The 72,089-nt window shown below is 33.1% G+C and overlaps 2 protein-coding genes across 2 annotated transcripts; one reads left to right on the forward strand and one right to left on the reverse strand.

The window, feature by feature from the left end:
• Nucleotides 1-6,838: 6,838 nt before the first annotated feature.
• Nucleotides 6,839-55,606, reverse strand: LOC136989992 (type II phosphatidylinositol 4,5-bisphosphate 4-phosphatase-like). The gene is made up of 4 exons (XM_067288307.1): nt 55,501-55,606; nt 43,047-43,219; nt 23,620-23,735; nt 6,839-6,945 (listed from the first exon to the last, which is right to left on the reverse strand). Exons 1-3 carry the CDS (start codon nt 55,592-55,594, stop codon nt 23,709-23,711), a joined length of 294 nt encoding a protein of 97 aa, XP_067144408.1. The 5' UTR covers nt 55,595-55,606; the 3' UTR covers nt 6,839-6,945; nt 23,620-23,708.
• On the forward strand, nt 9,783-11,021 carry LOC136990089 (uncharacterized). The gene has a single exon (XM_067288443.1). It carries the CDS (start codon nt 9,783-9,785, stop codon nt 11,019-11,021), a length of 1,239 nt encoding a protein of 412 aa, XP_067144544.1.
• Nucleotides 55,607-72,089: the final 16,483 nt, after the last annotated feature.

The following is a 72,089-nucleotide window of genomic DNA, read 5'->3' on the forward strand; positions in this document are numbered from 1 at the left end:
ACAGTTAGGGTATGTCACGAGAACGCACACTAAGAAGGCATTTTTCGAAATACCTCCCGCGGGGGAAAGGGACAGGATTAAGGCTTAACACTTCCATCAACAATGGAAGTGTTAAGTAACAATGAAATTGTTAAGAGAAAGCAACGTGCAAGACGCAGTTGCAGTTTTTTCGTTTTTGCGGGAAATCGAACATATTTTTAGACCCATCTAAAAATTCCGTAATTAATCTGGAAACAGGGGTGACCCAATTCTTGCATTCTGTGAAAACAGGTAAGGTTGACTGTAACGTAATGATCTTAATTTTTGCTAAAACGGTTAGGACTTGAAAGTTGAAATTTGGTACACAGATTGGTACTTAAATTTGGTACCCTAAGTGTTAAGTAACAATGATAGTGTGAAGTAACAATGGAGAACAAGAGAAAGCAACGTGCAAGATTTACGGGCTCTGGATAAAAAAAAGAAAAGAAAAAGAGTAATATGTTAGAACACATTCGATTTTCAAATTTAAACAGAGTAGTTCGGTTTTTCTTGACCTGTTTTCTTTAGAACATTTGATGAAAATCGAACAATATAACCAGAACTCATCATGAAAATCGAACAATATTAGAACATTCGATTTTCAAATTTGACCTTTCTTTAGAAATACTTAGTTTGTTGATGAAATTACTCTTTTCCTTTTGTGACTATAAAGTAATAATTTTAATCTTCGCTATCGTTACTTCTGCCCGAGCAACACCGGCCTACCCGCTAGTTACTAATATATCAAGTTTCATGTTGTTTGTACATGCATAACGTAAGTTGAAAATAAAAGAAGAAATGTGTAGAAACTGTATAATGATATTATAGATATTTCATATTCATGTCAAAATGTATCTACATATCCAATCAATAATGTTAAACTTGCTTAGAAGAATAGATTGGACTTAAAAATATATGTAGAAGCTTCAAAACATTTTCATTTGTGGTGTCTCATTGCTTTCAATGAAGTACAGTACATCAACAAAATAGAGAAAATGCTGTCAGTCTGTCAGCAACATTAGTGTGAGAGTTTGTTTTTGGCATTTAAGTGGTAACAATGGCTTCAAAAATATTAAAAGCATCCAAGAGTGATCAATGAGCTGTTATTCAGTTTTTGTAATGAAAAGATGTCAACCTGCTAAAATTTATTACTACATGTTAACTGTTTATTGTAAATCTTATTGATGGAAATCACAACTGTGAAAGAAGTTTTGTAGTCTTTGCAGATTTACTGCAAAGTAGACAGTTGTACACGTCAACAGAGTAAATTGCAAAACTGGATTCACATATACACACTAGGATAGATGTGTTGCAAACAGAAACAATATCAAAAGAGGTTTGAATCTCTGTTGGGACTGTCTTATGTGATTTAGTATTACAAAGTGTGCTACATGTGGATCCCTGAAGTATCTGGGCAACCAAAAGAAATCTCAGGAAATGTTATCATTGATGCACTTGGAACACTACAAAAGAAAAAAGTAATCACTTTATGTTTGAAAGTAATAATAATTGCTTTGTAACAATGACGTAGCAGTGCTGTTCGACATGACCTTGCAAAAATAAGTTTAAAGCTGACTTGTTGCCATGAAAGACTTTTGCCATTAAGCTTTAAACTTCCTGATACGATCACCATCAATAGCTACAGTACAACAGTGAATTGATTGCATGCAACAATCAAGAACAAGCATCATAAACCCATATCTGGAGTCATATTGTTCCAAGACAATGCTAGTTCAAATGCTTCTTAACAATATTTATTTAAAAACAAAACATATTCTGTATTTTCATATACAGTGCATACTCTGGCAATAAATACATTGTTCAACCTAAATGCATCTATAATTACATCTTCATTTGCTAAAGAATGAAAAGACTGATATTTTGTGCATAGCACAAAAATTTTTCAATAACAAATTTCTGTGCAATGCACAACAATATTACAAAATTTACATATTGTAAAAGTACCCTTCAAAATCAAAACCTAATTGCCATTCAATAATTTTGGAAGTTGCAGAGCAGGTAGAAAAAGGGAAATATCTTGACCCCTCTACCACACATACAGGCATTTTTTCTGCAGTGGCAAATGTTTTGCCAATTTTAAATCATCATCATCATTTCTTTAAACTTTTGCAAAATGTGAAAATGGCAATTGACAGCAGAAACATCGAATGACTGCTTCAATAGATTAAGGTAACGCATTTTCTTATTTGTTTTCAACAAATGAAACTTTTGGAAGCCTCCATGTAAACAGCATCAAAATTAGCAAACAAAATAGTTACTCTCTAAATTTCTATTGTTTTATAAAATTTTAAAAATAACTTTCATTTGAAGCATAATACAGTAATATGTTCCAAGCATTATATTTACCAGAACAAGTTTTTGTACTGAATATAATAATACTCTGTTATTTTTTCGTCTGATGGTTATTTTTAACTTTAATTATTTACAGACAAATTCGCCCAAGTAGGGATCACCATCCATTAGTTTGTGTTCCAGATGATACATTTTGGCGACCGACCTTTCTTTTTAGGTTACAAGCCGTTGTAAAAAGCTAAAAAGTCCCATCACCAATTCAGATTTTAGAAAATATTTTATTTTTAATTGGAAACTTTTTTGTGTTTTAAAAAGGACTTTTTAGCTTTTTTTGACGGCTCATAGCCTAAAAAGAAAGGTTGGTCGCCGAAATGTATCGTCTTGAACACAAACTAATGGATGGTGATCCCTACTTGGATGAATTTGTCTGTAAATAATTAAACTTAATAATAATACTCATTATTATTATTATTACAATATTTATAAAAGTTTTTTAGTACAGGTTGACATTCAAAAATCTGGCCATCAATAATCCGGTTCCTTCAGATTTCCAGCATGGATTTTGGAGTGTATTTTTGAACTTACCACATAGATGCCTCCAGAAAAAAGTAGTGCACCAAACTAAAATTCTGTAGAACTGTTTTATTTAGTGTGTAATTTTCTTTCTTTAAAGGATTATACAGTTACTCATTTTCTGTTAAATATATACAGCATATATAACCATAAAAAATCCAACACTCCTCAGGTTCAGAGGTTGCCAGATTTTTGAATGTCAACCTGTATCATTAAACAAGTTATTCTCTGCTTCAATTACAGAATTGTGTTGATTATCCAAAATAGCTTTAGAATGGGACAATTTTGGATAACTGATTTTTCAGATAACTAATCACACTTGGTAGAGAGAGAATATTTAAAGGTATACACTGTATCATGGTTGGGCAATGCATGGCAGTTGGTTGAAGCTCTGAAAGTTTTGTGCAGTTCAAGAGCCCATTTTTAATGAAGCAGAGTGACCATGTCACAGATTAATTAAACAATCTGTTCTCTAAGTAAATAGATTGGTCCTTGCAACTGTGCATTTTAATGTCCAGTCAAAATTTGTAAAATAAGCTATATTTATCTTATTATCTATTTACAGAAAAATATATTAATTTGAAATCTAGTACAATAGTAAAAGAAGATTAAGTCATAGAAATTTAATACATATAAATGATAAGAAATAACTAAAAACACTATCTAATTTGTTAAAAGCAAATAATAGTGCTAATCTACAACATACTGATAAAACTTTGAATTTAAAGATGTACAGATGTGTGTAAAAAATACAAATTATTGATATAATTAATATTAAGAAAAGTACAGTATTTATGCAAAAATTATTTATTACAATTCTTTTTTTTTCTTTTTTGAATGAAGCCAAACTTAGTTTGCTTTGTTTTACATAGACTTTCTTCTTAACGCTACTAAATCACTGGTTTGCTTGATCAACACAAGAATTGAAAAATCTGCTCTGGATTGTATTTCTATCACATTGACACTGTTTCTAATACATCAAATACTATACTGTGTATAAACACAATGCACAATTTATAGGCTTGTGACCCATTAATTGTACTTACGTTTTATTTGTGCAGTAATAAATAAACCCAACACTAACTTGGATAGTGATCTAGCTCAATAGTAAACCTATGAAAGATTACCAACAATTGTTATTATGTAAAAATTTTGTAACTTTTTTAAATTAGTAGTCTCCAAAATCCATTTTGGTTAATTAAATCTTGAATAATTGACACACTATTGTAACTGTAATGCTAGAAAAAATGTTTCCAGTGAACAAACCTGTATACAGTATCATAATTTTGAGAAGCTAATTTAGAAATCACATCATTTAAAAATAAAGAAAATGCATTTTATACAAGATAAGTTACATAAGAGTTGATTGATAAATAAGATCTCCTATAAATAACCTTCTACTACAGCATTCTAGCAGAATGCTGTGGTAGAAAAAACAAACAAGAACAGTACAAGAATCATTAACATTTAGTAGCCATGAATATCTAATCTGAACAGGAAAATTTCAAATTTGTTGTGTTCTTATCATAGCATAACAATCAGGTTTAACAACAAATTTGTCTTCCTCATTCCATATGAAGTAGTAACAAGCAATTGAATTTTTACATGTGAAAAGTTAACAAAAAGATTCACAATACTACACTGAATTGACTGTTGAAGAAACAATCAATTCAGTGTATCATGATAATGAAACACTGCATTGCAATAAAAAAAAAACAGCAGAAATGTTAAAAACCCAGTCAATAATTGTTCCATACCCTCTTCACAATCCTAACACTATCAAACTTCCGATTTCCTAAAATTAAAGATAGTATTGAAAGGATAACGCTTTTCATCCCACTCCAAAGTTTAGGTTATTGTTTGGAAATAATGAAAAACCAGAAAGCATCTTCATGTACGAAATGCAATAATGGATAGAGCATTTGAAAAATGTGCTCCTTTAAATAATGATTATGTTTGAAGATTGAATAATTATAACTAAAATAAATAAATTTTACCATTTTTTAAAACTGGCCATATTCTTCCATTTTCCAAACTAATTTTATAAAGATGTAGTCTTAAACACGTCACCCTGCACAAACCTTTATCTTCAGTAATGCTTAATTTTTGGGAACAAATGTTTTCGGCCTCACCCAAGATCTGCTTCGGGTTAATTCAAAACAGGACTCCAACGAAACTCAACAGTTTGAAGTTGTTCCAAGGAAAGGTATTCTGAATTTGGAATCCTGTTTTAAATTAACCTGAAGCAGACCTCAGGTGAGGCTGAAAATGTGTTCCCAAAAATTAAGCATTACCAAAGATAAAAGTTTGTTGAGGATGAAGTGTTTATTAACACCAGTAATCAGGTTAGAAGATATTGATGTAGATCTTACTTATCAGTCAATCTTTGCATAATGACTTAAGAGCTTCATAAATAAGCTAAACATTTTTAAGTTCTTGTATACTTTTAAGTTTGTTAACGGAAATATTCTTATTTTATTAATTATGTAATGTTCATTCAGTTATTTTTCTATAGAAATAAATTAATCGCACAGGGCCATACATGAACCTTTGGTGGTTTTAAAATTTGATCTGAATTCTGTATTCAATTTGATGTTCTGTCATTTAATAGACTTATGTAACCCAAGGATATCCAACTGATATACACAAAAAATATTTATGTTAGATAGTTTTTTACAATATAAGTTAATAAGAACTTTATCTAGTCTGTATTATAACTAATTGAAATTATTTTAAACTAAATTTAAAATTATTATAAAGTTTTTATTTTTATACATATACAACTTACCAAGAACATATTTTCACAGTGCCCACAAGATACTCTTGCCATGCCAGGAACATTGGTGGTACCTGGCGTAGCAGAAATTTGAGCCAACTGAATAATTTTTTTACTGAAATAAATAAAATTATTTCTTCTTTAAATTTCATATATTAACATCAAAATTATTTTTATTTAAAAATAAAAATTATTTTAATGTTTCTGATATCAGAAACAAATACAACCATATCTAATTATATTACCAAATTTCAATTGAAATGTTATAATGTAATATGCATTATAAATGTTATAATATTTTTTCCATGTTAAATCATTCTCATATTATTGTTATTGATGACATAAGCATCATAAACAAAATATAATTTTATAAAAAGTTTACTTTTGTCTTTCTAATTAAATTATTACATACTGTAATTTTATGTGAAAACCATGTATTGTATGTTTAAAAGTCAATTTGAAAGCAGGTACAGATTATGCAATGATGCAAGTCATCTGCTAGTTTTAACTAAAATTAAGAACTCAAACAACTTTTCCTTTCTTTTTGTATTATTCTAATTGCTTTATCTTTCATCCTTCCTGAACATTCTAAAATTAAAATGTATATATTTATAGTTATTAATTTAACAAGAGATGGCAGCCTAACTATCGCCTGCCAAATTACTTAGTAATTATTTAGCCATGAGAGACTTATTGGTCTATTAAGGCTAAATAAAGCTATTCATTTGATATTTCAAATAATTATTGGGTTGACTGTATCTATTACAGAATATAACAAATTAAAAACTTTTTTACATATCATAATAATGCTCTAGAAAACTGATTGGTTGGATTAAATTCTGTTATTGCTTTTATAAGCTATTGTTTCTTATACTTTTGTAACTTCTATGTATTTGAAGTGATTTAATTAAAATGTTAAAGCAAGAACAAATATTCATTCCCAATTCTTACCCAAGAAAAGTGTTATATTTTATGTCTATTGGAGTTTTAAGTATTTTTTAAAATTTTATTTATTATTTCATTTTTTAAGACAAAATTGCATTCAAAATTAAAGTAACAGAAAAAATAATTTATGTTTGTTTATTCTTATGTCTTATTAGTTATTCCTTGGTTAAGATAATTAAATAATAAATAAATAAAATCTAATAATTTTCATACCAATTTGGTCTTGGACAAGAAATTTTTTGTGAAGTAGTTTTGCAAATAAGCAAACAATTACAAGGACACCTCACATACTTCTTCCCGGGTGGCGGCGTTTTAATAGGCTATATACATAAACAAAAAAATAAACTTGTTATTACATCTATATAAGATTATTAAAAATTTCATTTGCAATTTTCATAAATTAATTTGTATTCATTTACAATAATAAAAATTAGAGCACAGTAATTTTTATTTACTGTGCTTTAATTTTTTTTATTGTTCCTTGATTTCCATAAGTTCAAAGCCATTTGCAAAAAGATACTATAATCCAAGTAATTTATTTTTTGCTTTGTTATTGTTTTGTCATTCTCGCATGGTTTTCTCATTTTTGTTACTATCACATTAACTTTTTTATTTAACCTTATCATATTTTTTTCCTTTTTTTTAAATTAATTAGGATTGTTGTAATGGGGAGTGGCAAATATTGTCTGCGAGATACTGCCAAATTCAATGTAAATAAAGTAAAAATAAATAAATTAATTTAATTTAATTTTTATTTTTAAAACAAGTCACAAATTGGCTACCATTATCAATTAATCCAAACTTTTGTTAACCAGAACAAATTTTAATTTAATAAGTACACATAAGTTCATTCTCTTATAAGATGTTACACTTTAATCTGTAACAAAAACAATGCAAAATATCAAAAACAACAGGATCAAACTACAAGATAAAGTCAAAAATGCATTTACTAACTGCTGTTTCAATTCCCACCAAACATTTGATCATTTTACCCCTATATTTGAAATTGTAACATATTTTGATAAGTTCTGAGTAGTTGCATGACATCTACGAGACACACTAGCACATTTTTCAACATTTCTTGTATTTAAAATTTCATAAAATTTTGAAAAGTTCTATTCTCTAACTTTAACTTAAATGATGTGCAGCTAACACTTTTGCAGTGCACAAGTACTTTTGAGAAAAACCACTGGCAGTACAATGCAATTGTTATGGCAGGATCTTGCTTAGATGGTATTGCTTTGAATGAGTGTGACATGACGCACTAGCAATTTAAAATAAATTTATTCTTACAAAATTACCATTCCTTACACTTTTTCATTTCATACAAGAAAAATAAGCTCCAATTCATTTAAAATGGGAGCACTGCATTACATGCGACAACACGATACAGTAAGTGCCATGTTATTGCATGTCCTGCAGGGAGACAAAAATGAAAAAAATAATTTTAACACCACAAACTATTAAAATTGTAAAATTTTCATAACTTTTTAAATTATACTCTCAGTAATTTATGCTATTGACATGTGATTGAGTATCAACCATGCATTACTTCTTCAATTACTTCACATTTCTCATATAGATTAGCATTCCTGATTAAACAATCTGCAAAAATTTTGATACTTCCTGTAATATTTTGAGCAATATTAATTTTTTAATTAAGATAATCAATTTTTGATAACTGCATGACTATATTGCATAAAAAATGAAAATACAATTAAAATAATCAGTTCTGACAACACTGGTTGTTTGTGAAATGCAAAAGAAAACAAAATTATCATCATATGAAGTATTTTAGCAGTAAGTATTTCATTTTGCTCTTAGCAATCAAAAACCTAATAACTGTAGTTGTATATTTAGGACAGGTCAGATCTGGAAAAAAAGAGATCTTAAATATACCTCAAATTACCTTTCCACCAGGCTCAATTACAATCTTACCAATCTAGTTTCCTACAAAAGAAAAAATGCACAAGATGTTCACTTTAACATTAAAAGCACAAAAAAAAATATTTCCAATATTGCACTAGTATATGCATAGCTTATGGTGCATTGCATTGTTTATAGTAAAATAAGTTTATTTGTTCAAAACTAAGACAGACATAAAATGCATGGTAGTTTCACAATAATTTGTAGTTTTTCCCATGTCTCTCAGCTACAAAGATAATGAAACAACTCTTGAAGAATCTTTATGTCCGATAATGAAACAATCATTTTAAGATTTGGCATAATGTATAAAAAAAAAACCTGACTCTTGGGCCACCAAGCAGTCAGGACCATTAAAATTTAAATATAATACAAAATTTTAAACACACACAAATTAACACATAACACAAACAATAATACTAAAAATAGTAAGTTATTATTTAAATAGAAATTTCTAAAATTCAGACAAAAATAACTTTCTATTTAAATACAATTAAGGCATTACATACCAAATTTTCCAACTGAAATTATATAGTTATTGATACAGTAGGCATTCACTAATCTGGCCACTCCTCACACAAAGGAGTGTCAGATTACCAAATGTATAGGCCTAAATGCAATGAATGATGGTATTGAAAAGCAATGGGTCACAAGAAAGCAGGAAAGTAAATAAAGTGTACTTACATACAAGCTTTAAAACTAAGTAAACAAGAAAATGGGATGTGTGACATGACTAACATTTTCAAGGAAACTAAAAATTTTCATAGGTGATCGCAATGGACACTTTGCCAGATAATTAGCAAGAGTCTACTGTATTCTAAAACAACCTTACCCCTAGGAGTATGCAAAAGAAAAAATTAATAATGGTGGATGTAGATGTACTGTAAGAATATTTGGATCCTGCATTGAGGCCTTTGGTGACATCATGACACTTATATTTTTATTTAAAACTAAGCATTAAGTTAAGCATTAATTCCAACCAAAAACGCACAAAACAAACTGGCCGTTACGTCCACTGGTAAATAAGAGATCGCATCCTACATATTTCCTAGAAAAGGCGCTCGTAAAGTTCTTGCGTGAACTTCTTCCAGAATCACCATATGTTACCCCATCATCTGTGGCTGCCAAGTCCTCCATTGTGTCCAGCACAAGTAGAATGCACCAATGCTCCTACACTCTCTACAAATTGGATGTGGTGTCATTATACCCATCTGTGCCTATTTTCGAAGCCGTAATGCTTGCCAACGCCTTGATCATCAGAAAAGGATTTAACATACAACAGGCGCTAGACATACGTGACACCCTAACATTCATCACCGAGCACAACTATTTCCTTTTCAACAAGAACATCTACTTGCAAAAGCGAGGAGTTCCTATGGGCTCCCCACTATCGGCAGTCTTGGCTGAGCTCATTATGAGTGAAATTGAACGTAGAGTTTTCCACTCCCCTCTTGCCATCAGTTATCCGTCACTATATCTGCGCTATGTCGACGATATATTAATAATATGGGAGAATACAGAGGAACAATTTCTCAAATTTGTGCAGCAACTAACAAGCATATACCCCACGATCGGTTTCACTTGGGAGAAAGAGCAGGATGAATCAATAACGTTCTTGGATTTATGCATAAAAAAGTCGGTTGAGGGGCCGCAGTTTACAGTTCATCACAAGTCTAACGAGTTACCGTCTATCATCCCAGCAGATGCTTTCCAACCGTCGCGATATATCAATGCTGCCATTGCTGCACTTGTTAGAAGGGCACTATTGCTTCCGTCGACGCAGATAGCAATAAAAAGTGAATTAGACATCATCAGAGTGGCAGTATCTCGTGCAAGATTCACGCGTGGCAAATATGAGCATGTACTCTGCAGGGTAAAGGAGTCCCTATTCCCACGTACCACGCTGCACAAAAAAGAAAAAGCATCCGTGATCCAGATCTCGTTGCCGTATCTCGGACCACCCTCTATACGCATCAGTCATATCTTTCGGCGGTACAACTACAATCTACCTATAACCCCTCTACCAAACCTACGTAGGTGCATCTGTAATGATCATGACAAGCTAACCACTTTAGAAAAATCAGGAGTTTACGCAATACACCTAGAAAATCCGGAAACGGGAGCTAGCACAAGATACAAAGGAGCAACAACAAGAATGCTTGCCTCCCGCCTCGCAGAGCATCAGGATGATGTAGCCAAGGGAAAATATACTACAGAGCTCGCTAAAAAAGTTCTAGAGCAAGGCTACAACCCCCTGTGGTCCAGAACGAAAATAATAAAATGTTGCAACAATCGAAGGCTCGTGTTCATCTGGGAAGCGCTACTCACAGCTACTACGGAAGCATGCAATGTCCCCACCCTAGATCTACCCGGGGTGTGGGTAGCATTGTATCGACATTTAATCAACGAAATGCACCTAACATCGTATCGCCATCACGGTGTCAATTCCATGCATGCGCCGCTAACACCGTAGACGTAAGAATTCGAACACGTCAACATCTTTTTTGGCACGTTCTGAACGGAATTACCGGATGCCAGTCTTGAATTCAAATAACTCTGTTCTCCTTAGAACATTTCTGCATGTTTGTTTTTTAAAATCGTTCTTTTTCACCTGAAGACGACGATTATAAACTCGTCGAAAGTGCTAGTGGAAATAAAAAAGAAATAGTTTAACGCCGAAATCAGTGTAATCTTTCTACAGGAACCCAGCATTAAGTTATATTTTTATTATATTTATCTGTGTCCTTTCTCTAATACATGTAAAAATATTTTTTTAAATTGAAAAGTAATTGTTCAGAACTGTATAACTGATCAAGGTGACAGTTTGAGGAACACACAAAATAAAACTTAGTGAAAATAAGAAATGGAAAATAAAACTTAGGAAAATGAGCTGCCAAGAGGTTTACACAAGTCAAAAAAAAGTTGGGAACTGCTGTTCTAAAATATATGCAAAAGTACTGTACAAATTAAAAATAAAGTTATATTTTCATGTATGCTCTATGTTATTTTAGAATATTAACAATTTATAAAATTACAAACAAGCATAATTCATTAAAAAATTATAATAAATTTTCACTTTTATCATCCAATTGATTGATATAACTGTTGTTAATTTATGATACCAACTTATATGAAGCAAGATTACATTCCTAGAAATATGACTTTAACTGTAACATATCAAACAGAAATGATTACCAGAAAAATATTATTTCCATTGACCATTTCTATTTAGTAAGGTATAATCTTTTAACTGCTTCATTACAGAACATAGATTAATCTTTACTCACAGATCTGCAACAAATTAAAAAACATTGAGTGAAACTTTTGAGAACAACAATAAAGTAGATCATCTTTTAAATCAACATATTTATCCAAAGGGAAAAGTTAAAACAGGATTAACCTTTTTGGGGCAGCTTCCATGCAAGATATTGGAATTACCTTTGACCTCTATAACACTATTCCTATAACTCTATCATAACCTTCATTAAACATGTTTAAACATGTTAATGAAGGTTTGATAGAGTTATAGAATTATAATAAAGAAAATATGAGAAGACAAGACATGTTTAAACATGTCTTCTCATATTTTCTTTGGCCACCATTCTTTTGTAATATACTCCTAGTTCAATCTATTGATGAAACTTTAAGATTGAAATTCAAAATAAATATTTTTCAATTGTATTCAAATTTTTTTGCAACAAAAGGTTTTCTTGCCATTTTTGATGTCAAAATTATTACTATTATTATTAAACTAGAAATTCTCCTGTCAAGCATGATGGAATATTTTTCATGTAAAAGTAGAAATTGAAGAATTGAGAAGAGCTTCAAGCCATGTTGTAATATTGTTTCTGCAGCCCTTGACAAAGCCATTTTTAATCAATGTTGCTAAAGTCGGACTTCACAGCTTCAGGGATTTCCAGTTGTTCTTTTTCTTTTAGATCTAGAAGTTACCTGACCAATACCTTAGGAAGTTATCTAACCTTTACTCTTATGTTTTCCCCAAGGCTTTTTTTCTTTTTTGATAAAATAGTGTCTTTTTAATTCCACATTGATAATTTTGTCCAAAAATGAATTGTATGTATGTTAATTAGATGAGCAATAACATTTTCGGAATAACAGGCTCATTACATCCAATTGGTTAATAGAACATCACATGGTCACTATGGAAAGATTTTTTTAAAAGATTTGTTATAGAAGTGCAGCTATCATTTTATCATTTCTTAAAGTTTAAATTTCAAATTTAATGAAGTAAGTTTAAAATATGCCATTTGCCAAAATACGTAAAAATGCAACTTAACCCTTTCCATGCTGGTATATGCCCTTAGGTGTATGTCATGTGACTTGCTGTTAATTGGTGATGCAAGATTCGCCTTTAGGCTTAATTAATCAAAAAATTTGATTCATTTGTATTATATTCGAGTTTTCCAGCAATCTTAGCTTTGATTCGCGCTTCTGTAGGTCGATTGACTTTGTTTAAGCCAATAATTGTTTTGTTACCACCCTTGGACCATAAATATTTCAGTAAAAAGGACTCCTTACCATTCTACAGCAAATCTTCACAGTTAACTACACAGTTAACTTAAAACAATCAAAGGAAAACTCCTTCTACAGTTTTATTGCGTATCTTCTGTCTTTGTTGACATTACTTTAACTAATCACAGACTTGTAAAAGGAAAAAATTGCCGCAAAAAGCCCTGCCTCCAACCTTCGAAGTAAAATGTAAACAATCACAATAAATTTGCTTTTTAAATCGTTTTTTGGCTCTAATTAACTAACTTAATGCACTTAGACATTAAGTTAGGTAATTTGATAATATTTAAGCGAATAAATATATTTTTAAAACTATCTAGCAATAAATATTCCCGAGAAACTCCACCTCCCTATAGTAAGTCTATGGAAGATGTTTGTGCTGCTAATTGGCTTTAAAATTTTTGTTTCTATACCTATTACACTCTAATTGGTAATTTATAATATGATAATCAACTTCAACGAATGAGAGTTTTTTAGGACCATCTGGTCAGGATTTTCCCACGAAGAACCAATCCACGTGATTAAAATCAGAATGTAAACAAATGTTAAAAAATAGCTATATTCTTCAGTTTAGAGCCATAATTCTACTAGTTTTCATGTTATTTGACTTTACTTAGACAAGAAGATTTCTTATTAAAAGCACCTAGCTGAAAAATTTACTGGGAAACTCATTACTTCCAGATATTGCGTAATTGCAGGAAAAAATTAACTAATTGCTTATTTTAGTGTATTATTGTATAAAACATTGAAAAATTATATAAAAAGTGTCAAATATTCACTATTTCAAACAGAAATATATGATGATAAACTTTAATGTGTTGCTTTACGATAACAATCGACTCCTCTCCCAGCTAAGTAATTTGAGACGTAGTGTAAATAATGGCAATAACTTCTTCCCCGCTCTAGCTAGAGAGCTGCAGTTTGCTTTGTTTAAAAGAAGACAGATGTGTCTACCTAGTAGATGCACAAAGTTCAGCGATTCTCTGTAAATTAATTTTTTCTTCTTTTGTTCATAAACTTCAAATTTTAATATTATTTTAAATTTGTATTAAACTATAAATTAAACAATCGTAAACTGTAATATGTTTTTAATCAAACACAAAATACAGATTAAACATAATGCAATTTTGAAGCGAAATATCGCAATGTAAAAAATTATCCAAAAAATGCACCGCATGATGAATTCCATTCAAAAATGTTCTGTAGATTGCTGGAATGGAGTAGGTTAAGGGAAATTCCCCCGTCAAGCATGAAGGTCACGTGGTCACTGATATCACTGCAACATAAGTGTGGTCACTGATCCAAAATTGATAAAAATGTTTTTTCTATAGCTAATATTTCAACACATTAAATAGCCTATACCTTCCATCAAAGCATAAAACAAATATAACCAAAATTTTATCTGGTTTGGACAAAAATTGCAGGAGTTATAAGGAATTCACACACGCATACACACACACACGACAGCTTTTACTAGTAATCATTTAAGGTTTAGTTCTTTTAAAATGTACATACAAAAAGCAAATAAACAAAAACATCACAATCAATGCAGTTTAATGCATTTTTTACAGTGTCCTAATTTGCATATTTACCAGAATGGCTTATAAATGAAACCAAAAACTAAAATTCCATTGTACTATTCAGCAAAACTGAATTCGTCATAAACTACAGTACTACCCCTCATACCTTTAAAAATGCAGTATGATTTTAATTTTTCAATGTTTTCATAATTTTGGTAAATTAAAATCACACAGCATTTTTAAAGGTATGAGGGGTAATACTGTAGTATAAAATTCCATTGCATACATCATAATTCTCTGTCAGATGATAGAAAACAATAAATAGACTGAAAATAAATCATTAACCGATCAGAATTAAGTACAGATTATCAAATGGTGCATTTATAAAAACGACTAAAAAATTTATTTTGGCATTTTTTTACATTACATTCAGATTAGAAACAATCAAATTTATATCAACAAATTCTTACTTATTGTATATCAAATTAAACAGAAAAAATGATCTTTAACATAGGCTAATAATAAAAACCATAGTATTATTCATTTTCAAACATGCACAACTTATTTACTAGCCAGCATTAATTTAATTTAAATATTTTTGAAAGAAATTTACAGCAAAGAGAAGCACAAAGATTCAGATAATACTCTGGAAATGTTTTAGAGTTTTACCTTATTAACTTGTCAACATAATCACAAAATAAATTGTAGTATATCTTATAATGTTTTATAGTTTTGTAACCTAAATTAATGAAGCACTTAAGTTTATTCTTTAATGTATTCAGTGTTGCTATTGTCTATCATTACAACAACAACAGTCTTGTTTTAATTTATATTTTTACACATTGACTCTGTGGCAACAAAATTCTACTTTGGCATCTCTGATGAGTATGTAGAGCTTGAAAATGTTTAAAAACTGTGTTATAATTTTAATTTTGTTTATTGAATCATTTTTGATCTTGTACTAGTTAAAAAAGTTATTTTATTTATATCATAAAGGTTTAAATATAAAGAAACAGTATCTTGAGAATTAATAAATACAGCAATTAAAAATTAAAGTAACTGACAAGAAATTAGATATAATCTTGAAAATAAAAGGGATAGATTCAAAGAATAATAGTTTAAAAAAATTAGTAACAAAAGACGACAACAAACAACCATACCACAAAACAAATCTTAAAATGCAATGATATTTTTCACTGCAGTTTGTTTTTGTGAAGTATTTGAATTAAATAACCACATTATCCAAAGAAAGACAACAACAAAGTAAACTGCTGGCCATTAAAACTGCAACACCAAAAAGGACAAGAGCTATCAAAGCTGTATGTATTATACACAACTTATGGACAAGTGCAAGATGATTACAATTTCAGCTTGGTTTGAGCTGCAGAACATCCAGAAATCAGTGTCTTGTGCAGTCACCATGGACAATAATAGCTGCTGCTACACAGCCTGGCATAGGAAGGAACTGACATTGGATAAGTGCCTGGATTATGTCAGTCCATGTTGTTTTGATACATTGCCAAAATTTTCTGCTGTGTCCATGGGCCATGTGTGGCATGCCAGTTGTGAAGTCAGGGTCCACATGTGTTCAAAAGTGTGGTCCTTGACTTCACAAGAAACTTTCCAAAAAATCTTGTGATCACCAAGGACTGAGGAAGAAGTGGAACATGGTGCCAATCAAGGAAATGTTGAACAATGTATGCAACATGCAGTTGTACAGAGGGGATCAAAAGGCTCTGAAGATAAGAACAACAATAGTCTCCAACACCTCAGAAATGTAATGATGGGAATTCAATGTACCAGGAATGAGTACTAGGTGCAAACATGAATGGACTGCAATAGCATACCATACCATATCACCAGGTATTGGATCAGTATGGTAATGCATAATACAGGTCTTACTCAGTATTTTGCTACAGTACTGCCAGACAAGAATGCATCCGTCATGGTGCTGAAGACAGAAACTGATGCTGCAGACAACATCAAACCATCTGTGTAGAGACTAGTTGCTGTGTAACACCCAATTTTCGAGCTAGGGTTTGGGGGGATGTAGCTCTAGGATCCATAATAGCTGAATAGGTAAGATGTCTGTCCTATTGCTCAGTGGTATAGCATCTGTTGGGATCCTTTATGTCAGACAAACGCATCTTTCTTAATTTTGTAATTTTAAAGGCCAGCAGTATATGTTATAAGTCACGAAAAAAAAATTCTAATTCATAATTCATACGAGGACTAAGATGGTTACTGTTTCAGAAATATTTTATTACCAATCTTTCAGTCAGATACGCATTTCAAGCAAAGTCCCTCATCTATCTGACCTATTTGAATATCAGAATGAGTTACAATATTTAAAAATACAGTAATTATCTTATTTATATACAATTTTTAATTGATGTGACTAATTTTACAATTATTGATTTCAACATTTTGGATTCTTAAAATTAAGATAGAGATTAAAATTACAGTCAACTCCGCATAAGTTGACACCCCAAGGGAAAGTGGAAGTGTGTCAAGTTATCCAATGTGACGACTAAAGCGAAGTTGGAAAAAACCACAAAACTACAATTAGGAAAATATAGAAGTGTGTTATACAGTAGTATAGCCTTACAATACATCGTGTCCTCCATTTACAATTACTCTGTAGATGAAAAACTGAAAAATTCGTTTAGTGTTGTTTGTTTTGAGCACTTAACTGTCTCAACTTTCTTTTTCAACGATCATGAATGCCTTGAAAACAACATCATCTCAATTGTCAATCGTTGGCAAGTAACGTCTAAAAATTCTTAATACCTCTAGTGCAATGTTTTTCAACCGGGGCGCCACGGCGCCACGATTGGGGTGTCGCAAAGTTTAACACCTTTAGGTATTTTCTTGGAAATTTACTTAAGTGTAGTTCAAAATAACTCATTGTCAGTATTTCGATAAAATTCAATGGACTTAAATTTTGATTTTGAACACGTAGAAACATTATTTTTGCATTAAAATGCTACTTAAAACTGTCAATTTTTAAAATTTTTCTTCCCGGGGAGGGAGTCCCCTCCCCAGACCCCACTCCAGCATTGCGCATAATATTTGTTTTTGCAAAAGATTCATCTATTCTCCCCATTCTTTTCAGATTCTAGATCCGCCGCCGGTCAAGGGTGCCGCAATTTTTTATTTTTCAACCAGGGGAGCCACTCAATGAAAAAGGTTGAAAAACACTGCTCTAGCGTGAGAAAACACAAAATTGGATTCTGGTGTGACGTTGATGCAGATTGTATATTTTCTTTTTGTTTATCTGTTATTATTTTATACATAAAAATACATAATGTTAAGGTATATATATATATATATATATATATTAATAATATTAATGTATTATTATATTAATTATAAATTAATAAAAAGTAATAAAATTAAAAAATATATTAATAAAAATATTAAAATATAAATCGACTTCCCCTCCTGAAAAAAAAAAAAAAGTTTGCACCACACATGTGGAGTGAATTCATTTTTTCAGGAGAGGATGACGACTTATCAGAGTGTGGGATGGCAAAAGTATGTCGACTTATCCAGTGGTGACGAGTTAAATGGTGTCAAGTAAACCGGAGTTTTTTAACATTAATGCCTACGTAAGTTGGCCGGGACCACAGAAAAGTGATTACTTAACCAATGGTGTCGAGTTATCCTGGTGTCGACTTATGCAGACTCAACTGTATTAACTTTATATATGGATAAGTGTAAATTTTAAAATACAAACATTAAAACATTAAAGTTGTTTATATATGTTAAAAATGTTAAATTTTAAAAGAATGTTATAATTTTACATTAAAAGTACCTCTGTATAATTCAATGTCTTGTGTATATGTTACAGTAAAAACCCGTTTTTAGTTATTTGGGCACCAAATACTCTGTGCCAAATTGCAACTCCTGACATGTTCTCCTTCATACCTCTAAGGTGTGCAGCCATTGACAGCAGCATGATTTTAGAGACAAGACTCATCATAAAGGACTAAATTACAGCAGACCTTAAAAAAAATAAACTGTGAAACCTTAATTATTAATGTAGAATATACATTTAGTAAAATATCTCTTGAAAACAAAAAAATGGAGAAGTAGATTAAATAGCCTTGTTCAAAACCATAAGAATAAATACAAAAGAAAAGAATTACTATAAATTTCAAAATAATTTCAAAACAGTGAAAAATTTCTTAGCAAAAAATGGATTAATAATACTATGAAGGCTATTTTTTAAATAAGGTCTGTTTTTTAATAAGAAAAATACTGTAAATATCATTGAAATATATTTTTTTCCATATTCTACATACTTTTATCTACTTTTATTCATAATTTCCATTTTTGTTTAAACATTTATCATACCACTCAACAATTTTTTGAATTCCAACTTCAAAGTGTGATAGTCATGGGAGTGTACAATAGTCCATAAGAGGAGTAAACAAAAAAAATAACAACAATTATTTTTTTTTCATGTGATTAGCAATATACAGGATTCTTTCCAATTCCAACTCTTAATGTTATACAATATCCCAAACTGGGGCAAGGAATTGAGTGAATACAGAACAAAAGAACATGCTCGTGGCAAATAAGAAAAGACAGACTTGTAATCTTATGACTAACTTACACTAAATTATAAACTAAAAAAGGAAAGGAAGAATAACAAGAAGTTTAGTATGATAGAGGAGGTTATAAGGAATACCCAGGTTCTTTGTTTGGTATTGACGCTCTTCTGGTGGGGAATCACTCTAAATCATTTCTCACTGATCTTTTTCAGATCTCTTTGAAAATTCTCCTTATAAAAGAGACGTTCTCTCTCTCTCTCTACGTTAGCAGGGTCCTTTCTCTTTCTGTAGGCCACCTTTGTCTCCCTTTGTCCTTCTAGACGACAGGCATGAGCATAACTTTCGCATGTCTACCTTCACCGAGAGTCCAACCAAAGAATGAACCTTCTTATCGTTCTAGTAGCCTCACGGACTTCACTTCCCATTGTTAACATGGTTCATGAAAAGGGTACCTCACCCACAAGAAGGAATGTTAATAGAAAATTCAAGAAAACAAAAGGAAGAACAAAGAAGAAAGAAAACTTAAAACTAAACTTATATCTAATATACATTAATATGGTGTATTGCCACAAAAGAAATCTGCCGCCTGTGAAGAAACACAATGCATGACTGCAGTTTTCACTTCTTCATTGTTGCTGAACTGTTGACCAACAAGAAACTCCTTTAAATATCAAAACAAGTGAAAATCACTGGGTGCAAGGTCTGGACTGTAAGGTAAATGATCTAGTTGTTCCCATCCAAAAGAACTGATTAGACCTTGTGTTTGTGCAGAAACACGTGGCCTTGCATTCTCATGGAGCAACATTACAGCAGAAGACAGTAGGCCAGGCTGCTTGTTTTGTATGGCATGCCAGAGTTTTCTCAAGGTCATACAATATGCATCAGAATTGATCATTGTGCCTCTTGGCATAAAATCTACTAACAAAATCCCTTTCCTGTCCCAAAACACAATTGCCATGATCAATTGCAATAATTATGATAATTTATTAGAATAGTGATTGAGTTGAGTTAATAACACGATCTTGTGTTTAACAATTAGAATAGGTTAGGTTAGGTTAGGAACGTGCATCCTCACTGTTTCAGAGACAAGCTGCCATGTTCGCTACCATAGGTAACATTAACCGAATAAACCTAAATCAAAGATTTGAATTAGACAAACTCTGGAACAACATACTAGACTGCCAGAGAGAGCTCTTCTGATTACTTTATATATGCAACTTATTCACATAACCATACTCTTCAAAGTATACTTAAGGTGACTTGAAATGTATTGGCAACTTTTATAACTATTGAATATAATATGCACAGGTACATTCACCATTGTAATAATTTATAAATTTACCTTTCAAAACAATTTTACTATTTTTATTTTCAAACAACTTATACCAAACAAAAAGAAAAAACTTTTTACTTTTATAATATAACATACATTTAAAGTCACAAGATTGGAAGTTGTAATACTGCTGGATATAGATATACACAAGACATTGAATTATACAGAGGTACTTTTAATGTAAAATTATAACATTCTTTTAAAATTTGGTATTTTTAACATATTATATAAACAACTTTAACGTTTTAATGTTTGTATTTTAAAATTTACAGTTATCCATATATAAAGTTAATAATTTTAATCTCTATCTTAATTTTAAGAATCCAAAATGTTGAAATCAATAATTGTAAAATTAGTCACATCAATTAAAAATTGTATATAAATAAGATAATTACTGTATTTTTAAATATTGTAACTCATTCTGATATTCAAATAGGTCAGATAGATGAGGGACTTTGCTTGAAACGCATATCTGACTGAAAGATTGGTAATAAAATATTTCTGAAACAGTAACCATCTTAGTCCTCATATGATTAGTTCAAACAACAAACTCACAATTAGTGAATATGGTTATCATTGAAAAGAACATTAAGCTAATATAATAATAAAATTTTATAAAAATTTTAACTAGCGTATGTCAGTGATTGTAACAGTTTCTAAAAAAATATATTATTTTATCATGATTGTATGTGGAGACATGGTCAGTTTATATGAAAGAATTACTGAAGTGTTTTGAAAAGAATGATATGAGGTATTTTTTAAAGTAAAGTCTGGTTTGAAGTAAGAAAAAAAAAACACATTAAAGATAAAAATAATTTATTATAACCAAGAGAGATTATGCATTTCTATTATTTTTTCCACATAATTACCCTTTGACTTCTACATATTTTACTTTCTTGGCTATTATGTATACATAAGAGAAAGTATTGAAATCATATCAAATTTAATCCTATGAGTTTTTTTGCAGATCTCTACATTTTGACACCTTCTGAACCAAGAGTCAAAAAAGTGGCAGAAAATGTGTTTGTTGGCATCTATTTTGTTTAATATCTCAGGATGGGGTAAAGATTAAGAAGTGAAATTTGCATGTAGCTTGTGCATAAGGGGCATTGATGGTATTGTGTGTATAGTTTTATTCTAAACAACCAGTTTTTTTTTTCGCTGTAATGAATGTTTTTTTCGAACCCGATTTTATATACTTTTATTGTCAAAAGAAAAAAAATGTAAATTTTTTATGGACAGTAAAATATATATATATATTTTAAAAACTTTAAATTAAATATGAAAGAAAAATAAAATTATTTATTAGATATGAATAATAAAACTGAAATGCCAAAAGTCATGACTAATATATTATTAGCACCAATATTTAATTTTCATTAATGCCAAAATGGTATTCACATAGAAAATCTTAAAATTTGAACTGAATGATTAAGTATTTGATAATTATATAACTAAGAAAAATACAAAAATAGTTTACATAATTTTTCATGCATTCACATATGAGAACTTTAAAATTAATAAATCATAAAATTTAGCTTTAAGAAGAGTTTTATTTAACCCTAATTTTGTCAAAGAAAATGCTTTTACAGACAGTGAAAGTGAATGCAAATTTGAACCTTCATGTTCAAATTCAGCTGCTAATTATAATGTACTGTACGAGCCTAAATATAATTTGGAATGGTGGTCAGAACCGTTAGAACCTTCAATAGGTAGAAAACCTTCAAAAAATGTAATAAAACCTACTCCTGGTCTAACTCATTTTGCTATAAGAATAAGTGATTCCATTGAATCCATGTTTTCTTTATATTTTCACAAACCACTACTGGGAACTACTTGAAAATGGACAAAGAAGGCACTATAGTCCAAAAACAAATTAGAAACTTGCTGATATTGAAGAGTTAAAAGTCTTTATAGCAGTTCTAATACAGGTATTTACAAATCATGAACCAAAAAGTTGTTGTAGCATGTGTCCTCCTTTAGAGCATAAAAATAAAATTTTACGTAAAAAATGTAAAAACAATATATGTAAAAATCACTCATTTTTTATTTGCAAAAATTGTTGTTACAAATGATCAATAGATAACACAAATGCTCAAAGTATATCAAAGTGTTTATCACAGTTTAGAAATTATTTCTTATTATTTAAGCAATGGCAAGTAGTAATATGGTAATAGAGCAAAGTATAAATGATAAAGGAATCTAAGGCCTAGCTTATACTTCATGGGCTATGAAAATATTGGTATATTGAGGGTTAATCCAGAATCAAATTTTGTTATGCTATTTCAAATTATCACTGCTGCATTCACTTAATATGAAAAAAACAGTTTAGACTGATTGTTGACAGTGCTGAAAATAATAGTCATCATGTTTTTCTTTTAGCATAACTTGAATAACTGTAGTTTCAAATTTATATACAGATAATGAATTATTTTAAAAAAAATCAATAAAGAACAACTGCCAATCTTAAATATTGCAGTTTATAAATTAAAATGAAAATGAAATAGCTCAAAATTTCCACTGTTTAAGAGAACAGAAGGAATAATATATCTGAAGGATTGTTTTTTACATTATTTCATTTTTCAGAATTATTTTTGATGCTTTTCTTCCAATATTCCTTAAGTATGCTAAAACTAGCAACATCTTTTAGTAACAATATAAGTTCAGTTATAATGTAATTTACTCATAGCATTATTAAGTATTAGTATTTCCATACTGCTAAAAATACATGAAATCCATTTTAATTAAAATAGCATATTCATTGCCTCTATAATAAGAATAAAACAAACTGCAATCAGAACTATCCAAAATATCAGGTTTGTTTAATTTTCAAAATACTTGTTTGGCTCATCTTCAGAGACAATGAAACAATTCATTCATAATGTAACAATTATAAAAATTGAACAATTGTTAATTGCAATTCAAATTAAAATTGTCACAATCTTGCCAAAAGATAAAACAATATATTAAAATTTTAAGTAACAGGATGAAAATATAAATACAAGTTAGAATTAAGAGTATCGAAATAAGAGGAATTGTCATAGTTTTAAATATTCAAAGTACTATTAAAGTAATGAATTAAAAGTTAAATTTATATGACAAACATAAAATAAAATAAATTTACTATACCATCCATCAGGAAAGATGAGTGAGTAGATATATTTAAAATGATGCAAAAATTGCTTTAGCCAATCTGCTACAAACAGGAAGGAACAGGTTTAATTATTCTTGAAGTATGATGCTTCCTGCAAGAATGTAAACAAAATGATGTAAAAAATTGAATCTGCATTTTCTCTTTGTTTTCTGCTTCTTCATTGATGATTAACATTATTCAACATTAGTAGAAATCAAAATTCATTCTGATCGAACATTTATAAAGAAAACAAGACTTATAAGCACTTACAAACACTTGAATGAAATTTAATAAAACAAGAAGATTTTAACACACAATAATTTATGTAAAAATGATTTAGTCATAAAAATTTTGGACGTATAAAACTTATTATTATATCTTCATGTAGGCATAACTAAATTAATTATATAGCACTTGCATCCAATTATGTAGTATGATTATTATTTAAGAGAATTTTAGCTGAAGACAAAATTAGAATATCCATTCATTATTCAAACAAAAAAAAACTTTGCTATTTATTGATAAATCCTGAATTTTATGCATCTTTCCATACATCAGCTTTCCATTAGATGATAATTAAGATATATACAATAAAGATTGTTGAAAACTCTGCTCAACAACATTAGAGAATGTTTGAATAAAAAAAAATTCCACAGCAAATTGAATACTTATTATCAGCAACTTATAAAAACATTTCACACAAAACTTCACCAATCTAATAACAAAATAATAATTTCGTATAATGCATCAAAAATTTTTAATTTAGTTCAATACGTAATTCAAGTTTTATGTATGTACATTAGCAAACTGATACAGAAATATAGCACATCATAATAAATCAGATTCTTTAAATAATTATTAGTAAAAACTTATCAGCTTCTGTGTATAGAAATTAATATACATTCACTGACCAAAAATGACACAAAATTGCCTGATTATTGCAAAACTTGGCATACAGCTATTTCTCAGACACAGATGTAATTTACAGTTATTGTTTGATGCATGCTAGGTAATGCCATCAGTGCCTTAAAATCACTACTCCAACAGCTTGTAAAATAGTCTTACAGAGGCTCAATGCATTCAGAATTTTCAATTGCTTATTGCTTGGAGATCTTTAAATGCCAGGTATGTCTGTCGGTACATGGTCAAAGACAACGAATGCATAACTGACAGTGTTTTAGAAAGGCCTCATCATCAAACCAAAGGAACCAGAATGGTCATTTCATCAAATTGCTTGCCATCTGAGCCATTCTGACCTCACTGTGACTAGTTGATGAGGGCAGTGAATTTGACAGGGCACATATACATGGCAGACAAGCTCTGGATGTCCCTGACAGACCAGCAGGAGACATTATTATCTGATTATGATACAAGCACAAATAGCTGCAATATCTTCAGCTTTCATATAGAGACAAATGGAAGCCTCACTATAGAACTCTGCTAGTTGCTCGCAAATAATTCAGGAAGAGACAGACAAATTAACAGCTGCTATGAATCCTGACATTTGCATCCAAATGTGATCTGATTTTTTTGCCTTGGTACAGTGATTGAGAATCATGAACTGCTACAAACTGACTGCATATCATCTTTAGTGATGAATCTCAATTTTATGTAGGATCAGATAACCTCCATGTTAGTATGTAGAGGTCCATTGGTAAGTGTTTCAATCCTATCTTTACTGTTTTAGCCCCTTTGTTAACAAACAAAATATCACAACAAATCTGTAATGTTAAAAAACCAAATAATAATAATATATGGGAAAAAACAGGAGTCGTTTATAAAATCAGCTGCAATTGTCAACACCCACAATATTACATAGGTGAAACTGGTCGTAAATTGGAATCACGGATCAATGAACATATGGCTGCCATCAGGTTGAAACACAACACCTCCCCTTGGTTTAACCACATAATAAACAATAGTTGCCAAATAGAAAAAAATAACACCAAAATTTTACATTCCGAGAAAAATATATATAAACGTAAGTTTAAAGAACACATAGAAATAAAAAAACATAGCAATAATAGTAACTTAGTGAATCTGTCAAATGGAATGCAAATCGACCAACAGTGGTATTATGTAATAGAGGGCGCAACAGACTAATAGTTTTGTGTGTGGCACCCTACTGCAAAAACGTTCTAGTATTGTAAAAAGCACAATGCTTTGCGAACAACCTTAAGTGTATATTTATAGGACCAAAATTTGCTGTAAAATGTTTGAAATACATCCGAAAAAATAGTAAGTACGTATTTAATTTTAGAAAACTCTATATTAGTTACACAGATCTTTGTAAAAGATTTTATATAAGAAAACTTTATAATTATAGTACTACTGTAAATACAAGGGAAAATAGGAATTAAAAAACGAATATGAAAACAGATACCAGTAAGCAATGTATTGTTAATGAAGAGTATACGAAAAAGGTATAAAAAATGTATTTAGTTAATAAGATTTACAAAAATTCTTTAAAAACATTTTATGTACGTACTCGCGTCACCCATGTTAATAAAAAACCTTTGATTTCCTGTAGCACTGATGAGGGACCAGGACTCATAAAACTGGTCCAAAATGCATTTGATGAAGAACCAATAAAAAAGTTTTAAGCCTGTTCAGCTGTAAGTTAGTCTACCGAATGTTTTTGGATTAAAGAGACAACCACCAATTAAACATATATACAGCGACTAAACAAATTTAATTAAATAATTTTAATTTTTGAAAAAACTAGTAATCATTCAAAAGCAATGACATGAAAGAATGACTTGGCAAGAAATTCTAAAATAGAATCTCAGCTAGTATTGCTTTTGTGTCAATTGATAATAAAGCAGGCATCTGAATGAAATCAAAAACATTCACTGTTGTTGTTTGAATTAAAACATTATGTTCCTGGAAAAGTGTGTCACCTTTCATGACAGGGATGGAAAATGGCTGTTTGCAGCCTTGCCATGAAAGATAATGTTTGACCACAAAAAGCTAAAATTTCACAGAAACAACTGTCACATTGCCACACTTTCCTGGCCTGTCATTTGTCAAGCAATTGTGGGACCAGATGGAATGCCAATTTTGGCCATCTTTAAGTATAAGAGATATGAAGCTGCAACATCTGTAGGTAAATCTGTTACAGTTGATAAATTCGTTGATGTTCGGTTTAGTTTTCCAGATGATGCACAGTATCATCAATGTATAAATGACAATCCAATGGTCTCATAATTAAATTAAAACAAATTAATAATTAGGAAGCTCATTTTCTAGACATCAGCATCATCTTTAATGGTAGTGGATAAAATACTAAAGTATAGCACAAACCAAGCTTTATTCCAATATACACCCCAGCCAACTCTAATGACCCATACAACTACAGAGTAGTGTACATTAGAGCACTAACTAGAAGGGCCTACATGCATTGCAACAAACAGCAAGACAAAAAGAGAAAAATAGAAAGAATAGCAGAGATTGCCAAGATGCACAGCTAAACTAAAAGCTTAGTATATTGTGCCGATTGTTTGCCATGTTCCCTTAACAGACAATGGCCTTTGTTTGTTGCTTTCCCTAACGTTCCATCGTCCGTTAGACCCGGAAAAAAACGATTAACTCAGCAGGGGGAGGCAGGATAGTATAAATAGCGGCAAGGCCAACAGAACAGGGCCTTTTTTTTCGGAACATCTGAGAAGCGAGCGGGAACAATGAGGCATGTCGAGTGAAGTGGATCGACGATTGAAGGGGAAGAGGAATAAAGAGTGTGAAGATAGCATCTCGACGATCTCGTCCATATATAAAATTGTATACGGTATTCATATGATAGTTTTTGTGTAAACATACGCGTGTCGGGAGAAAGTAATTTTGTTGCGAAAACCGATATTTTATTATAGTCCTGTTCAAGCCAGATGTTAACTCATTTTTCTGTTGAAAAAATAAATATTATAATATAAAATGGCAAAGAAACAGAGAAACCAATTCAAAAATGAATTGAATAAAACTGTAATGAAAGATATTTCCCAGCATGATGCCTCTTCCTACTGTGTAGTTATAACATATGAACACCATATGCATTTTTTTTATATTGAGAAATTGCAGCATATATTAATGCAAAAATTGCTTACAGATGTAAACCAGACATATTCACACTGCTTTGGAATGAGAAAGATCAAGCAGACATAGAAAGAACATCAGGGTATATAAAATTCTGATAAAGACATGTTCAATGAAGATCTTATATATATTGGGTCTATAAAAAGGTCTCTTAAGCACCACCTTCCTGAACACAAAGAAAAGAAAAACCACCACCTTAGCTATATATACCAATGATAATGAGATTAAGCCAGAACTACAACAGGTTACCCAAATCCCAATATGACAAATGTGCCATAATCAACCTAAGAATTTAGAAGCATTGGAGATATTTAAAGCAGAGCACCAGGGCCTATCTATCAGTTTTAAGGATGAAAAACAAATCTCAAAGACATGACAAGCTATTTTCAACCAGACATTATAGCAAACAATGTAGGCACACTTGATTGAATAACAAAAGAAAAATTTTTTAAAATGAAAACGTTCAAAATTCTGATACATGAGAGTCAGAATTGAGAACATTCCAAGATAGAATGCTAACACCAGAAAGATTAATTTTTCAAGGAGTTCTACCTGAGGAAGGTCCTAGACATGGACTGAAAACATTAGTGACACAACAGTTTCACAACTAAGTGCAAAGCACAATAAGGATAGCAAGTTTTATTTATTTACCAAAGAATGTGTTAGAGTAAGCATAGAGGGTTCTAGCAACAAAAATCCATCTTATTGGGAATGTTCTAACTGTTTGACAAGATTTGGAGCAATTGGGAAGAGATAAATGAAATTACAGGATAGGAATGAATGGGGTACCATCGTTGTGACAAAAGATCTCAATGATCTTCTCTAAGGCCATATCATGATCACAATGTCTACTTTTTTTTATTCTTTAATTACAAACTTCATATTTATTTTTTTCAATATAAGTATTATTCTTAAATTTTAGCCCCAATGATGGAATTTAGTTCCCTAATAACTTTAGACATCATATATGTTTCTTGTTTGATTTCAATAAAGCAGAATTTTATTTGTTGTTTGAAATTTGAAATATTAATGGGTGTTAATGACAAACCAAGCACTTCAAAATAAATAAGAAATGAACAAACTGTTTAACTGAAATGACAGGAAAATCCTCTCTCTGTTACTTCATTTATGCAGTTGGTTCATTTGTATTAATAAGTGTTCTATTATAAACACAGTATTTTCTGTTTTCTAATACATTAAGACAACACAAATTACTTATTTTTAATTAATACAAAATGCAATGCTATTTGGAATGGAAATTTCTCCAAAGTAAAATTTGTTTTGACTTTTGTTTTTCTAAGTAGTGAACGTAAGTTAAAAGTTTATGGCACTGAACATCAAAATTATTATAAATAGGAAGTAACTCTGTCTACTTATGAACAAATTTAATAAAACAAAATTAAAACATTCAAAAATTTTACTAGTATCAATACTACCGACAGTTTATACAGCCATCATTCTCACACAAAAAATTTAAAAATGAAATGAACATTACAAAACCAAATAATTGGTGTAATGTATCGGGCTATTTTTTGCTACTGTTAATAGTTAAATTTTAAGTAATTTAGTATTAGAGGTGTAATATTTTCCTCTAACACTTAAAAATTACTTAAAATTTAATGATTAATAGCAGCGAAAAATAGCCCAATACATTACAGCAATCATTTGGCTTTGGCTAATAACGTTGGGTTTTGAGAGGTTTATAGTCACATTACAAATTGAAAGTGACTACAAATCAGTTTGAATAAATAGAATATATATAATATACATGAGATATACATAATTTTAAAGAAAATTAATACGTAAAAATACAACCAAGGGAAAAGTAACAGATTGAAACAAGAATAAGTGAAAATTTGCATGCATAAACAAAAGCAATAACCAAAGGTGGCTAGAGCTAGAACAGAGCTAAAAGAGTGCATTTGATCACACTTTACCTAACCCAAAATGCTTCCCATGTATAGAGTAATGTTTTGCTGTAACACTGATGTCTTCCATCAGAAGAGTCGAAAAGGAAGTAAGGTTGTCTCTGTGCAAACTCTAGTTTTAACCGTTAGTTTCGCCAGTTTATTTTGGATTACCACGGGCTTGTGGACTACCATCTCGTCCAGTACGTCAACCCGGTTCGTTCAATATACTTTTTGTCTCAATATCTTAATTTGGGGGAGTAGATTAATTTCTAAGTCCTTGGTTTTCGATCGTTTCTAAGTTGTGGGGAGGTTTTTTTTTGGGAGGTGGCACCGGGGGGTTTTTTTACGCTATGCTTCATTTAGTTGCCCCTAAGGTTGGGTTAGGATAGATTAATTATATATCGAGTTACGGCGAGTTTTAGATTTTATATAAGCTTTTATGGGAAATTTTCAAATGTAAAACGACCGTTAGAGCCGTTTAACGTTCTTTCTAACGGTCCGCTTTAAATCTTAACGATTTTCTAACGTTTTTATTCTCATTGCCGCATTTATCTTTCGTTCGATTTTTCTTTCTTTCTTTCTTTCTTATATATATAGTTAAGTTAAGCTAGTTTGCACTTAAGAGTACATTCTTGTAATTTATTAGTTAAGCTTTCATTTGTGTTGTCGTGTTTTCGTTGCAAGACTACAGTCTTGATCGGAATCAGGGTAGCTTGCGTTACTTAGTACTTTTGTGAGTGTTTGATGGCGACGGGCAACTCATCGAAATTTCTTGACGAAGCGCTCAAGCTCCTCGATGAGCTTAAGGGTTATCTTGCTAGAAATAGAAATAGGAAGTTGGGCTCAGGAGCCCATTCGCGGTTTATAACTGTTCAGTTCCAGCGGTTGATTGATCTAGCGAGTTCCACAGTGTCAACTTGTTCTGTTCTTGATTCCATTGACACTCGGTTGGATTCGCTTATCACCAAGGGTGATCTCGATGGCGCGTTTACTGCACATGCTGAGAGGACTGGGGCGGTTTTCTCTGAGGTCTTAGAGGCCGTTCGTGGATTGCAGCGGGTTGTTCCAGCGTCGGGGTCGGCGGTTGGTGATCTCACTGATGCATTTGCTGCACATGCAGAGAGAACGGACGCTGTTATCTCTGAGGTGTTGGAAACCGTTCGTGGAGTGCAGCAGGTTGTGCCGGCTTCAGGGCCGGTGGTATCCAGGGCACCCGGGCTTTATAGTGACGCTGTTAAGCTTCCTGCTCTACCCTTGGATTCAGTTTCGGTGCCTTCCAAATCTTGTCACACTGTACTGGTGTACAGTAACCCTGAGTCTAACGACTCTGAGCTTACCAGAAAGGTCCTAACTTCTGGAATCAATCCGCATAGCTTAAAAATAGGTGTTCAGAAAATACGCCGTATTCAAAAAGGCGGGATTGCTGTTGATTTGGGATGTAGAGCAGATGTGGGAATTTTATGTAATGCTGTTTCTGAGGTTTCCGGTTTACGTTCAGTTATTCCGAAAAAGAGACGCCCACTAATCAAGATTAGCTCGGTACCTAAATCTATTGAGAGGGACCAGCTCTTAGATGCCATTTATGAGCAGAACAGCCGGGTTGCCGTGTTATATTCCAGAGAAACATTTCTGGAGAAAATTAGAGTGCGTTTTCCAATTGGACAGCATAGTACCACTTTCGTTTCTTGGATTGCAGAGGTCTCACCGGACCTCAGGTGTTTCCTCCTAAAAGAGGAGAAGGTGAACTTGCAGTGGACTAGGTGTAGTGTTGTAGACTTTCTCCCATCGAATCAATGTTTCAAATGCCTTAAATTTGGGCATTTCGCCAAGAATTGCGATGCAGAAGATCGTACATGCAGTCAGTGTGGAGGCAATCACGCCTTCAAAGATTGCGATAAGAAAACAGAAACTCCAAAATGTATGAACTGCATTAGAGAGAATAATAAGAAAATAGATCATAATGCGCTCGATAAAGTCTGTCCTGCCTTTATTCGATCAAGAACACAGCTCCTTGCCAGAATAGACTATGGCATCTAACAGAAATACTGACACTTGCCGTAGCAACTCTCAACTACGCATTGTACAGATTAATCTGGAACGAGCGATCTCTGCCAGCTCTCAGCTCCGACAGGAGATTAACAACTATGATATCGCTTTAGTGCAGGAGCCCTATTGTCGCAAGAATAGGGTAGCTTGTTTTAGCAACAAAGACATTATCATTCAGAGCCAGGATGAACGACCGTGGGCCGCAGTCATTGTTACTAACCCTACCTTGGCCATTATCTCCCACCCAAAGTTTTGTTCATCTACCTGCATTTGTATCGAGGTCTGCCTTCCTGATTTACACATTATCATCTTCAACGTCTATTGCTCGAGTAAGTCAGATATCTATGAAACCATTCAGAACTTGGAGTCGGCTGTGACTTATTTCAGTAACCATAGATTTTTAATTTCGGGTGACTTTAATGCGCATTCGCCTACTTGGGGGGGCGAGTATAGAGACGGCAGGGGTGAGGCCATGGAGAACTTTATTGCTGCACATGGCCTTCTGGTTGTTAATGACCCAGACTCTCCACCAACCTTTTCGTCATCTAATGGTCATTCTTGGATTGACCTGACCATCTGTTCTAAAGGCCTCTGCTCTGTTATTCAGGATTGGCAGGTAGGCATTTTTGACTGCCTCTCTGACCACGAGTGTATAACCTATAATCTAGGCTGCAATAATTTGCAGGTTGCAGAAGCTTCGAACAATAAGAATGCTTTCAATACCAAGGCAGCTGATTGGTGCAAATTTCAGGACACTATTCAGCAAATCGGCAGACCTTCATCTAGGATTGTATCACATACTGAGGCCAAAGCCTATATTGAGTCAGCTATTATCCAAATCTCTTCTGCATGCGTGGAATCCATTCCTAGGAGGAAGAACAAAAAACGGATAACTCCATGGTGGAATTCGGATTTATCTCTTATGCGCCAGAACAACAACAGACTGCGCAGGGTATTTCAGAGATGTCATGATCAAAGGAGGGAGGAACTGCGAATGCAGTACCTCTCTTACCAGAGAGGGTATAAGGAGGCCATTAAGAAGGCAAAACTTGATTCTTGGAAGTCCTTCTGCGCAGGTGCAGGTAAAGACCCATGGGGGTTTATATATAAGCTATGTGTAAACAAACTCAAAACTCCTAGTTTTTTTAGTAGTAATATTGACAGCCCTGCCAGTCTTGAGACCACAGTTTCCGGCCTTTTCGATTATTTCTGTCCTTCTGACTCCCTCGTGGAGGACACTCCCGAGCACTCTGCAATTAGAAGATGCAGGAATGATGGTGAGCTCTCAGAGGATGACCCGCCTTTTACCTTTTCTGAGGTCAATGACTCTATAAACCGTCTCCCAAGGAACAAAGCCACGGGTCTAGATGGGATAAACAAAGACATTATTCTAACAATATGGAAAACCTGCCCAGATCTACTTCTCAGCATTCTCAACTTTTGCCTCAAGTTCGGTATCTTCCCTCAGCCATGGAAGAGGGCTCTTTTTGTTTTAATTCCGAAAAATCGGGGAAAACCTGTTGACATTCAAAACATGCGAAATATCTCCTTGTTGTCAATCTTGGGGAAGATCTTAGATAGGCTCCTTTTTAATCGCATTTATTGGTTTTGGGAATCCAGAGGACTGTTCCATGATTCCCAATATGGTTTCCGGTGCCAGCGTGGAGCTGTTGATGCATTGATGGACTTAGTTGGGCACATCAAACATTTGCTACGAAGCAACAAATTTGTCTTTGGCCTCAGCCTAGATCTGAAAAATGCATTCAATTCGGCCTGGTGGCCGCAAATTTTACGCAGATTGGGTGAGAGCAATTGTCCGGCTAACTTATTCCATCTTGCTGCTAATTATTTTAAGGATAGAGAAGCAATTATCTCTCTGGGGCATCTTCAATTTACACGTAAGCTACAACGTGGCTGTCCACAGGGGTCTGTTTGTGGGCCCCTGTTCTGGGATATTTTATTCGATAACTTCTTCCGTACTGATTTCGGCTACCAATGTCGTGTCTATGCATATGCAGACGATGCCTTCTTGGTTTTTCCTGCTCCATCAAGAAACTACATAGAAAGGGCAGCTACTGACATTCTTAAGAAAGTGTACAACTGGGGTATGAGTAATAAACTCAGTTTTAACATGGCAAAAACTAAGGGAATCGTTTTCTCCTCTCCGGGTGCCTCCGATCTTTACAGACGTGTACCTTGTATCAGGTTTCGTAATGAATCGATAAAGGTTGTAAGTCATCTCACTTTCCTTGGGGTTGTGATTGATCATAAACTCTCTTGGAAACAGCATATAAAACACATTACTAGTCGAAGTAACTTGACCTTTAATGGTCTTTTAAGGGTCGCTAGATGTAATTGGGGCCTCGGTCTTGAGGCAACTAATGCCATATATGATTGCCTGTTTTTACCAACCATTTCATATGCATCTGCTGTTTGGAGCGCTGCTGCCTCTCAATCTCATAACCATCGGCTTCTGAGGTCTGCACAACGGATTGCCTTATTACGACTTACCAGGTGCTATTCCACTGTTTCAAATGCAGCCCTCCCTGTTGTGGCTGGGAAGCTCCCCATCCTACAGTTTCTCCAATTTAATAGCAAACGTTTCTGTATCTCTAGGGGCAGGGATGTTGATATTAATGGAACCATCTTTAATGCCACCATGTTTGAATTAGACAGGCCTGTATCTACACTCCCACATCCTGCTTTAAGGAAGGGACTCTCTCCTCGCGTTACCTCTACAGAGATTGAAGCTTTTACAGATGGATCCAAATCGACGGATGGCACGGCAAGTGCCTTTGTGATCTTTCAGGCCGGTGAAGAGGTCTACAATAATTCCTTTGCTCTACACCCAGAATGCTCTGTCTTCCAAGCTGAGATCTTTGCTGTGCTGATGGCAATCAACTGGTGCAACACTAACTTTGTGAACAAACTGATAAACATCTTCACAGACAGTGCTGCGACTGTTGCTGTTTTGGGGAATAAAGATAACACTCACCCTGTTGCGAACGACATCTTCGCTGCAGCTTCTACGTCTTTTAACAAATATGCCATCAATTGGATCAAAGGACACAGCGGCATTCCGGGTAATGAACGGGCTGACTTTCTGGCACGAAACGTAACGCCTAATCCTGATACCCCTCCTGCCTACAATCTCATTCCTAAGTCAAGACTTAAATACCTTATCTGGGACAATGCCTTGGAGACCTGGCAACTGGATTGGGACAAGATCCCAGAACAACACATAACAAGACGTTTTATCCCAAAGGTCAAGGAACGTATTCAAAGCAAATGGATTCAACCCACACATGATTTAGTCCAATTTTTGACTGAACACGGGCGCTTTCGTGCTTACCTGAAAAGGTTTCACCATTCTAATTCTGACTGCTGTCAGCTCTGTGGGGTGCAGGACGGTGTCATGCACTATTTATACAACTGTCCTATGCTGGATGACATTAGGCATCAGTGCATGCAGCATGCCAATATAAGCAATATAGACTGGCCAGTAAAGCCTGATTTTTTTCTGCAAAACAACAGCAACTTTAACTTGTTAAAGAAATTTGTGTGCACTCTACTCCATTAGATGTGGGATCCGTTGACCTGCTCTCTTGTGATCTGATTCACTCTAGCCTTGATGCCAATGCTTTTACATGCCTTGCACTGCTATTACAGCATTTAGACTTTGATGTACAGTAATTTTATTTTAGTTATAGTGCACTTTTATTTTTTAATCATTTATTTAATTTTTATTCTTTTTTATTTTAATTCATTTATGTTATTTATTTTATTTTATTTTCCTTTTCTCTACCATTTTATTGTATCCCTTGTATGACTAACGGCATGTATCTACTATGTGCTTTCTGTATTTCTGCCTGGCTGTGCTCAGCGGTGCCAGAGAATAAAGATTATTTGACTGACTGTAACACTGATGTCTTCCATCAGAAGAGTCACATTTCTGTCCAAATAGACTACAATGATGATAAGGCTACTCTCAATTCAGTCATGTGTTTGGCCTGTTCTTTAATGCAACAGCTAACACCCTCAACATGGTCCTTATGTAATACAGAAATGAAGAAATGAGTGGAATCGTGTAAATCCCCAACTTTTCTAGCAAACTATAAAGATTCCTATCACTGCACAATAAAGAATGCAAATTTAGCCGCAATCTAATAGGAATGGTGTATTTCTTAACATTTATATATTTATTCAAACTGATTTGTAATCAATTGTAATTTGTAAATTGTAATCAATGCTGTTTCATTTTCAAATTGTTTGCCTGATGATAGATGTGAAAACTGTGGTGAAACTTTTAATGTTTTAATTTTGTTGTAATAAATTTGTTGACATTAATAGGCAGAATAGCTCCTTATTTATTGTGATATGTAGCAACAGCAGCAGTTGAAGTACTTAATCTAATGATAAAACATTTATTCTGGATTAAATATTTTTTGAGACCAACCTCAATTCCAACAAATAATCAACAGTATTAGAAATTTTATTGTTCTTTTCCATAAATATATAAAATCACCTGATTCAATGATGATGTAAATATATAAGTAAAATTTATAAGTCATCATCCTTGACTTTAAAAGGGAAAAGAAAAACCATTTTGCAGTTTCTATAGTATATAAAAAATGTACTCACTAACAATGCCAAACTTGGAATAAGAATAAAATACAAAGCTGAAAGATAGCATAATTTATTCTTATTCTAAGCTTGGCATCATTAGTGAGTACATTTTTTATATACTATGGAAGTTACATGACACTAAAGTGAAAGTTATTCAAAATCTACATAACCCTTAGTAACACACAAATTATCATAGTAAGAATGTAATCATTAATTTTCTCACTAACGTATAAAAATTCAATACTATCAGTAAAAATACCTGTTATAAAAATCACAAGAAAAAAATTCATAGCTAACATAGATCAAACCTTAGAAATCCACCTTAAAGAATACAGAATAAACATATATTTAAAAAATTTATGGCTTTTTAAAATCTAAAGACCAAAAATCAAACAAATGAAAGCAAAAATACTTTTAACAAAAACAATTCCAGTACAAACAGCTAAGGAGCTTCATATTATTTTAAAACAAATGGAAGTAATAAAGTAAACTTAAAAAAATGAAGGACCAACTTTGAACCTATGGATTTGAATACTGAATAATTTAAGATATAGTTTTAATTACTTGATGTGTGATTTAAGACTTGTAATTTTAAAGCATATTACATTTTAGTTTGCCCTGAATCATATCTCATTTTGAACTAAATAGAATGGCAATTTAGAATTAAAGATCTGAAGAGAAATCAGAGGTGTTTTCAAAACTTTAAAAAAAAAAAAAAAAAAATCAGTTAAAACATTCTATCTCTAATTCAGCCAATATATAGGATAGAGCAGTGGTTCTCAATTTTTTTAAATTGAGAACCACTGCTCTATCCTATATCCTGTTCAATTTTATCGGGGAACACTAAACTTTCACATTTTTTTCCACAGAACACTTACAATACACCAGGTTTAAAGCAGGGCTGGCAAACCTTTTTGAAATCAAGTGCACTCAGTGAAGTAGATGACAACATTGACATTTGCTAATTACATTTCCATACAAAAATTATTTTATATTGTATTGATTTTTCTGTTGTATTGTATTGTATTTTATATTGTATTGCAACAATTTTTAATTGTATATTTGTTTTTTCGCGAGACACGAAGTGGCTTCACGGAGCACCCATGTTCTGCAGACCATGGAACCACAGGGATAGAGTAATCTCACAAAAAAATAAGATTTACCATAGCCTCTTTAGTGTCCTGCCAAATGTCTCATTCAAGTGAATACACATTACACACAATAAAAATAAAGAAAAGCTTTATCCTGCTGGAAAAGATTTACTCTCAATGTAAGAAATGAGATTGAGACACAACTATTACCATAATTTCACATGAATAACTCAACGTGTGTGTGTTTAAAATTCAATTTTCAAGCAATTACAGGTTATGGATAAGACTGGTTATATACCAATTACAATATCATCCAACTGCTTATACTTTTTTCTGAAGTCATTTCAGACCATCTTTAGAAAACATGAAAAATCTTCATGTATTGCACAGATATTCACCACAATTTTTCCTGAAACCGTTAAATATTTTTGCCTTTAGTTCTCTCTTTCATTTCTCTATTTGAGCTGATATTAAAACTTCTATTTGAATTTGTTTTTTCCGCTATTTTTTTTATATCTTCAAAGCTAATAAAATTTTAGTAATTAACATCTATATCTAAAATTATTTTAATTCTAGAGAACTTCGAAGGTTAAGACACACAATGTAATAATTTTATTGTAATAGCCTATAAACTCATTGCTCTTTTCATCATTATTAATTAAGTTAATTTTGACATCTAAACATAATTATATACTGTATATTTAATATGATAGCTCTAGCTTGATTGTGCAATGTTTCATTTCATTTACACTTAATAGAATTACTTATCCCATTTTGCAAACAAAATTGAAACTAAATATATGACATCACTACAGTAAATAAACACTACTTTGGTTTATTTACTTTTTGAACTGTAATATAAAATGAATTTTCATGCTATAAAGCAACATTTTTAAAATTTATTATTATTATTATTATTATTATGAAATTATTTTTGAGTTAGAAGGCAATAATAAAATAAATCTTCACATAACATTTTAGATAGCAATTGGATGAACTTGAGGCAGCACAGTGCCCCCTGTTGATACTAGAGGGTGTACTCCAGAAAGCAGAACCTACTTCCTGAGGATATAAATTAGGAGACACAAGAACTTTGGCCCACTTACTGGCTTGGCCCTCATTGTGGTCTACATGCTAATCCTTATGTCTGTACTGACTGCCAGTATTATAATCTCATATCATATATATTCTTTATTCTACAAATATTTTAAATAACTGTTCACAAGCTATCTAGGTGTTCCTCCACAATATATAGTAGCCTACAGACTAAACAAAATTTCAGTATCTTACTGGATGGACTGACCATTTTAATGAATCAAGTCTTTACTGTATAAGGAAGCACATCCTTCATTTGAATAAGTTGGCTGCAGAAGAACTAACTTTTTTTTAACATATTCTGTTTTGTTCATCAATTATTATTTTAATTAATTAAAATAACTTATCTGGATGACAAAAAAAAAATTGGATATATGTAATTAAGTCCTAAGAACTAAAATCCAGCAGAAAATACTAAAAAATTTACATAAGCAAACATTTACTCCTGTGTTAAATGGTCATCATCAGACTATACATTTGTTCTATAATGCTGCATTCTATTTTCAAAGGTCTTTAGCCTGACAGAATGACCTTGGTACTAGAGGCTGTTGCCATAGGATTGTCTCCAGCACCGTTAGTAACCATGGAAGGTTATATCAAAATTTAAATACTTTTAAAAGCAAGGGCTAGTTTAGGGTCTGGGTAGTGCAATTGGTAGCGCACCACATGGCAAGCAGAGACTGTGGGTTCAAACCCCGTCCCAGGTCAGATATTTTCTTCCAGAAGGTTCTAAATTATTTATTAAACTATTAAAATCTGACAATGACCATTTAACACAGGAGAAAATGTTTGCTTATGTAAATTTTTAGTATTTTCTGCTGGATTTCTTGCTTTATGAAGGTAATTATTATTTAATATTAACCTTCAAAAGTGTGATTTGTCTATGGGTTCTCCTCTTCTGCCTTTCATAACCCGAGATAACTCGGAAAAATTTTATAGCGTTACAAAAAAACGGTACTTTGGGACCGAAAAACATTTTTTTTGATCTTTGGAATGTTTTCTAAGTCTCCAAATTTTTTCAAAAATTTTTACCCGCGCGAAAAAATTTTATTGCGATTTTAATTAACCTTTAATGACCTGCAATTAACGCTTAATTGTTTTTTTATGGGATTTTTTTATGGAACTTCATTCATCATTCTAAACTTCTAGTGCGTCGATTTTACTTCGGTAAAGTTATTTAAAGCTATTTTCTGATGTCAAAAACAACATCCAATAGTTTTTTAATTTTTTTAATTAATAGATTTTTTTATAATTACGTTTAATTAAGTCGGGGGGGTCGGAAATATCAATTAAAATCGTAATTTTAAAAAAATATTTAGAAATATACCACCATCTAGTATTCACCCTACTTTTTACCCTTCTCCTCCCGAGAGTTTCATGAGAATGTCCCGCGAAAGACGACACCAGCTGTTCTCAAGGTCATCCAGCTGTGTAAACAATGACTCATTGGTGTCAAGTTTCGCGCTAAGGCGAGAAGAGGGGAATTGTACTTTGAAGCTTTTTCTTCAAAATTAACACATTTCTTTCGTTTTTTTTCGTTTTGATTATTTTTAATTATAATTTAATTATTAATTATGATTTTTTTTTACGCTGCGGGGGAATTAACGAGTTAACCTTCAAAAGTGTGATTTGTCTATGGGTTCTCCTCTTCTGCCTTTCTTGCTGAGACTGAGGAAATTGAATTCCAGGCTATTCCATAAACTAGTCACTGTTATGCACTAGCCACGGACTCTGTTTTGGTATAAATATGTGGATAATATTCTGATTGATTTGGAACACAAAAGAAGAATTTACACCATTCTTTACATATATGAATTCTACTTTTAGCTATATCATATTCACACTAAAAGAATCAGATGATAAGTCTAAAAAAGAAATGGAAAACATAAGCATAACCAACAATAACTTGTTTGTTTTTTGTTTTTAGAAAATTTAATTTACCACCAGACTTATTAATGAGAAATTTTTTCAATATGATCTATATATTAATTCAGTTATCTGTTCTCATGTTTCTAGAGCACACTCATATTGTTCTATATCATATCATCTACAACAAGAACTGTGTAGCATCAAGGGTATGTTTATTAATAGTGGCTTTACTGGTTTCAAATTTCTTTAGATAAAATTAGAAAACACCTTATTCTTGAAAACTAAGCTACATTTATATTCAAAAAGCACAATTTGCATCTATCTCTTCCATTTTTGTGCCCTTCCATGCATCATTTAGTGATAATGTTACTTTCCCATCACTTAAATTAACCATTTTTCCATCACTACAAAGGTTCCTTTCTAATGACACACATACATGCACTTGGACAGTAATAGAAAAGACTGATGTATATAGAATACTCCTCAGCAAAGGTCATAATACTATAACTTATATTAGAGCTACTACTAGACCACTCTCTAACCATTCTTCAAACACAAGAGATAATAACAGAGCTTAAGTATCACTTTGGAAAGATTAAACAGTTTCTAAAGGTTTTACACTGGATTGAAACAGTGAAAAAACAAAGCATACACCTTCCAATACAATCATCATATTCTTGGCATAAACTGTTTTAATTAAGTGTAGTAGAGCTTGCAAGTATACCATCAGCCCAAATTTCAAATATTTATATCATTTATGTTAAAAAATAAGTAAAAAGAGAAATTGTTTTTTTTATTACCAACCATTATAGGAATGAGTACAAATCTTTGTAAGAGCTAGTAGTTTTTTTTATATTTCAAATTTAGAAAACTATTCTATGTAATCAAAGTCCATTGTTCTTTCTGTACATTCTGAAGAAGCCTGAATGTAACAAGAAAAAGTACTTATATATTTTACTTTAGAATTTAGTATCATTGGTAGTGTGAAAATAATTTGTGAAATATATTAATAACTTAAAATAAACTTGAAATAAAATAAAAAATAATTTTAAGGCTTAGTTCATACAAAGTAAATTGTTGCCAAAAAGCTGAAAGAGAGATGAATATTGTGTTGGCAGTGATGTCCTTTCTAGTGAATTTTTCTGTTTTGTGAATTACAAACAGTTTTAGCATGTCAAAATGTAAAAGTGAAAGATACTCACCGCTAATTGGAACAAAGAATTTGTGGAGATAAGAAAGATTTGAACACAGCAGATACAAAAAATATACTTTCTAGTCTTAACAAGTCTTTATAAAAAATACAACCAACACAATAATTGCTTCAGATATCAAACAAACCTACCAAGTAATTGAATTTGTATCATTGAATATCATCCACATTAAAATTATTTTCCATTTAATTTTATTGAGCTTGTTTTAGCATTTATTATTATATTATTATTTGATAAATATAACAGAAATGAAGCAATATGATAAAGAAATTTAATGTTCAATAAGCATGTGCATCTTCCACACAAAGTATGGGAGGTTCTCTTTTGGCATTTCTTTTTCTTTTGTTTCACATACAATTACATCCACAATGAAGTAAAACAGAAAAACAAAATGTTTTAATGTTTGAGATGATATCTTCTAAACAGCATAATTGTGTCATGCTTTTAATGACTGCCAAAAAGATACAGGATGTAAGAAGGGGTGGATTATGAGGCAGTTTTATTTACATTCTAGCAATTTTCTGTAGGATATACATTACTACAGGATATACATTCTACAGGATATACATTCTAACAATTTTCTGTAGGATCATTGTAAATTACCCTCAAAATTATAGCAGTTAGCATGTCTAAATAAGAAAAAGAAAGATCTACATATCTTATTCCTAAACTATACCAAACATACTAACTTTAAGACAATCTTTCTATTGATTTTGCATAGCTTGTCTGCTCAGTTCCTCAAAGTTTCACTCAAAAATAAATATAGAACATTCACTGTACAGCAAACGTACTTTCAATTTTGTTAAATCACAACACCCAAGTCTTTTGTGATCTGGAAATCATTTTGCAATAGTGCTTTCTGTACAATCAGGAAGTTGAAAAATTGAAAATACATAAAAACTGACAATTTCTGTATTTAATAATATTTTAAATGAAATATTTGATAAAACAAGCATGTTTATTTTTGAATAACTATTTTCAAAATTTAATAAAAATGTTGATTCTGTCTATTGGCATTATCATTTTTTACTTTAAACATTGCTACAAGTACTTTTGACAAACTACAGATTATCTTCTTCACATATAGAATAATGGAATATTACAATTTAAAATATACATTAATTTTAAATTGTAAGGTTCCATTATTCTATCCAATCTGTAGTTGGTTGAAAGTACTTGTAGCAATGTTTCAAGTAAAAACTAATAACATCTGTAGACAGTATCAACATTTTTCTTAAAGTTTTTGGTGTCACAAGAAGCAATTTTTGAGCATTTTGTATCAAAATTTAATATTTTATTTACTTGTAAGTAACAAAATAAAGAAAAAATAAAATAATCTTTTCTAGAAAATAAGTTTTTATAGATTTGATATAGGCCTAATACTTATATCAAAATTATAATTTTCTAAAGATGGTGTTTTAAATTCAAAATCACAGCATAAATGTACTTCAAATTCAAACAAATTTAAACAATTTCATGTAAAACTTACTGTAGCTTCATTACAATTATTACATTTAACTACATATTGTTCTTGTTTTCCTGTTAACTCAATAGCTGCGGTACAAACTTGGCATGTTATGACTGGTGTTCCATTTTCAGAAGAAACTGATGGAGGTGGAAGCTCTTGTGGACTAATAGGTGAAACTATAACATGGTCAACTGCTGGAAAATAAAAAGATTATTATTACATTATGAAGAAAATATGTTTAAACTCTTTACAACAATAAAAAAAAATATTCAAATAGCACAATTTGTACTACACAGTAAGAAATTTTATTGTACAAAAACAAGTTCAATATAAATGAATCATTGAAAAAAAAAAAAAACTACATGTTTTTCAGATTCACTAGGAAGTTAAAGTTTAAAATGTACATTAATTTTATTCTTATGTAATTATATGTCATTGTTTCTATAATAGTTAATAGTTACAAACAATTATGAATAAAGATTTGTTAATTATTATAAAGCTAAGTTTGAATGTTAATAGTCTGATTTCATGAAATAATGATTTAAAATCTAGAATTACTGTAATAGCTACACATATTTATATATTGATTATTCAAGTAGAGTATAAATGAATTTTTAAATATTTTATTAATTATACTTGCATTTTAGTTAATGTACAAGTACTTCATATAACTTAGTTATACAATATCAATTAGAACTTTGAATTTTATGTAGTTAACTAGTTGTTACCTGCAACTTCTCCTGCGCAGATTTTTCAAGCAAACACCATTTATATTCAGTATTTCAACAATTAGTAATTGTTATATAACACCTACCAATGACTGTTTTCAATTTAATCAATTTTCTGGAACATTTACAATCATTCTATAATCAAACCAATATGCAATAACAAATTTAAATTTAAAACAATTTGAACATTTGGTTAAAAAATCAAAATATATAAAAAATATAACAATGTTTGAAATGTTATCAATTTAATACACCTAAGTACTCAATGAAGACTAAATGTAGTAGAAAACAAAAAATTGCATCTAAAATAGTACAGTAGGGGCTGTTCTTCATGTTAAGCCTTAATGCTCTCCCTCTCCCCCATGGGGGAATTTCGAAAAATCCCTTCTTAGTGAGCGTTTCCATGATGTACCCTAACTGTGTACCAAATTTCATCTCTTTAGGTTCAGTGGTTTGCTCTGGATGATGATAATGAATCAATCAGTCAATTAGTCAGTCAGTCAGGACAAGTAATTTTGTCCTGTAATTTTATATATTTAGATGATTATTGTTAATAGCTATTTCTCAAGCATGACAACTTGAATTCTTAAACTCCAGATTGCCTTAATCTGGAGTTTAAGAACTTAAGCTTGGTATCACACATCACTCGTATACCATCAGTTATAATTTTTCAGCTTCTTATGAATCTATCATCAAATTTATACTTTTCACTTATTTTTATTTCTATCTCTTGCAATTATGATTCTATATACAGTAAAGCTTCCCTTTTAACCAACAGAAAAATTGTCCAAAATTTTACTACTGATTTAAAAGGGATGTAGACTTCTGTTTTGTGACTATCTCCAATATGTGATTTCATTTTTTTTGGTCCCTTCCATATAAATCAGCCCGATGTGTGACCGCTTGCTGAGCACAGAAGATTGGGAATGCCTTTATATAATTTAATGACATCATGACTAATAATTCATATTATAATTGTAGCTATAGAAAGATTTATGAATAATGATATACAATTGCAACTGTAAAATTGCTTTATTTTGTCCAATTTCAAGGCTTCCAAGACCTGAGGTCCCAAGATACATACCTCATGTGCATAAATTAACAGTAATTTAAAATATTCTGAAAGAAAAGATTATTCTGAATTATTTAATTATAAATGTTAAATTCATTAAGAGATGGCACCTAATGTCTCCCTCTAATCCCATAAAAATTATTTAGAATTAAAAATCATTGCAAAAAAGTAGCCTGATATAATCCAGTAGTTGCTTGGCTTTTTACTAACATATTGGGTTTTGAGATGTTTGTATATGTATTAGTTTACTTGCTTAAAATATCTTAAGTTTTGAAGAAACATTCTCCATGTCTTTACAAGTTACAAATTCTATAATACTAAATTAAAATAAAGGTTATAAATGACACCTTCTGTTTTTGTACTCATTTCCCATATGTGACTACTTTTGATTTTCCCCGAGAGTGGTCACAAATGCAGCTTTACTGTATATAATCACATTGGAATGTCAATCTTCACATTCACAATTGCTTTTATTCTATTCCTCCAAAATTTAGAATCTCTAAAGTGCTACTTATGTTCAGGATAAACAAGCAATTTATAATTAACTAAACAGAAAAAGCACTGATGACAAATGTATGGTGTTATTATTAAAGTTAATTGATTACATAAATTGAGAGAGAATTCATATTAATTGGATTGGATAAAGAATGTTCATGAAACTGGTTTAGACTGAATAAATGCATTTCATCAACACCTTTACTTGCACCTTTTTGTATATTTTTTCCAGAATCTTTTTTTCCCTTTTCCAAGCATAATTTTTCACCTTAAAAACTGTTCTCTACTTATAACATATATCATAATAGTGACAGGAGATGTCCACAATGAAATTTTTTCTACTCTCAAGCTGGGATTTTTCTGAGTTATGAACTAAGGACATCAAATTGTCCACTTTTATGAGAAAACTATTTACACACCATGAAAACATTAAATCACCAATAAAGAATTTTAATACACTTAATTTTCAGATAAATATTTTCAATCTATTACTAAGATCATATCCTGGTCTCTAACATTCCAAAACTGGAATGTAATAAAGAACAACGATATATAAAGTTCACCAACATTATATAGGCTTTGCACATAAATGAGAAAACCATTACTAACATTTTTGGTCTGCACCTAAGATCTCCTTCAGGTAATTTTTCCAACATCGGATCTTTCTGGTACTGGTGTTCTATTAAAGATTGAAATGTGTAGAAGACTCTCATGTTCAAATTCAAACATTTTCTTTTTTAATTTTTCTTAAACATCCAATGGGTGTCTATTCACAGTCTATGCATTCTTTATATCCAGAGATAGCATCATATGTTGGTGCAAAATCACAAACAGGCATAAACCTGATGCATTAAAATTGTTACAAAATGAGAAAGACCAAGTGAATATAGAAAGAGCACCAGGAGTCTGTAAAATTCTGCTTAATGACAACAGATTTGACAGAGATCTCAAATACATTGGTCTATGAAGAGGTCTCTCAAGCAATGCCTTCTTGGACATAAAACTGATATAGAAAAAAAGAGAAACTATCACAACATTGGCTTTATATGCAAATGATGAGATTAACCTAGAACTCCAACAAGCTGCCCTAATATGAAAAACATACCATACAAATCAGCTCAGAAATTTAGAGGCACTAGGGGAATTTAAGACATATATCCAAGGCCTATCCATCAATTTTAAGGAAGAAAAATAGATCTCAAGAGCCTGGCAGGCTATAGTTGACCCAACATTATAATAGACTGTTAATAGACATACCCCATTGAATATTTAAGAAAAATTTAAAAAGAAAACAATGTTCAAATTCAAATAGGGCAGAATGTCTTTTCAACATTCCAGTCTAGAATGCCAGTACCAGAATGAATCAATTTTGGAAAAATCTACCTTAAGAGGTGTTAGGTATAGACCAAAAACATTAGTAATAGTTTTGTCATTTATGTGCAAGGACTACATAAGGGTGATAAACTTTTTACTAATTAATACCTTGTTATAGATGATTAATTTATTAGAACAATAATGTATTACAAAAAGAATAGAAAACATTCAAAGCAAATATATAGAAAGTTATATAAACCTGATTGTGAGGGAAATACAATTTAAAAATTATCATTTAAATTTCAAGAGAAATATTGTACACCCAAATAACAACAAACAACACTATCAATTAGTAGTAATACAGTGCTAATTCTGGGTTATCATAAAAGGATTGCTGGCAATATATGTTCTTTTTTCTTTGAAATTAGCACACCATGCTTTCATTTTAGACTTAAAAATTTCAAAAGCTTCACGGGCCCTAATGTGTTCTATTTGCCAGGCTTTTCTGATGAGAGGGGCATTTTCAAAATTAGTATGTACAGGCCCATCCCGTCCGCCACGTCGGTGGGACGGAGCGAGAGCGTACACGTTGGGACCCGAAAGATGGTGAACTATGCCTGGGCAGGACGAGGCCAGAGGAAACTCTGGTGGAGGTCCGCAGCGATTCTGACGTGCAAATCGATCGTCAGACCTTGGTATAGGGGCGAAAGACTAATCGAACCGTCTAGTAGCTGGTTCCCTCCGAAGTTTCCCTCAGGATAGCTGGTGCTCGATCGGAATCAGTCTCATCCGGTTGTACATTGTTATCAGAAGCATATATGACCTGGGTAGAAGTGGACTTCCTGTTTCTATCTCATACCTGTGTTTGGCTAATCTCTTACAGAGTGACTGCTTGGTGACTATGTACTCAAGACCTTTATGGAATCTGTCATCCTTCGTAGGAACTTTTCATACCCCAGTAATCTATATTTGCTGACTTCATCTTTCCCTCTATAGAGTAAATTGTAAATCATGGAATTATGTTTGAATGCTAACTTCACCTCTCTGTTTGCAGCTATTTCTTTGTATACGGTGTTCACATTTTGGTCATAATCAAATATGATACACTTGAGATTATGCGTGTGCCTTTGGTTCTCTTTAACTGACACATCATTATAAGAGTTGGTACTATCAATGTTCTTGTCAGTGTAGACCAGTGGTTCCCAACCAGTGGTCTGCAAGAGCTAAAATATGGTCCGCAAAAGATTTAAAACCTTTATTCATTTTAAATTATTATTCCCTTGTTACGCAGGCCGCCTGGGCAAATCAGCGCTGTGCGCCGGTGAGTAGGTAGTGACCAGGGAAGGGCAAGTGACTGACGTAACAGTATGGACGAGCCGGTCAGCCAATCATACGCTTTCTTTTGTGTTGCTCAGCGGTGTCAGTGATCCTATTTAGTTGTCCCCGCGTTTCTTTATGCAGCGCTCGAGAAGCGCTTTACAGCAAACACACTGAAACTGGTTTCTAATTGACCAACATTGTGTGTGACATCATTTCGCTACACTTTCGCTATAAAGAAACGTGGCCTGTTTAATGGTTTGACCGGATAAGTAGTGAACTGACCGTCAACATTCTTATCAATATATGATTTATGTAAAAGTAAGTAAGTACACACTTTTCTATGTTAAACTCTTTTAGTCACAAGTAGGTATTACAAAAGGGAATATAGGCGTGAGTATACCTATGTAGAGTACGTGTGTATTACAAAAGGCTCACAACAGTTAGGTATTCAACGAAATGTAGCGTGCCTAATTAGAAAATCACATTACAAAGCAATATGCAATTAAAAATAAAGATAATAAAAGTATATTTAGTATTATAATAAATAAACTGATAAAGTTATTTAAAACTACTTTCTGATGTCGAAAAAGATATCCAATAGTTTCTTAATTTAACCAATTTGGATAGATTTTATTATATATTTGTTTAATTAAGTCGGGAGTCAAAAATTGCAATAAAAATGTCATTTTTGAAATATATTTTAAAATATTTAGAAATATAAGGCCAGCTAGTATTCACCCTACTTTTGACCTTTCACCTCCTGAGACTTCTATGGAAATGTGCTGGGGAAGACCACACCAGATGTTCTCAAGGTAATGGAGCTGTAAACAATGACTCATCAGTGTCAGATTTCACAGAAAGGCGAGACAAAAAAATAATGATAATAATAAACTTTGAAGCTTTCTCTTCAAAATTAACACATTCTTTTCGTTTTTTTTTTCAGTTTTAAGTATTTGTTATGTTTAATTAAAAATCCCTGAATCAAAATATGCAAACAGGTTAAATTTATTATGAAAAAATACATTATTTTTATGCTTTTGCTTGTTATATTTGATTACATTTTTGTTTTATTTTCAGAAAATGGCGCCCAAGAGAAAATACGATAATAGTTACATTAAATTTGGATTTACTTCGATAGAACATAATGGAGAAATAAAACCACAGTGCGTTATATGCGCAACCATTCTAGCAAACGAAGCCTTGAAGCCAGCGAAATTAAAACGCCACTTAGAAACAGTCCATCCTAATTTCTCTGACCAAAATTCTTTGAAGGAAAATTAGAGAATTTTAAAAAATGAAACTCAGGCCTAGTGGTACAAGATTTGAGTCATCAGAGAAAACATTAGTAGCATTGTTTGAGATATCAAAATTGATAGCGCAATCAAAAAGGCCTCATACAATAGGAGAAACATTAGTGAAGCCTTGTTTGATAAAAGCTGTTGAAGAAGTTTTAGGGTTAGAAGCCAAAAAAAAAAATACAAGATATACCTCTATCAAACAACACTGTGAAAGCTTGAATTGAACTGATGTCAAATGATATTGAGGAGCAACTTGTTTCAAAAATTAAAAAATTGCCATGTTTTGCTTTGCAGTGTGATGAATCAACTGACATTTCTAATTGTTCTCAGTTACTTGTATTTGTCCGCTTTTTAGATAACAACAACGTAATCAAAGAAGAATTATTGTTTTCTCAGGAATTGGAAACGACATCAAAAGGTATCAATGTCATGAACATAATAACTGAATATTTTCAGAAACATAACATTATGTGAGAAAAGCTAGTTGGTTTCTGTACGAATGGCGCTCCAGCAATGTTAGGATCACGTTCCGGTCTAGCAATGTTAATAAGACAGAAGAATCCTTCGGTATTAACAATGCATTGTATCATACATCGCCAGGCATTAGCTTCCAAGACGCTTCCTAAATGCTTTAATAATACAATGCAATTGGCCATAAAAATGGTAAATGTTATCAAAAGTAGTGCCTTAAATACATGCATTTTTCAAAAACTATGCACTGAAATGGACTCTGACCATGAGAACCTTCTCTTTCACACAGAAGTTCATTGGTTGTCGAAAGGTAACATGCTGGGAAGATTACACGAACTCAGAGGAGAGGTTGAGTTGTTTCTAGGTGAGAAAAAAAATGAATGACCTACTAGAGCAGTTTTCTGATCTGACATCTCAGATACATTTGGCTTATCTTGTGGATATTTTCACACACTTAAATAAGTTGAACTTGCAATTGCAAGGTTCCGGAAACAGACATTTAGAAGGCGTTGCAAATATATTTATCTTTGAAGACAAACTTTGTGCCTTTATTTGCAAACTTCAATTATGGATAGGTAAAATTGGTGAAGACAATTATTCTGCATTCGAGACATTAAAAGCACTCATTGATGATAAAAAGTATGACACGATTAGGGCAAACATACAAGAAAACATCAAGAGTCATCTGCAAATGTTGGCTGACGAATTCAATCGTTACTTCCCAGAATATAACAATACAGAAGCTAACGTTGACCAAAAACTGATTTGCAACCCTTTTAGCACTAATGTTGAAGAAGTTGCAGAAGAAATCCAGGAAGAGCTTATTGAATTCCAAAATGATAGGAACTGTAAGGATGCATATGAATCTGAACATCTGGAGCAGTTTTGATGTAAAAAAGCAATTTCATACACTAAAATTCGAGAAATCGCCTTGCGCTATCTTATGCTTTTCTCCATAACTTATTTATGTGAACAAATTAATTCTGCTTTGCTGGTAATTAAAAACAAGTGCAGGAATCGATTGAAAGTAAGTGATGATATGTGTGTATCTTTGAGCAGTAATATTAGCCCCAGGATTATCGAACTTGTGCAGAAGATGCAAGCTCAAAAATCACATTGATACAAACTAAATTTAATTTTTACTAAAAATGTTGTTTTCTATTATAATAGTACTGTTAAAGCATGTTACTTGAGTTTAACAATTACTTATGTTAAAAGTTTTAATTAAAGCTTATTTTTAGATTAACACAGTTTATTTTTCTTAAACCTTGTGGTCCGTGATGACAACAATGAAATCAAAGTGGTCCCTGGTCAGAAAAAGGTTGGGAACCACTGGTTTAGACTAAAAATAAAGCCTTTTCTGCAGCTGCAAATTGTAGCAATGCACTCTATGCATTTAAGTTCTTTTAATGTGTCAGTGAACTAAGTATAATGAGTAAATACTCTACTTATAAGGGTTCTGAGTGCAACTATTTTGTAAATAAATGGGTTGCCTGAGTTTTCTGAGATAAATAATGGTGTGTGACTTGGTTTGTAGAGATGTTAGTGTAGATACAGCCATTGTTAAAATGAATGTTAAAATCTGAAACATGACACATTGCATTGCTTAACTGATATAGTTAAAATTTCCAATGTTCTTGTTGGCTGTTGGTGTAAGTGTGAGCTAGAACATATGGCCTCCTTGGAACCACAGAACATTGCAAGGGAGCCACATACTAAAAATCAACTTTTGGGGAGTCAAAGCAAACTTTACAGAGCCACAGTTAGAATAAAATATTAAAATTATATGAAAAAACTTTAGTAAGTAAATTATTAGAGAAATGTATGTAAGTTATTAAAATGGGTTTAAATAAAATACAGAAATAAATTTGATAAGGAAATTTTAAACCTAAAATATTTTATTTGTTATCAGACAATACACATACATTTGCAATGCACTTTCAACACATACATTTATTTCTTGTAAAGTAAGACATGTTGAATCTTTGACATGCTTTCTGTGCATGTGCATTAATATTTTTTTTTCCAAGAAAGTTGATTCCAAGAATTTGATAATGCTTTTGTTAGAAAACTTCTACAGAAAAATGGGATAAGACAAAAATTGACTCTGCCATATATTACAGAACAGTATGGCTGCTGTGAACATGAAAATAGAATAGTTAAGGCAGCAAGGTCCATAATGTATACTAATAAAAATTTCACTCAAAAGCTATGGGCAGAGTTAGTAAATACTGCAACCTATATCCTAAATAGAACAAGTCCATCAAGTATTGAAGGTAAATCACCATTTGAACTATGGTTTAATAAAAAACCAAATATTAAATACTTGAGAATCATTGGGAGTACAGTAGAGTATTTATCCGAATCAATTGGGGACTGGGGTTGTTCGGATAACTGATTTTTCAGATAACCGATTATGTATGAAAAAATATATTAACCTGTCTGATGTTGAAATTTTTCTCTGTTGCGTTTCGCTTCGTGTTGAATTTTCGTCGATTTTAAGCCTAATGAAAATTTTTATAATAATAATCGAGGCTATTGTATCGTTAAAAATTATTTCTTTATTTTGTACAAACAAAATAAATATATTGAAAAATATAAAAACATAAAAATTATACTTTAGAAGTAAATCTAGTATCAAAAAAGTTCGATTCAGCACGACACAGTCCAACTGGAAAGCGTTGGGATAACCGACGTTTCGGATAACCAGTGTTTGGATAATGACACACTACTGTACTTGCTATTCTCATGTACCCAAGCAACTAAGGAAAAAATGGAAGAAGAAAGCACAGAAAGGTGTTTTGATAGGATATGATGATGATGGGTATCACATATGGGACAAAGAAAACAACAAGCTCATTTGTTCGAGAGATGTTGCTTTTCAAGTAGAATCCTTGACCATTAAAAATGATAACTTGAATATACCTCATCCAGAAATAATCATAAAGCCTGATAGTTTACAAGATGATAGTTATCTGAATGCTGAAAAAGAAGATTTGAGTTTTCAGGATGAAGTTGAGAGCAAAGAGGCAACATAACAAATGACTATGGGATCGTTCAGAGCTTATGCGTCCCAGAAGATTTGATGACTATCTCAAATGCCTTTGAAGATCCAAGTACTTATACAGAGGCAATGTCAGAACCGAGAGAAATGGTTAAGTGCTATGGATTGTGAAATAAAATCCTTAAAAGAAAATAAGACATGGACCCTTGAAGAGTTACCAGGTGGAAGAAAAGCAATTCCATGCAAATGGGTATTTAAAACAGACTAGTCCAGTTGGTTCAATACACAAGTTTAAGGCAAGACTGGTAACAAAAGATTCTCTCAAAGAAAAGGAAAGGATTTTGATCAAACATTCAGCCCAGTTGCTAAGTTAGGAACAATTAGAGCACTTTTAAGTGTTGCAGCAAATGAAGATATGTCTCTGACACAATTTGATGTCTCAACAGCTTTCCTATATGGTACAATAGACGAGGACATTTACATGGAAAGCCAGAGGGGTTTAGTGATGGTTCAAACAGTCTGTAAGTTAAAACAAAGTCTTTACTGACTTAAACAAGCTCCACAATGTTGGAACAAGAGATTTGGAGACCATCTTTTGAAATTGGGCTTCCAAAAAAGTGATGCAGATCCTTGCCTGTTCATAAGAAAAAGAGGTCAAAATAAACTTTTGCTAACCTTGTACGTAGATGATGGTTTGGTGGTGGCAACAGATCCTCAGGAATCAGCAGAGTTTATAGAGCAGTTAAAAAGTGAGTTCAAGATTGTCTCTAGACCCTGCTACCTATTTCTCAGGTTTAGAAATTCACAGACAAAGTGATGAATTGATTTTTGTAAATCAAAAGTCCTATACTTAAAAAATTCTTGGGCATTTTGGCATGCAAGATTGCAGACGTGTGTCAACACCAATAATTAATGAAAGCAATAAATCAGGGAAAGTAGGTTCCTGTGAGAATAATGAAGAACACAAAGAGGATAAACCATATCATCAAGCAGTAGGTGCTCTTATGTATCTGATGGTTGGTACACTCCCTGATATTGGTTATGCAGTGGGAGTGGCTTCAAGGTCACTTGAAGTTTATACTAATGACAACTGGATAAATGTTAAAAGGATCTTCCACTACCTGAAACTTACAGTTGATTATGGAATGCTCTATAAGAAAGAATACAAGAAGGGTATTCTTGAGGCATACAGTGATGCTGATTGTGGTGAAAATTTGGTCACTGGACATTCTACTTCCAGGGTTGTTTGTATTTATTCCAGTGAAGCAATCTCTTGGCTTAGTCAAAGTTCAGTTGCAATATCTACTACAGAAGCAGAAGTGGTGGCTGCAAGTGAAGCAGCACATGAAATAGTATGGCTGAAGCAATTGTTGAAGGATATCACAGAACTCAGAGCCTCCAGAGCTACAAATTGACAATGAAGCAGCAACAAGATTGGCACAAAACCCAGAATACCATCGCCATACTAAACATATTAAAACAACACATTCCTTTGTTCGTGAACTAGTTACTGATGGAACCATTGTGGTGAAGAGAGTGGCCACAGAATTCCAGGTAGCTGACATAATGACAAAACCACTACACAAACCAAGACTTGAATCACTTTGCAAGGACATGGGTATCCAACAGATCATTCAATATGGGAAAGTGTTGAAAAATAATCAAAATATTAGCATTTTCATGATCTGTTGATTGGTAGCAACACTGAACATTTTTTGCTGTAAGCTCTCACTATCCTGTTTTTTTTGCTCTACTCTTTCCGCCTTTTTCTTCAGACGTGGATGAATTGTGTGAAGGTGTAATGTTAATATATGTTCTTTTTTTGTTTAAATAAAAGTTTTTACAATGTGGATTAGTCTCTGTAAACCTTGTAGACTGGTAGACTTATCTCACAGCAGACTAGTCAGCAAACTATTTTTATTTTTACGAATGGACTACAAATGCATTTCGGGTTGGCACAGTATATTTGCAACCCCTCATCAGTGCTAGTTCAAATAAAACGAAATTAAAAACATGACAATGCAATAATATAATGACCTTAAGCAATAATATAAAAACATAAAACACTTACAATGCACCTCAATGTAAATTATGAAGTAATGCTACAAGTAGGGAGTGAAAGGATCAACCTTCCTCATCACAAACCATTATCCAAGCGGATAGAAATCATATACAAAAAGTTTTTAACTAGAGAAGTGTGGTGTGTGTTAGAGGTTCTGACATCAAGTATCAATATAGGAGTCTACAATTCTGGGGGGAGCGAAACCCTTTGAATCTTACCTTAACATCATTAGATATTCACACAGCAGTAAATTGTAAATCACACAGCAAAAATGTTAACATCTTCAAATCAATACAGAGTAGAGAAAATTGTAACTGTCTCGTAATCAATAGCTATAAGGATTTAATAGGCGCTTTTCAATTTCGATTATTAACACTTTGCTAAAACAATATGATTGAAGCCATCATAGTGCAGTAACAGTTAAGTAGATGCTTCCAAAGCAATTATCTGTAAATATATTTTAAACAAATTTCGTTGTAGATGTAAAACGTAGAAAGGTATTTCGGTTGTGTTTGAAATGATTATATTAACGAGAAAACGCATTAGAAAGGTAATTAAGTGATAAATTGGATTGGAGAAAGTATACGTCAAAAGCGCATAGCAACAATCCCGTCCGTTGGCCGAGCCTTAAAGCCGAGACATTTCTGTACGACGTTGCTAGAACGAAGTTGGGAAAACCTCGGTCTATTTTACCCACGTATTTATAATTACCTTGTCCGTAATTAATTGTCGAGGGACAATTCTGAGAGGAAAGCAGGGGCGATCGTTCGTCCATCCCAGTCGACGCCATCTTGTCCATCGACATCGATCGGTACAGCTGTTTAAAGACATACTTGAAAAATTCAAATTTAAATGTTATTTAATTACTCAAAATTTTGATTTTATTAATATTAAAGATAAAGTAAAAACTATTTATTTTTATTTCCTGTGTTTTTATTGATGTCAAATAAAACAAACCATGTTCGTTTACATTTCGATGCTTCCGTCCAATGACTGCATCGATCTAGTTACCGGATGTCATGGTTTTCCGACCAGCTAGAATATAGAGGGTTTCGAGGTCGCATGTCACGTGATAAGACACACGTTGGCTTCGCCATGTTTATGGTCTAGCTTCCTCTTGCTTAGTTTGCACATGGTTTGTTATTTGACAGGTTGGCAGCGCTTTTTTCTATTTTAACTTAATAGAACTACAGTGTTTTTATATCACGGACAAAGTTAAGAAAGACGAGCTATTCTCGCATCTGACAGGACGTGATGCTGTTTTATATGAAGAGAAAGTTTCATAAAGTCAGGGTGTCATTCATAAGAAGCTGGCATTTTCGTTGTATATCAAGAGTTATGGCCTAAAGTAGAATTTGGTGACATCGTACACTATTTGTTTTTGACGACAAATAACTACATTCTTTCATAAATGAAAGCTTACATATCTTTAGAGGCCCATAACTATCTTACAAGTGGCTGTATTTCTCCCCACTAAGCGCTCTTTCGTAACGCTCCCGATATTCAGTTGGGTTGTAGCTACTCTCATACCCCATGTATAATGTTGGCATCCAGTCTGGTGATGACTCATCATATAATAAGGAAGGTTTTCCTTTGGGGTAAAAACACTTTTTCAATAATATATTACTATTAATAAGAATTTATCATTATGGTATGTTATATCTATATACAACAAGTGTGGCCAAACTTTTATCCCTTAGGGGCTACTTTTTGGTAAAATATAGTCTGCGGGCGACTATGAATATGGACAAACAATTTTAGGATTTTTCAAATTTTTCATAGATATTTTAATAAATAATTAACAAGAATTTCAACTAAAAAATATTATGGCAAATAAAGAAAACAAATAATTATATTTTTTTTATTTTATGAAGCACAATAATATTTATTAAATTTAAAAAATTACAATGTAAAGAAATAAATACACAAAAAAAATTAGCAAATAAAGAAAAAAATGTTAATTATAACTTTTTTATTTTTTGAAATGAGATACTTATTAACTTAAAAAAAATACACTGTGAATAAGCAAATGAATAAAAATGTTTAATTGGACGAAATCTGACATTGCATAGGTACAGCAAGTTTTTCAAAATTTGGCGATTGCCATTTATATGCGCATGCGTTGCGACTACAATTAATTTAAAAGTTAACATTCATTTGCATTGTTCATCGGGATAAATACAAACAGTATGGGTACGTTGCACAGACAGTCTATTATTGTAAGAATAAATTATGAATTAAGATTTTTAAACATTTAAGTGAAAGCAAATTGTTCAACTTTAGCTTCGCGGGCTACTTTCAAAACCTTTTCGGTCGACCGGCGACCGCGGTCTACGTGTTGGCCACCTCTGATATACAGTATATAATCGAAATGGGTCGATAATAATAATAATAATAAGCGCAGAACCTAAACGGTTAGGAGTTGAAAGTTGAAATTTGGTACACATGATTTGTCATGAGAATGTACGCTAAGAAGGGATTTGTCGAAAGATTCAATTTTGGAGAGGGAGCGGGAGAGGGTTAAATTGTGTACAGTAGAGGAATAAAGAATTTTACAATGTGTTAGATCGGTCAGTCGATGTGATAAACCCTTACGTAATATAACCTCTGTAGCTATATAAATCAAATACTATAATATAGCAAACATTAAAATAAAAATCACATAAAGTATTTAGTTATTTCAGCCTACAGTTGTCACGTACTCGGATGATACGAAATGGGACAAATTCAATGGTCAAGTAGACAGGAATTGAAAATATATCTTAAATTTTTCATATATCATAATTTTTCTAATGTTAACTAACTCTAAGGAACTATACCATTCACAGCCGAGTATCAAACGGTAATCTGCCAACGAATCAATCTGTTGCCAATATATTTTAAAATTTTGGCAACAGATTGTATAAACTATGCGGGAAATGCTCGTAAATATTTCGTTTATAGAAAAATTATTGGGCTACAATTTGAAAAAAATTGTAGATCATTCCCATTGTCGTCCGTCTGTCTCTGATCTTCTCGAGAACGGAGTTAGATGAAAGTCGAGACCAGACATGGAAATCGTAAGAAAAAGGCCCAGATTACCTATATGCGAACTTCGGATTTGTACCGCAAGTCATGTTATTTCAATGCAAAAATTTTCTTCCGAACGGAGTAGATACATAGCAGGCACGACTCTATTGATAACAGGAAAAGCATGATGTACAGGGCAGAACACTACAACATTCCACGCATGCAAGTGCTATGTGATACCTGTCTTAATGGAGCATCTATTTCGCGCTATATCATTATCGCAGTAATTCAGGGAATATAATATATATATTTTTATGATTATATTGTTTTATCGAATTATGTTTAGTTAATTATTTTGTTAACTTTTTGCCAATAGATGGCACTACGAAAATCGAATGTAAAAACAAAATTAATTGATTTATACAAATGCGATCGATATTTTGGAGTGGTGTGTACGACATCATCTAAGTTAGAAGTATTTGAACGTAACTATCGAGTTTCGTAGTAATTTGTCGAGCGGCCTAGGAGTGTATAGCGAACAAACGTAGCCCAAAAGATGAAATACGTAAAATCTTGTTAGAGACGGGGATTAGGGGATGAACGTTTGCAATCGACATTAATTACAGTTCTCGACGAGACGCGTCAAGATTGTCACGTGATGCGCATTCTTTCGCCGACTCGTTTACTGACCGAGTTTGCACCATGTGACGCCCTTTCGGCACGTTGGACCCACGTCTGTCTACTCGCATAACCGGAGACAAAATTAGAATTTTTCCACTCTTTAAAAGATTAATTAATACAAAAAAAGTAGTATAAAACATATAATTTAAATTGTTGTATTCATATTTTTCTTCATGATAAGGTCCAAAACAGTTTGCACATAAGCAAACGTTACAAAAAGCGTTTTCAAATGCACTTTCTACATATCTGTTTGACTCTGTTCTTTTGTTATGACGTCGGCACTGCATGCAAGTTCTTTTTCTTCCGACTATTTTCATCTTTTTATGCAGTCCTGCACTTGTCTCATTGATTGGAGCCGGAATATCGCTTGTTCTCTCTCTCGTATTCTTCTCTAGAAAAATTATTTGATAGTTCGTCTATAAAATTTAATCTAAATTGGATAGACGTTAAAAACTGTTTATTCGCTGGATTGTTAGTTAATTTATATAAAACATAACTGTTTTGTACGGCAGTATCCAGGTAAAACCAAAATAAATAGAACCACCGTTTGACAGATTTTCTTGCTATTGAATAATATTTTCGATTTTAATCAGCAAAGTACACACCTTTCATATTTTTATTATAATTTGAAAATATTAGTGGACATTGAACCTCATTGACTGTTCGTCTTTTGGTGTTCACTATCATCATTTTTTCGTTTGTTGATGCCATATTAATTTGTTTTTTGTCGTGCCAAGTCGAACATAGCAAATTTCTTTTTTCTACACACTGCTGAACAATGATATCATGTTTGTTTGTTTTCAAAGTTTTCAGACCAGACGGTAGATACTTTTTATTTACTAATATTGTGCCACACGCATAATTTTTTTCTTTAGTAAATCAAGCAACAGTGGTATGCTGGTAAAAAATCGGTCAAAATACAAGTGATGATATTGGTTATGCAAAACTTTTATTAAATTCATAAGATCATACGCGTGCCCCATTTCACTTCTAGGGATTTTATCCTTTTTTCCACAATATACGTCGAAATTGTACACATAACCGTTATTCAAATCGCATAGCATCCACATTTTTAGGCCACGTTTTGCTGGTTTTAGAGGCATATATTGCACAATTCCAACACGACCTTTACAACATTATATTTTAGTAATGCTTCATCAATTGATATATCGTGGAAAGAAGTCATACATGCTTGACAGTTTTTTTCAACATCAACATGAATGGTTCTACTTTCTGCACTAAATAATAGTTAGGATGGTTCCGACTAAATTCCTCTTCTCTGTTCGATAAATGTAAATACTTTATTATCCGATAGAAATGATCACGTGTCATTATCCTTTTTATCATATTATTTCCAAGTCCAGGATGACTAGACCAATACATATGCATAGCAGGTAACTTATTTATCCCCATTAGAAATATAATTGAAATAAATGCCCATATTTCAGATATATTTGCGATAGGTATCCACAATTTATCATAATATCCTGTAGTTCGGGCAACATATTCTGCGTATTTGTTTGTATTTTCCTTTATAATCTCTAACATTTCACCAGTGATAAATAATTTAAAATACGAAGAAAACGGTGAGCCCGGAGAAAGATCATGATTTGGACCAGAATTAGCTCTAAATTTATTGATAACAAATTTCGAATTGTCTACCTGTGTTGTCCAAGTCACTTTAGTGAAATCGACCGATGTACAATCTGATTCCGATTGCGAATCTCGATCATATTCGTCGGATGTACTTGATTCCATTATAACTTAATCTTCATTTTCAAATAATAAATCACCGTCGCTATCATTTACATCGCCAATTTCCTCATCCGTATCACTTTCATATATAATTTTCTCAATAGCTTCATTATTTTCATATATTCGACGACTCATGATGGAATTTATATCAAATATATAAATATAATAACAATAAAACGTAAAAGCACAGAGCAGAGAATCGTCACACAACAGAATATCCAGCTCACTAGGAAACAAAGACCTACAGTTGAAAACGACACCTGATACTCTCTAAAGTCAATAAAATCGTAAATAAATTCTTGATATATAGTAGATACATGGAATAGTTTGCTATTTCTAGAAGACGAGTTACTAATATATACTTTATTTTATATATATAGCAAAGAATGAGCGTTTCTCATTATATAAAAAAGATAACATATTCAAAATCATCTTAATTTTTTTTTCAAATTGACAAAAATAGCAACAAAATATCACAAAACCTTACAAATGGCAAACCGCCTGATAATATATTTGAACTGATCCACAACTGGGGAGAAACAAAACAAAAGGTCACCACTCAGGTATATCCTTATACTACGGGAAGTGAGTCGTGGCTAACTTCGATCTCGATTTACCTACAATCTGGATTGTGACCGTCGCCAGTCGAACGTCGTGCTATTCGCACAAGCAGTCCGCTTGAGAAGAACCCGGCTATTATACCCCGTTCGCACCGAGCATTTCAATCTAGATTGTGACCAAGGTCAGCGACTATGCCTTGGTGCGAACACCCTCGACCGTTTCAATCTCGACTGAAACGACGTTCAATCGCGATTGACTGGAGAGAGTTCTTGAAACTAGATCCAGTCATAAGAGAGATCCCACAATCCCACGCGCGCAAGAAAATACAAGATGGCTACAGAACACGTGTCCGGCTATCGGCAAAAAAATGAAAAAGATGTTGGGAGAGACGATGACATCTGTCTATTATTAGATATATGGCAAGAAAAAGTATTCATTTCGGGTATACTATAGATTACTCCCTATGGAATTTCGTGTGTTTGGGTATATATCTGAACTCGGGACCGAGACGAGTTCTACGATACTCTACTTTTGGACCGGAGACGAAAAATAAAAAAGTTATCATACTTTTTCGGCGATCGCGCGATGATAGGGAGTCGCGTCGCTCTCCGCTAAGTCGGCCTCGCTATCGCGATCGGGAGTCCCGTTGCTTGCCGTTGAAATTGCCTTTAGTAGACGTTTCTCCCTTTTTTTACTTTGTTCAAGAACTACTGTGAATCGATCACTAGTTTAGCACATGGCGGCGTGTGGTGGCGCCCATACGAGAGGTCAGTCGGGCCGCCATGTCCGCTGCCATAAGTAACATTAACCGAAATGGCGATCGCGCGATGATCGGAAGTCGCGTCGCTCTCTCCACTCTCGTATCGCGTGTTTAACGCTCCGGGAGATGACCGTAGTCCGACGTCACGGTTTGCAGACTTTACCGCAAGATGGCAATACCAGCAACTACGGTGCCGTCTGCATGAGAGCATTAAAAAAGTATGGTAAGTTAAAAAGTGTGATAACTTTTTTATTTTTCGTCTCCGGTCCAAAAATAGGGTACCGTTGAACTCGTCTCGGTCCCCTGAGTTCAAATATATAATCATAGTCCTGAAATTCCATAGGGAGTAATCTATAGTACACCCTTTATTTCTAATCAAAACTTCCATTTTGTGTGTTGGTGTTTGTGACTTACCGAGTAGTTATGCCAGTTTTATCATCGCTTACAATAGCCGGGTTATTCTCAAGCGAGTTACCTGTGCGAACGGCACGACGTTCGACTGGCGACAGTCACAATCCAGATTGTAGGCAAATCGAGATCGAAGTGAGTCGTGGATTGTGTGCGAATGTAGTTTACACGCGATGATAAAACTGGCATAACTACTCGGTAAGTCACGAACACCAAGACAGGAAATGGAAGTTTTGATTACAAATAAATACTTTTTCTTGCCATATATCTAATAATAGACAGATGTCATCGTCTCTCCAAATATCTTTTTTTATTTCTCTGTCGATAGCTCGACACGTGTTCCGCGACCATCTTGTATTTTCTCGTGCGGGTGGGATTGTGGGATCTCTCTTATAACTGGATCTAGTTTCAAGAACTCTCTTGAGTCGATCGCGATTGAACCTCGTTTCAGTCGAGATTGAAACGGTCGAGAGAGGTCGCACCAACGCATAGTCGCCGACCTTGGTCACAATCCAGGGCTGCATATACTTTTCGTTTTGTATGGATCGATCTGTAAAATCGGATCAGCCCTTGTCACGTGATATAGATAGCTTCTGTCATGGCGGAAAGTATACAAGTAGGATCGAAGATAGCGGCAAACATTTGTTAGTTAATAATAGTCTCTCCTTGTTAGTTAACATATGCTGAGTTTTAAAAATATTATACGTATAATATCTTTGAAACTCTGTACATGTTAACTAACAAGGATCAATTAATTAAATTAAAATAATCCATTTTATCTCTCGATATTAAAACTGTAGTTAGTTCTAAACGACATACGCTGTTACGAATTATCGTTTATTTGACAAAATTGTTTGTGCTCATTCGTACAAATTTTTAAATCGTATTACTCTGTGAATAAAATTGTTTTTCACAAAATAAAATTTAAATAAAAATTTCACAAAATTAAAAAATAAAACTTGCAGAAAAGAAAGTGCACGCCATACATTCTTGAGGTACCACTTCGCAAAACTGTCTCTAAATACTTATTTTTTCATCCCAGTTTATCGGATATTTCAATAATGATGTTTTTACTTGCCATTTATAAGCTTTAAATAAGTTTTCTTGTCAACAATTAAATGTGTTTCTTCGTTTTTTACTGTAAGCTTAACTTCAACCAGGAAGCCGCCATCTCTTTAATCTATCTTTTATCCGATCCAAACGATCTTACCCTCCGCTCGGATTAGTTTGATCGCGATCCAGTTGATCCTAGATGGCGTTTGTATACGCAAACAGAGATTGATCGGATCGCAGTAGTTCCTTTGTATACACGATTTGAACGATCGAAGTGATCTCGGATCAGTTTGATTCCAAAAGTATATGCACCCCAGATTGAAATGCTCGGTGCGAACGGGGTATTAGGGTAAAAACTATTCAGTCTACAAATACGTAGTAAAAACAAAAATTTTAGTGCTTAAAGAGTTAATAAGGCGCCACATTTTGGAGAAATTATCTACAGTAGACCCCCATAACACAGTAGATACGTTCCGTGTTATATGAATCCGTGTTGTACGAGTCACTTAAATAAATGAGCCAATCACAGCCTGGCACGTATGCAGTTAGGGGCTACGGCTGTTTGAAAGGTTTTCTTCCATAAAATTAATCTATTCTAGACTAATTTGACTCAACATTTCTAAATCATGTATAATTTTTTGGGAATAATCCATATAAACTATGCTATAAACAAAAAGTAGTAGGATTACTTACCGAGTGTGAACCGTTCGACGACGCCATTGCTTAAGCTTGTTTTCGTTGCGGAGCGGCTCATCGAACGGCGGACGCGTGTTTACTGATCAGCGAATTTTTCGCAGAAAAACAACTTAACTTTGGAGACATCATTAATAAAAATATAATTTCTATGGCCGTAGAATTTTAATGTTTTTTATTAGATCCAGTGCTCGTTTAAACTCAATGGTTTGTACAATATCCGCTATTGGTCCAGATTTGACCTATCCTGTCGCGACTCGAGTCGGCGATGACGTTTACCGTGTTATGCGAGGCCCTTTAGCGTGTTATACGAATCCAATCGCAATTTTTTCGCCGTGTTATACGAATCCGTGTTATATGAACCCATGTTATAGGGGATGTACCGTATTCATTTCCATTGTTTTAGTATGAGACCATCGGTTAACTTTCGCCAAATAATTTCTCTTCCGTGCGCCTTAAAAATTCCAATATAGGAAAATAAAAATTTTCCCAGAAAATCGATTTTAAGACTCTCGAAATCTTAAACTAATCGATAAAAGGCAGATTGATGTGAAGGGGAAGAAACTGAGGGGGAAAAACAGATTGAGGAATTATACTACTCTCGCACCCACGATCTTAATTAATCTCGAGAACGAAGTTGAAAAGATGACCGACCCGGCTCTATTGCTAATAGAAAAAGTATGACGTACAGGGACCTTGCAGTTTGATGTTTTCCCGGTTTTCTTCTAAATAGGGACCATTTCCCCGAAAAAAATTTCCCGGGGATGTCCCCTGTGGAAGTCATCCCACGCGTTGCTTTGCCTTTTCCACGGATCCAACCTTTAATGTATTCTACAGTAAGAATTTAAAAATTTCATCAAAATTTTTCAATTAAGTTACTCGTTTCAAAATATATACATTTTCCGAATCAGCGCTCTCGTGAAAACTTTGCTCCGATTCTTCTGATACGATGTTCTTCAGAGCGCATCCTAAACAGACTGAAGATTTTCCTCCTTTCTTCACCAACGCTTGAACAATACATTTGCCGAAATGATCTCGTGGCAATTTGCACATCGATGGATTTTCTAGGTTTTCCTGTTGGAATTTCCGGAGACCTCTTGACATCGTTCTTCGTGCCGACGTATTTCCGATAAAAGTCTCGCGTTGCTGCAATATTCGCACGTGGTGTAATGAGTGGCCATGATCTGTTTCACTTCCGTTAATTAATCGATTCGTTCTCTTTCTGATTTTTCGTATCGGAGATCGAAAAATTGCACAGACGTGATTCATCTCTCTGACACGCTCGATGCGAGTCTTGCAGAACGCATGACCGCATGTCAGTGAAGCCGGTTGGATGTAAATATCCAAGCATTTTTTCTGATTATTTTTCACAATAAAGTGTAATATAAATGACACAAGGCTTTCTTTACATCTATTTAATTCTCTTTTTCAGACCCGAAAGGGTCTTTTTCCAGAAGGCCAGAATCTTTTACAGGAAAACTTCTATAAGCTGTAGTTTGTACTAGTATATCTAGTGTACCAGTGCCCTTTAGCCGCCATTCAAAATCATCGAGTGGCGTTTTCACTTTCCAGGACGAGGACTTAGGGGTTAGATTTTGGAAAGTGGTGTTTGCGTTACGTGACAGTGTTGTTTACAGCTGGGACGAGTGATATGTAAATGAATGAATGCGATGAACAAATTAGATAATGATTTAATTTTGATTGTTATCGTGAGAGGTTGTTTGTAAAAAAGTGTTGTAATGAATATGAAAAAAACATAAAATCTTCAATTTATGAAATTTGCTCTAACAGATGCATTAAATAATACATACTTACCTGATGCTGAATATGTCGTGATAGAGATAGTGATAACTCTAGAGCGAAGTCTGGTAATTGCAATTAAACTGAAGCAGATGGAACACGAATTTTGCGATACATTTACTGCTACGTACCAACTACTCCTGTACCAATTAATGTTGTATTAATCATGTATCTGTACGAATGTGTCATGGTCTCGTCCACGTGTCCCAGCCAGATACAAATGAAGGCCGAGCACAAAAATATTCATTGTTCCGAAGTGTAGCAACGACGACTCGAAAGTATTAAGAAATTCTAAATCATATATTGTGAAATAATATCAATAATTTTATATCGTAATTAACAAATCTTTATACATACGGTTTCGTACTATTTTATACGACACCATTCCTATAACTATACCGATTTTCTTATTATATATCTCCTTTTTCCAAGTTTACAACTTGTTTTCTGCATGTTGTTTCGGATTGCTTATCGTCTCACATCTTCTGTGTCAATCCTTTATTACATGGCAGATCGCAGATGTTCGTGTTGAACTGAAGAAACCGTAATTATCTTTTATTAAAAATTCGAACGGCGAGTGATGAATTCCGATTTCTTAATTAAATATACATAAGATCGTAAAGTCATATTGGATTATTAAGTTTTAAAGTAAAGATAAATTCATAACTCTTACAATACCTGAAATTATCTTCATTGTTATCGATGCGTATTCTTTAATACGAGTAATAAGAGTCGAAACAATTGTTGGAATGATGTTTAATTCTTGTCAAACATTTCCAGATATATGAATATTATTTTTTTCTTTCAAAATAACTGTAATTATATAAGCTACCGGTATTTAAATAATTCAGTGTTAAGCTGACCTTACAATATCACTCACGACGCGACTGGGTGTTCATTCCAAGCTTCACACCACATTCGAGCGCTTGAGTGAAAAAAGAATGGGATATTTGTAACTTGTTTTTATTTTAATACTCCCGTACAATTATGTTTTATTATTGTACTGTTGGAGTATTGGTGTATGTGACTGTAGAGTTATCATAATTTAAATTTAATATTACGTCACATGCAAGTTATGTATTATAATCGCCTCTCGATCGGAACGCCGCTCCCGATGGGGCAGCGTTCCGATCGTTCAATAGGTTAAGTTGACGAGTTTGTATTTTTAAAAGTGGTTTTGTGAGTGTTTCTAATTATTTTAGCTTTCTTTTTTCAGTGTTATTGTGAGATTCGGCTTTAGATCGTCGGATTTTTTAAAAAAGGGAAAATCGTAATGAAAGTTGTCTAGTTTTTACGAAGAGGCGTATGAAATCGGAGTCGGTTGATTTCTTGGATAGATATTCATCATGCCTACAACTTGACAGAAGAGTGAATTGCATCCAGCCTCGGGTCTTGTAGTAGTAGATTCCCAGTAGCAGAGTGGGATGTGAAAATGTCTGGCAGAGTTTATATAACAGCAAACATTGAACATTTTTACATCACTGACAGACTGCACTTTTTTCATATATGTAGAAACGACACGTTAGTTTCGAACAATAAATCGGCAAGAAAGCAAACAAACAATATTTCTTCACTTTTAATTTCTATGACGTTGATATAGTTTTTAACAATGGAAAATTATGACTTTATGAAGTTTTGTTGTTGTAGAGCAGGGCGACCAAAATGCCTTCGCGATCGACCAGTCGATCGCGAAGGCATTTTGGTCGATCGCTTGCGATGTCTTGACTTAATGTGTTACACTTGTAACCGAACGCAATGTGTAAACGTAACGCGCAAACGTAACGTAACAGTATGCATGCATTATTACGCGACTCCTAGAAAAACACAGCCATTTAGCTTGAATATTTGGTACAGTCATACGCCAACCGAGAAAAATATCCCAGTATCACCAAATGTAGCGAATATATTTATTCTTTATTAATAAAAAGTTTTAAAAACACCAATGGAGTCAGATAATGTTTTTACCAAATTGTACTATTAGCCAGTACACGGGAAAATAATTCTCCTTTCTTCTCTGACTTTTGGAGGCTAAAAAATCCCAAATCTCTAACCCATTCACTCAAAATGGAAAGAAGACTAGTATAAAAACAAGAAGGGGTTTGGGGTTAAGTATAATGTAAAATAATAAAATTTATTTTTCTCTTAAAGTTAACCTGTTGGCCCTTTTTGTTTTTATACTAGTCTCTTTTCCATTTTGAGTAAATGGATTAGAGATTTGGGATTTTTTAGCCTCCAAAAGTCAGAGAAAAAAAGGAGAATTATTTTTCCATGTAGTGGCTAATAGTACAATTTGGTAAAGATATTTATTCTTATTTCGGATCTACATACCTGTGTGAATCGGTATTTTCATACTTAAAGTTAACGAAGACTAAACAACATTGTGTCCTGACTGATTACCATACTGAAGACTCATTATTACCATCTTTGTCAGGATATAAACCTAATAATGATTCCTTGCTTATTGACATGCAAACTCAGTCTTTCCATTAATATTAAAGTAATAAAATAAATTCTAAATCTGTCTTTATCTGTAGCTAATTTGAATTAATAAATATTGTTAATAATTACTCATGTTGTTTTAATTTCCCTGGACATGAGTTTATTGGCCCGTTAAATAATTACAGGTAGACCTCCTACAACGCGGTATCTTTACAACGCGTTTTCGCTCCAACGCGGAAATTTTCTTACAATGCAGTTTAGGGTATTTAGAAACGAATTATCTTTCACATAACAGAAAAATCGCGACGGATCACTAAGTGCAGTGGAACTTGATGAAACAAGCTCAGATCTTAAAATAAGGCCAGTCAAACATTCTCGAACAACTATAATAAGTGACGATGAGGACTGAATTTGTGAGCATAACATTATGTTTTTTTTTATTTTGACTTGAAATCATAATCTTTTTAGTTTTTATATGATGTTGAATTTTATTTAAACTTTTTATGTACATAAATTTAAAAAATGACGAAAATGTTACACTATAAAAGGCAGTTTTTCTCTTTTTAGAACTGAATCCCAGTTTTTGTATTAAGTTGGTGTCTCTTATAACGCGATTTCCCACAACGCGGTATTTTCAAGGAACGTATCTACCGCGTTGTAGGAGGCCTACCTGTATGTTGTTTTTTACATAGGTAGATAGATATAGATAGATATACAGGGTGCTTCAGTACGAAGTGCACTCCCGCGAGTATTGATAGATTAGCAAAAATAAGTCTAAAAATGATAAATTTTCCTGGCCCATAGAAAATCGCGAAAGTGAAATCTTATAATCAAATTATCAGCCATACTGTGCATTTTTATAACAACTTTTTTATATTTACGAACAAATAGTACCACAACTTATACATTGCAATTGATTAAAAAATTAAATTATATTTTAAGTTACTAAAAATCTATTTTTTTAGGTACCGCCTGTACGGAATGAACTCGTAGCTACAAATATCAAAAGTTGGGTCTGGAAATTTATTTTCATTATGAGCCTATATCTCGAAAACGTAATAAGTGATTTAGAAAATAAAAAAATAGTTTTAAACATATTTTGCTTATCTACCCATAGCCCGCGGGAGTGACCTCGTACTGAAACACAGTGTATAAACTTAGTACGTATTTCACACCTTTTCCTCCCCACTTAGACTATGCCTATGACAACAAGTCGATCGCGACATATTTTTAAGATAAAAAGTAGATCTCATGTACACAAAAGTTGGCTACCCCTGTTGTAGAGTAAGCCAGTAGGTGACAAACCTTTTTTAATTTTTAATTCAGTGTCAAAATAATACATAGTTATGTAGGATGTTTTAACAATAGAGTCGTGCCGATCATCTATCTAATACCTATCAGGGAGAAACTTTTCGAATTGAAATAACGTGTCTTTCTGTTTGTATTGGAAGTCCACATATAGTTAATCGGGGTCTCCTGCTCCTGAGGTTTCCATATCTGGTCTCGTCTTCAGGGCCGGTTCTAGGGTTTTGAGTGCCCCAGGCAAAACAAAATTTGGCCCCCTTTCATACAAGAATATACAAATTTACTGCAAATTAAAAAAAAAAGTAAAAAAGGCAAAAAATCAAAATTACACAATAAAGAACTGTGTAAAAAATTTATTTATTTAAAGCACGGCAAGTATTGTTAATGCAAAGTTTACAGAAAGACAAAGTTATTTAACCATTAAGACGTATGACAGGCGCCAGTATCACTTTGACTATTCATAATTTTGTTGATATTTGTAATTTAAAAATTTGATCTCGTCCATTTTTTGAGTAGATTGTTGTGATACGTGATACTGATTACAAATTATCTTTTCAAAATAAATAAAAATAAACTTTTTAGAGATTAAAAAGCATTTGTCTGCATCAATGTTGTGTGATAAAAGCCATAAAAATTCTTAGGTTTCATTATTTTAATTAGTAAATTTTTGTTTTTGTCTATTAATCTTTTTTTTGAGTTATTATGAATTCTGACTATACAAATAGTTTTCTTTGAATAATTGTAATATTATTTATATCTGTTGACAGTAATAAAATAATTAGCGTTGTGACCTTTATTTGGTATTATTAAAGAAAAAACAATTTATTGCTTGCTAAAAAAATCGATGTCTCATGAAAAATGATCAATTTTAATTTATAAAATCTAAAAAAATAATGAATGTAAAAAAATATTTTATTTTTATATCGGCGCCCCTCAAAATTTGGCGCCCCAAGCAGTCGCCCGGCTTGCCCGCCCCTTTATCCGGCGCTGCTCGTCTTTTATCTACCTAACTCCGTTCTCGAGATTAAAGAGAGACAGACATACGGACGGATGACAGTGGGAATTTATAGTTCTACAGTTTTTCAAATTATAGCCCCAAAAAAGACTTAAACCTTGATTAAACGGTTAATTCGGCTACGATGTTTTGTTTCCATCCCTTTAAGTGCAAAAAAGTGTTTACTTTCGACACTTGGTGAAAGTACCGTAAAATTTTCTCTAGTGGAGCCGAATCCGAGCGCAAACGTAAATACGTCACGTCACTAGAAATAATTACGGATGGTTTTTACGGCCGTTTTTACTCTAGTAGTCTTGGCCTAAGAAATAAGTCCCGAAAGCCGGGAAAGGCCGCCACACCACACATTCCGTCGACGAAATCGGTATAAAAATAGAAGGTGGGTCTTTTCGCTGCGCGTAAATTAACACCGGAATAAGACGAGATCGAAGTGGGAAGTAAACTTCCGCCGGATATTTGGGCCAAACAGACGATAACAATAAAAGATCGAGTTGGTAAAACGAGAAAAAAAAAATCTTTAAATTAGCGTTGTGGGGAGGAAGGAGTCGACGTAGAGTAATTGGTTACTAATAACGATCACACTAGTGTCTGCGGTGCTGCGTCGGGTACCACCCACACCCCGGTCCGTCTTTCCGTAGTTTCGGAACGACGAAATCCCCGGTCTTACAGTTCCGCCTTTGTCTTTGGCGGTCGATACGAGAAGAGTAGGAATAAAAGCGACGGAAGAAGGAAGTGGGCAGAGAGAAACGTCTGGACGAGAAGGGGGAGACTTTCCAGAAATGTACAGTACATTACGACGTCGATAGATAAAGTTACGACAGTGCTGTTACGTCACTAGCCTGGCCGGCCGAGACCAAACGCGGAAACTATCGTTTACTTTTGTGTATTTCTCTTCTCTCTTTACATTTATTTTGTTTAAGTCTTTCAACTCGTCCGGGAGGGAAAATTTCCCTCCAGGACGAGTTGAAAGGGAAAAAGTCTCCGTCCGGGAGGGAAAATTTCCCCCCCGGGACGGAGACTTTTTCCCTAGCATCGACCACGGCCGGAAAGAAGGCGCCGGATACGGGTATGGATAAACGGAACTACGGCCGAAATAAAAAAATTCGGAGGTTAACTCAGGAGAGGGACGGGGATCACCACTTTAACAGGAAAACCTTCATCTTCCTCTTTCCCGCAGCAGCAGTCGGAAATAAAAAGCTCGCCCCGGACCCTTCTCGAGAATCCGCGCCCCTATTTCGGAGGGGCGACGGGATCCTCCGTCCTTCCGTTCTACGGCGCGCCGCGCCGGTGGGTAGAAGCGAAGGCGACGCCGAGAAAAGAGAGGAGTCGAGGGAAGGGTCGAGGTCGCCTCCGACCCGTAGAAGAAGGAAGCGACGAAAATAGAGTCGAGTCGCCTTGACCCGTTTTAGCGGAGGATCGACTGACGGCCCGACAGATAAAAGCCGCCCTCTCGACCTCTCACGACGCTTTTCCGTTTTCTCCTCCATCTTTTTCTGCGGCCGTCCCCGCCCCTTCCGTCCCCCGACGTTCCTTCCCTACGTCCGGAAAATTAAAAAAGTCGGCCGCGGAACCCAGGGAGGAAGGAAAAACGGAAGAAAAATGCGGGATAAAACACGTGGACAGACCGAAGATAAGAAAGGATCGGGAAGGGGAGCAAAAAACCGGCGGAGAAACCCAGACGCGTAAAAAGGAACGGCGGCGCGACGGCCGGGAAGAGGAAAAGGAAAAAATCGTGGGAAAAACACCACCGCCCAGGAACCGAAACGGCAAGGGCCACGAGGGTCGGCTTCCAAAAGGGAATTCCGGCGAGGCACTGGACGTTCC

The sequence above is a fragment of the Centruroides vittatus genome, unplaced genomic scaffold, assembly GCF_030686945.1.
Source record: "Centruroides vittatus isolate TY-2023 unplaced genomic scaffold, ASM3068694v2 contig_1309, whole genome shotgun sequence".
Lineage (NCBI taxonomy): Eukaryota > Metazoa > Arthropoda > Arachnida > Scorpiones > Buthidae > Centruroides > Centruroides vittatus.

Excerpts from the sequence above, each read along its gene's own strand:
- LOC136990089 (XM_067288443.1), top strand. The coding sequence starts at position 9,783 with ATGCTTGCCAACGCCTTGATCATCAGAAAAGGATTTAACATACAACAG.
- LOC136989992 (XM_067288307.1), bottom strand. The coding sequence starts at position 55,594 with ATGTCGATGGACAAGATGGCGTCGACTGGGATGGACGAACGATCGCCC. Across the intron at positions 43,220-55,500 it reads GACAATTAATTACGGACAAG|CAGTTGACCATGTTATAGTT; the intron begins GTAATTATAAAT and ends TTTATTTTCCAG. Across the intron at positions 23,736-43,046 it reads ATAATTGTAATGAAGCTACA|GAAGCATCATACTTCAAGAA; the intron begins GTAAGTTTTACA and ends ACATTCTTGCAG.